At 43.0% G+C, this 70,677-nt stretch overlaps 3 protein-coding genes and 1 long non-coding RNA gene across 13 annotated transcripts in view; 2 read left to right on the top strand and 2 right to left on the bottom strand.

Moving 5' to 3' along the window:
- The window catches only part of LOC140528389 (uncharacterized), a 6,565-nt gene extending 5,567 nt beyond the window's left edge, over positions 1–998 (top strand). For all 3 annotated transcript variants that reach the window (XR_011975166.1, XR_011975167.1, XR_011975165.1), the window contains exon 5: positions 554–998. This is a non-coding gene — a long non-coding RNA (uncharacterized lncRNA). The remainder of the gene's footprint in view (positions 1–553) is intronic.
- Positions 1–10,174, bottom strand: part of COPZ2 (COPI coat complex subunit zeta 2) — a 13,318-nt gene extending 3,144 nt beyond the window's left edge. Inside the window, exons 1-7 of one of the 2 annotated variants that reach the window (XR_011975164.1) lie at positions 9,891–10,174; positions 8,811–8,885; positions 6,487–6,568; positions 5,246–5,337; positions 4,697–4,752; positions 4,145–4,222; positions 788–839 (exon numbers count right to left, since the gene is read on the bottom strand). Coding sequence is in view for 1 of the 2 variants with exons in the window: in XM_072646181.1 (XP_072502282.1) it covers positions 788–839; positions 4,145–4,222; positions 4,697–4,752; positions 5,246–5,337; positions 6,487–6,568; positions 8,811–8,885; positions 9,891–10,013 (558 nt within the window). In the remaining variant the exon portion in view is untranslated. The remainder of the gene's footprint in view (positions 1–787; positions 840–4,144; positions 4,223–4,696; positions 4,753–5,245; positions 5,338–6,486; positions 6,569–8,810; positions 8,886–9,890) is intronic. The other variant, XM_072646181.1, reaches the window with a different exon arrangement.
- A 37,678-nt stretch (positions 10,175–47,852) lies between these two features.
- Positions 47,853–61,123, top strand: NFE2L1 (NFE2 like bZIP transcription factor 1). Of its 2 annotated transcripts, XM_072646169.1 has the most exons (6): positions 47,853–47,990; positions 49,689–50,688; positions 55,343–55,558; positions 55,956–56,045; positions 56,264–56,425; positions 57,292–61,123. In XM_072646169.1, the coding sequence occupies exons 2-6, from the start codon at positions 50,179–50,181 to the stop codon at positions 58,615–58,617; spliced, it is 2,304 nt and encodes a 767-aa protein (XP_072502270.1). In that variant the 5' UTR covers positions 47,853–47,990; positions 49,689–50,178; the 3' UTR covers positions 58,618–61,123. The 2 variants fall into 2 exon arrangements, with proteins under 2 accessions (XP_072502270.1, XP_072502271.1); XM_072646170.1 differs by lacking the exon at positions 55,956–56,045.
- A 4,061-nt stretch (positions 61,124–65,184) lies between these two features.
- The window catches only part of CBX1 (chromobox 1), a 40,860-nt gene continuing 35,367 nt past the window's right edge, over positions 65,185–70,677 (bottom strand). For 3 of the 6 annotated variants that reach the window (XM_072646176.1, XM_072646175.1, XM_072646177.1), the window contains 4 exons: positions 69,993–70,169; positions 69,374–69,551; positions 68,623–68,717; positions 65,185–66,698 (listed from right to left, as the gene is read on the bottom strand). In XM_072646176.1, the coding sequence (XP_072502277.1) occupies positions 66,554–66,698; positions 68,623–68,717; positions 69,374–69,551; positions 69,993–70,132 (558 nt within the window). In that variant the 5' untranslated portion in view covers positions 70,133–70,169 and the 3' untranslated portion in view covers positions 65,185–66,553. The remainder of the gene's footprint in view (positions 66,699–68,622; positions 68,718–69,373; positions 69,552–69,992; positions 70,170–70,677) is intronic. The other 3 variants (XM_072646178.1, XM_072646179.1, XM_072646180.1) reach the window with 1 other exon arrangement.

Below are 70,677 nucleotides of genomic sequence, written 5' to 3'. Positions count from 1 at the left end.
GGTGTCAAACTCAAGTAGAAAAGGGGACCACTTAGGGGCAGCTAGGAGAGAGTACTGGCCCTGGAACAGGGAGACCTGAGTTCAGATATGGTCTCTGACACTAGCTGTATAAATCCGGGCAAGTAAGTTAATCTTGACTGCCTCCCAAAGAAAAAGAAAATCTGTGCGTAAGGATCCCTGCAGGCTGCATATCGACTTAGCTTTGAAATGTAATATTATTTACAATTTATTGTATTTTTATTTATTTTGTTAAGCATTTCCCAATTACATTTTAGTCTGGTTCCCAGTCAGGCCTAATATGAACTGACACATGTTTTGATATCTCTGCAGTAGACCCAAATCCGGTGGTTTTCCTATTACAACTTGCTGCTTTTCTTAGAGGACATGGTTTTTACACCTCTTTGGCAAATAGACCTTCCTCCCAGTAGTAAGGACAAAATGCTTAGAGATCTAAAGGGGTTGGAGTAAGTGGGTAGTTATGGGAAGGGGGTGGTTTTGAGGTCCTAAAGGGGCAATGATCTCTTGCTCACTACATCTCTACCTTTCTTTCTAGGAAACCTGTCCTTTTCTCCATTCAGTTCCTGGCAGTCCCAAATCCAGCCAACCCTTATGGGCCAAGTCAAGGAACAGAATGTCTCTGAAAGGCTCCAGCCTTCCAAGGAGTGGGTTCTCCAGTATTCAGTTAGGAGAGGAAAAGAGAAGGGAAAAGGAAAGGAGGTTTCTAGCCCTCCCTGCTACCCTGTGCCTCAGGCTAGGACAAAGAAGGGAGAAGAACAGAGATCCTTACCCGGAAGTTCACTTTCTGAATCACCTGCTGGGGATCATTCTCCAGAATTACACTAAAAATAAAAACAACAGGAGGAAAATGGTGTAAAACTAGTTATCTTCCCAATTTCCTTTCTACTAAGCATCCCTTGAGACCAGGGACTGACTTCCTTTTCTGTTTCTTTTCAGCCCTAAGACAATGTTTTGCATATAATAAATTCTTCATAAATGTTCTTCCTTCCGTTCTCCCAATCTTCTTTCTTTCCTTTCTCCTTCCTTTCCTTTCCTCCCTCCCTTCCTCCCTTTTTTCTTTCCTCTCTTCCTTCTTTCCTCTCTCCCTCCCTTCCTTCTTTTTTTCCTTCCTTCCTCCATTCCTTTCTTGTTTCTCAAAACCCAGGTGAATCTCACCTCCTCCTGGAAGCGTACCCTGATTCACTTGAATTGTATTGCCCTTTTCTTGCCATTTACCTTTAAATCCTGCCTCCACCCAATCTTGGCCCAGCATTTAGGCCTCTGTATTACACAGTAAAGTTTCATTCATTTGGACCCTATGACTTTGGACTTGGCACTAACCATTCATACACTGTGCCTGCCATTGAGTCATGTCTCTCAAGCTGGCTAAGTGTTTTATACATATTGGCTCAATAGGAGAAGTCCAAAAATGCTGGCAGGCCCTGGTGTTATTATTCCCATTTTCATCCTACAGAAGAGGAAACCGGGGCACAGAGAGGTTAAGGTTCATGGTCCCACAGCCAGTGTCAGAAGCAGGATTTGAACTCAGGTCTTCCTTCAAATTTTGCACCCTATGCTACACCATGCTGCCTACAGAGTAGAAATATCACAATTTTTAGACTAGTGGGTAGAGAGGATCCAATCTCAAATTCATAGCTTTTTAAAGCTACAAAATTAAGGGCTCTTTCATAAATTATGCCTTCAACCTCTATAAGCTGCTAGGTGACACAGTAGATAGAGCATTAGGCATGGTTTCAGGAAGACATGAGTTCAAATACTACCTCAAATAATTACTAGTCACTTAATCTGTTTACCTCAGTTTCTTCCACTGTAAAATGGGAATAATATACCTCCAGGATTGTTGTGAGGATCAAATGAGATAACTGTTGTAAAGTGCTCAGCACAGTGCCTGGCACATAGTAGGCCCTTAATAAATATTTATTCCCCTCCCACTCCCCTGGGTTCAGCAATAAACTCGTGTACTCGAAAGGGCTCTGATGTTTAGGGAACATTACATAATTAAGTCCCATTGTGAATTATAACTTTTTCCTTCCATTTATCTCATTTTACTTATGAAGATCCTACTTTTGTCTTCAATTTTAATATGCACCATCCTTAAAAGTACATGTTTAATAATTTAATTTTTAAAATAATTTTTAATAATATCATAATCAAAAGAGACATCTTGGTTTCATGGATGGAGAGCTGGCCTCAGACTCATGAAGACCTGGATTTCAGGCCTATTTCTGACACATGCTGGTTGTGTGACCCTGGGTCAGTCACTTAATTTTTCAGTTTCTCCAGAATCAATCATCACTGATCTAGGATGCCCTCATTGGGAGTGCCCTGTATCCATGAAATCACTGGTCCAGTCTAAAAAACTTAAAGGAACCAGCCCGTCTTTTCTCCTGTCTTATTCCAAATTGGGGTTCTACTCTGTTCATTTGTATTTGTTTGAAGGTCAGGTCTGACACTTACTACTTGTATGATCTTGGTTGGGTCACCTAACTTATTTGGGCTTCTGTTTGGGGTATGATGGATATGGAGTCAGGAAGACCTGGGTTCAAGTCTCATTTTAGACACTAGCTGTGCAACTCGGAGCAAATCTGTTAACCTATCTGTGCCTCAGTTTCGTCATCTGTAAAATGAAAATGCCAGACTTGATGGTTTCTTCCAGCTCTAATTCTATGCTCCAGTAATCCCTATGATCTCACAGTGTTATAAGGTAAGTACTCTGTAACCTTAAGACTCCATAGTAATATGAGCTGTATCCTTTATATAAATGTGAGTTATTGCTATTTGCTTTTCCTTTGTTTTACTGAGCTCCTAAATAATTTGTGTAAAGGTTTGTGTTCCTTGTGTCCCATCTTTTCGTGCAGCTTGGGTGGTACTGTTTTCCCCCATCAATCTGTAGGGATTCCTGGAAAGCTGGGAGTGCATCTGCTTCCTCCCATTAGGACCAGCTCTGAGCTCTGTCCCAGGCTGACAGCAGCATATCCCCAGGAACCCAACTTTCAGGGAGCTCAGGTCAGTTTATTTGGTTACTTTGTCCTCATTTCATAGTAAACCTCCCAAAGTATCCCACTCCCACCTGGTTAAAAAAAAAAAAAAAGCATGGATTTTCCTAATGCCAAAGGACCTCTTTCCTGGACATTCTCTTGTAGAAATCCACCTCTTGATCAAATGCCTCCTCTTTTTTTGAAAAAAGACTGGGGCTTCAAGGAGACATTAGCTCTACTCTGCATTGCATAATCTGGTGTTCTCCATATAGACACTAAGATTTTTCTCAGGGAGTGGGATGAGTCTGTGTATAGAATATTTTATACTGTCTAAAAGGCCAAGGACTTAAAGAGCCATTTTCTGATTATCTGCACCAATGTTGGGTGGCCACAATTTAGATAATCCTCAAATAGCAGATAATCTAAAAAGTAATTTTTATTCAATATTCTAGTTTGTTTTTTCATCTGATCTAACTTCCTAAGTCTGTTTGGCCTTGGCTAATATTAAAATTAGACTGAATTCTCCAAGCTCTCACTAAGTAGTGCAGGAAAGTGAATGGAGCTCAAGCTGCACATTAGAAAGAAGCTGATCCAGGATTTACAAATACCATGTACTGTGGATAGTGAGACTAATCCATGTTGGTCTAATGGTGTTTTAAAATCATAATAACTCATATTTATATAGATTTGGAAGAGGGAGGAAACAGACAATAACTCACATTTATATAGATTTGGAAGAGGGAGGAAACAGACAAACGATTTTATCTATGTGAGGAATTCATGATGGAGAAATTCCTTCTACCCAAGTAGCTCAACAACTTAAGGGTAATTTATTATTTTCGGATTGCTTGTTGCAATCCTCGGATGTGAAGTCATTGGCTCATGGGCACCCAGTTAGTATGTGTTAGAACCCAGGTCTTTCTGACTCCAAGGTTGACCCGCTATTCCCAGACTTCCTCTCATGTTGAATTTTAGGTCTACAAGGTATTTTCTTCACACTCACACCCTCTGTGAAAGCTCTGGCTCAGAACCTTATCTAGACAGCACTGTCCCTGTCCCTGTCTGTCCCTGTCCCTGTCTGTCCCTATCCCTGACAATTCCTGTGGAATGTCCCCAGTGACCCTCTTTCCTACCCATCCGCTTCTTACCCGCCATCCACGATTTCATCCACCACCAGGAAGGCTCCATCCATGTTCTCTACCAATGAGCGTTTCTCTATGTTCCTCCTGAAGGTATAACCAGTTATATGTGCTACCTCCTGCTTCTGGCAGGGGATAATGGGATCTCCCAACAATTTCCCTCTCCCATAAAACACAGATGATCAGGGGTTAGAGGGGGCCTATGGTGGGAGGGAGACAGAATCTATGTTTCCCTGATCCTATAGTAGGACTTCTGTTATCTACCCTGCCCCTCACTGGCCCAAGCCTTTACTTAAGGCAGCAACATCACATCCATCAAGGGATCTAACCTGGGTCAAAGTCCACAATGGTTATACCTTCTAAATGGCCATACCCTCGTGGGTCAAGGGGGCTAGGAATGAGAACTAGAGAAGGAGGGAGGGTTCCCTTCCCAGCTTTGAGGAGGCTGAGGCTGGGGCACATTAGAGGAAGGCACCTCCTTGGTGTAGAAGGTGTCTGGAGGATGAGAGTATCCAGGGCTCAGGGGAATAGCTCAACTCTGGAGGTCATGGTGTCACTTACCGTAACACATGGTTCAGGGAATCAAACAGGCAGGTGAGGACCGACATGAGCATCAGCTGGGTGGGGTTAGGGGGGGAGAAAAGAAAAGAGAGTGGACCCAGTAAAGCCAGGGAGAGATTTCAAAAACAATACTAGATGCCTGGGGGTAAGTGGTTTTTCCATTCCCAAGAGGTACTAGGATGGCCCTGAAGTAGGTAGAACTTAGTACAGAAGTGAATGACTTCACATCTGAATGAAGCTGGATCATAGTATGAAGAGAGATCGTGGAATCTCCTTTTATTGATACAAGAAAAGGATGAATGGCTAACAAACATAAGTCAAGCCTCATTTCACCTGGAGGCAGTAGCATGGAAGAGATAAGTTTTCAAGGTCTCTTTTGGATCAAGGATTTTCATTAGGTGGTAGGCTAGATCACAATGCCCCATGAAGAAAATCAATGCTCAGCCCACCAAATCTTCAGAACCCTCTCCCCCTCCCCTAGCCCATCCCAACCCTCCTCCCAGACTTTTCATTGGCCCTCACTGTCTCCCCACAGGCCCTTGTGTTCACCTCATTCTCCTGGGATGAGCCTACCACATACAGGAAAAGGTCGATGCTGCTCTTGTAGACAATGGTCATGCCTCCAAAAAAAGCAATCTCACCTGAAAGGATGTTAAGAGGGAAGAAAGGGAGGACATTCAGGCTACCTCCCACTGGCCTCATGCTCTACCTGCCTTCTAGCCTCAGTTGGCCCAGCCCTCACCCCCATCTCTATAGATCCTTGAGATCAGGGACCATCCTTTTGTCTTTGTATCCTGAGTGTTTATTATAGTGCCTGGCACAAAGTTATCCCTTCCACACATCACAGGAGTTAGGGGCAGGGGTCCTTGACATCTGGAAAATCTGAGTAAAATTTTTTGGTCCTCCCTTTGTAATAGAGATTGTTTTTTTCTTTTTATTTTATAGGGTATTTACAGTACCTTATTATAAAATGTGGGTTGGTATTATATACGGTACTATACATACATTCTATGTACTTCTGAGTTTCTAAGCTTTTCTATGTCCTCTGCCGGCCTTCAAGTGTTATCTGCAGCTTACACAAAAGTCCCTAAAAATTCCCATTTAATTTCTTATGCTGACCTGTGATATAAGAAACCTTGATGGGGAAAGTCATGATGTGGAAGGGATAACTGTAGTAAGTGTTTAATAAATATTTATTAATTGACTAACCGCACATTTCCCACAACTTCCTTTCTTTTCCTCCTTGAAGCCCAAACATATTTTCCCAGGCTGGGTCAGGGGGGTTTTCATGAAGGCAGGGATACAAGCCTACAGCCTAGAGAGAAGAGTATGAGTGAGGCAATCTACTGTCTAAAGTTTTCAGAGAAAGGAGACCAGGCCTATGGAGAAAAGGGCTAAACATAATTTCTGCCCTCATGGACCTCCAAGTTAGAGGAAGCCAGTAGGGAGGGGAGAATGGAAGCCTAGCACTTAGGGTACCAGGGCAGACCTCCAGATTCGAGTCTGAAGGTAAGAAGACAGCATGGGTGTTGAGTGGGTCGGGAAGGCTTTTCTTAAGAGGGAAGTGGGAGGGATGTAGGAAGACAGGCAGAAGAAAGGAAAGACATGTCAAAGTCGGGGAGCAATCACCCCAAGTAAAAGAAATGGCCTGTATGCAGTCTCAGAGGTGGCAAAGGAGTGAGGAGGAGCCAGGGCCAAATTTTGCCTGGTTGGAGGGCGGAGTTTCGGGCTGGGGAGTGAGGCTGAAGTGGGTTAAATTGGGGGACAACAATGGAAATGCAGTCACTTACTGTCAGCTCTATTAGTCTTGTTGAAGACGTTTTTCTCAAAGGCTTTCTGCTCCTTTATGGAGGGGAATGTATCATCATAATACTAGAGAAAAGGGAGAAGAGATGACCACGTGGTGGGCTGGGGCAGGGGAAGCGGGATGTTCAATCAATGTGGAGCTGCGGGCTGGACTCACAGAGCCACCTCCCAGCAAAGTCCCCAGGTCCCCAGGGTCTGCCTAGAGCAAACACATTCAGCACGGCCCCACCCCACTGACTGCCAATTCCAGACAAAAAGATTATAAAAAGGAAACTATTTGTTTTTTAAGCCTGCTGTCTTCTTTTAGAAACAGCTGGAGGTCAGTCAGCTATCTGGTTTTCTCTTAACAATCCAGCACGTTTGCTTGGTGACCTTAATATGCCAATTAGACTACATCAAGGGAACAATCACCTCACCACTTGTCTCCCCGCTGGTTTTGGTTCAAAAAATAGGTGTGTTAGAGTCCTGAATCATTTAAGGAACTCAACTTCTTCTGCAGAGAATTTGTCTAGAGGCAAATCTCCCCCAAGTTTTCAGGGCCTGTGATAATTACTGGGGCCTCAGATAGAAACGTAGAATGAACATTCCAGCTCTAGAACCTAGAGCCTCCAGACTTGTGTTTGGGGCCCTGCCTCCTACACTTTCCTAGATTCATGACCTTGGGCAAATCACCTCCCCACTTAGTATCCTTATCAGTAAAATGGAGGGGTTGGGCTAGCCGATCTCAAAGGTCCTTTCCAGATCCAATATTTGGTGACTGTGAGCTACTGCTTTAGCTATTGTGGGAGGGGAAGCTATCCAGTCTGGTAATGAGGCACCAGCAGGCTTTTGTACAACTTCCCCTTTGCCTTTTTTCAAGGCAAAGAAATGGTTGGCCTGAGCTTTTGGACCACTATCTGATAGCTTAGTATAATGTGTCTGGGAGGACAAGAAGCTTGGAACACTTGGGATTGGGTATTCAGTTAATGGTCTGGGATGAGGAGAAACCTTGGCCAAAGAGACTAAAGTTCTATTTTTTTTTTAAATCAAAGTCAAAGAGACTTGAGCTCTATTTCCCATTCTATATTGTATGAACTTACAATGTCTTCTCTAGGCCTTAGGTTCACCATTTTTTAACATGGGGATTTGCGTAGTAAGGAACTATAGAAAAATGTGGTATTTACCACATCTGGATAGATCTTTAAATCCTAAACCAGTTCAAAGGACCTGAGTATAAATCCAGTCTCTAACACTTACTAGGTGGGTGCCATGGATGTTATTTCACCTCCTCTGGGGCTTCAGTTTCCACTTCTTTAAAATGATGGGGCTGTACCAGCTGGACCCTTTCATCTCTCAATCCTATGACCCTATGATTTGTTCTCAGCTACAAAGGACTAGGTACAGCTGAGTCTCAATTAACTTCACATCTGACTTATGGATATTCTACAAATACAGTACTGGACCGATGAGCTGCCTCACTTCATCCCCCAGAAAGCTTTGGGAGTATTGTCTGCCTGGGAGTACAAATCTATTTGAATATTACAAAAAGTAAAGCATAATTTTTTAAATATTCAAAAATTCATTCCAAACTCCAGAGTGAACAACTTGGAGGTTATGTACCCTGCTAACTGAGACAACAATGTACATGATTTTTTTTCTAGTTAGACTATGATTCTCCTCCACCAATAAACACATAATGAAGACATGACAGAAATAATATGGCAAGATACATAAAGCACATTAGTAATCAGGAGACCTGGGTTCTAATCCTGCTTTTGCCACTAACTAGCTTTGTGAATTTGGGCAAGTTACCTCCCCTCTCTAGGCCTTTGGTCCCTTGTCTGTCAAATGTAGCAGGATGGACTATGTAATTTCTAAACTGACTTCTAGTTCTGACATTCTGTGATATTACGGCTGTTGGCTAAGTTGAAGATAATGAAGATAGCTTAGTTGCTAGATTTGGGGCAACTGGGACCACTGAGTTTCATTTTTTTTGTGGCATTACGTCTAAATCCCTAGAAGACTGAATATGATGTCCTCTCATTTTCTTAGGATCCATCTGGCCATTGGAAAGGGTGGAGAAAGATAAGGCTCTACTCAAGGAGATGCTCCTTTACCATACTACATGCAACCCAAACTGAAAATCTGAAAGTGGCAGGTGGGTGGACCTCATATCTATTCTGAGATACCATGGAGGAGGCCTAGTGTTTTACACTGGCTTGGAGTCCAGGGGACTCTAATCTTTGGTTTTCTGGGTTGTTATATTCCTAGAGACCTTTCTGATGAGCTGGGGCAGGGGAGGCTATAGGAAAGAGAGATAGGGAGTTACCTTGGCCAGAAGCCGTTGTCCATCATTATCCAGGATGAAAACTGCTTTGACAGTGTAGAGAGATGGTTCCTGCAACTGACCCCAAGCAAAGGAAGAGTAAGCTGGCTGAGGAGGGAAGTGACCATCAGACCTATTCATCCCAGTCACTGAAGAAAGGGAATCATCAGGCTTCACAGGATCCCTTTCATGGAGATCCACAGTGTCTGACTGCTCTGCAGTCTCCTCACTGCCCCAACACTGAAATCCCCACTGACTCCTCTTTTCTGAGGCTGCTGAGTTTCCAGGAAGCTTCTACTCTGCCTCAGAGGCCAAGGCCTGCTGCTGGGTGACCCCTTTCCGTGCAGAAGGTCCACCCAAACCCAAGTTCTGTCATGCACTGACTGCTCCAGAGTCTAAGTCGGAGTGTATCACAGAACCTGGGCTGGGGAGACTCGCGGAGGTCCTTTTCTGACCCCCAGCAGAACCTTCTCCCTACTGATTCCAGAGCTTCAGGATCTGATCCAGGACTGGGATCCACTTTCCCAGAGAGCTTGGGAATGTCAATCAGATGCAGAATCCGACACATCCACATGGTTGGGTCTCGAACTTGGCCAGGAGGATGGGACAGCTTCCCCTTTCCCCACCCCCACCCGTCATCCCTTATCAAATTGGCAGCCTTACTCTTCTCTTTCGCTTTCCTAGAGTTGGCATGCCCACCTGGAACCTCCAGAAAGCAAGAGGCACTCGGAATTTTTCTTAGTACATGTGCACGGTCGAATGTGCCCACACCCTGCACCCCCAATACCGAACCCAAATCGATCTAGAATTCTAGCCAAGCCCAGATCCAGAACCCTCCCCATGAGTTTGGACCAAGAGCTCATAACTTTTTTTCCTCTCGTAGCCCAGAGCCCTTTCCTTACTAGGGCTCAGGACACCACTAGCCCTCCCAGCCCTTCTAGCGCTTTCCGACCCCCGCGCCCCAGCCCGGACGACGGCGGTGGCCGAAAGTTCCTGGAGCTGCGCCCTGGCCGCCGCCGCCCCTAAAGCTGGGGAAGTTGTGAGTTGGTCGCAGCTCCGAACGCTCCCGAGCGCGCAGCGTACCCGCAGCCCCGGGGGCTCCGTGGCCCCAGCGCCCTGCGCCGTTCCACCCCGGGCTGCCGCCGCCACCTCCGCGGCGGCCCCCTCCCCTGGGTGCGGACGTGGCCAGGCCTCGGGCCGCTGCATTCCGCTCAGCTCCGCACTGACAGCACCGCCCGGCTCCGGCCCCGCCTCCGCCGCCCTCCCCCGCGGGGCTGGCCCGGCCCGTCCTGGCCCGCGGAGCGCGAAGCGCAGAGCGCTGAGCGCAGAAAGGAGAGGTCGGAGTGGAGCAGCCCCCCGAGGGAGGGGACTGCCCGCGATGCAGGGCTGGGAGGGAGGAGGGAGGCCGGCAGAGCCTCGCTTCGTCCTCTGGTCTCGTCACCTCTCTCTCTCTCTCTCTCTCTCTCTCTCTCTCTCTCTCTCTCTCTCTCTCTCTCTCTCTCTCTCTCTCTCTCTCTCTCTCTCTCTCTCTCTCTCTCGCTCTCTCTCGCTCTCTCTCGCTCTCTCTCGCTCTCTCTCTCGCTCTCTCTCGCTCTCTCTCTCGCTCGCTCTCTCTGTCTCTCTCAATCTCCTTTTCATTCCCTGTTTTTCTCTTTCCTCCCTTTTCTCTCTTCTCCTTTCTCCCTTTTTTTTCTCACTTCCCTTTTCCCCCCCTCTTCTCTCTCTGCTGGACTGGGAGTCAGGAAGATCTGAGTTCAAATGTGATCTCAGACGCTTAACTAGTTATTTGACTCTAGATTAGTGAGTTCAGCTGTCTGCTTCAGTTTTCTCGACTGTAAGTGAAGATAATAACATGACCAACTTCCCAGGATTGTCATGAGGACCAAATGAGATGACATTTGTAAAGCATTTAGCACAGTATATGTCTAGCCCATGTAAGGCACTTAATGAATGTTGGCTTCCTTTCTTCTATTCCTCTCTTTTCCTTTCTCTTTTCCCTCCTCACTTTTCCTTTTCTTCTCTCCTTTGTTCTCTTAAGTCACTTTCAGTTTTCTTCTCCCTTTCTTGTGTTTCTTTTCTCATTCCTGTATTTTTTTTCCTTCTTCTCTTCCCTTTTCAAATTCCTTTAAACTCCCCAATCTCTCTTCCCTCTGGCCTACTCTCTTCTACTTTGCCTAACTCTCCTTCCACTTTCATCCCTTTTTACCCTTACCTGCACTTCCCCCTCAGAGCTTTCTCATTCCTGTGTTTCACCTGTCTCCACCACATACGCACACACATGCACACATGCACGCACGCAGGCATAACACATATATACAATCAATCAATAAATATTTATTAAGCTCCTATTATGTACTGGGCATCGTGCTGAGCCCTGAGGGACACAAAAAGAGGCAAAAGACAGTTCAGTCCTCTTACAATCTAATGGGGGAGACCATATGCAAACAAATATATGCATAATACAAACTATATACAGGATAAATAGGAAATAATTAACACAATGAAGACATTAGAATGAAGAGGGATCAGGGAAGGCTTCCAGTAAAAGATGAGATTTTAGTTGGAATTTAAAGGAAGCCAGCAGAGGAGGAAGAGCGATCCAGGCATGGGGAACTGCCAGAGAAAATGCCCTGAGCTGAGAGATAGAGTGTCTTGTTTATGAAATAGGCAGGGGGCCAGTGTCATTGGATCAAAGAGCACTCATTGGAGACTAAGAAATCAGAAGACTGGAAGGGGATAAGTTATAAAGGACTTTGAATGCCAAATGGGACATTTTATATTTGCTCCTAGAGGCAATAGGGAGCCGCTGGAGTTTATTGAGTAGCAGTATAGCATGATTGGTAAAGTCACTTTAAGTGGCTGAACGGAGGATGGATTGGTGTGGGGGAAAATCTTAAGGCAGGCAGACCCACCACATGCTATTGCAATAATCCAGGTGTTTGGTGATGAGGACCTGTACTAGAAAGGTGGAAGTATCAAAGGAGAAAAGGGGAGGTATTCAAGAGACGTTGCAAAGGCAACATTGGCAGACTTTGGCAAAACCTTGGATATATATAGAGAGAGATCCAGAGTGATTCCTAGGTTGCCAGTCTTATGGACTGGGAGGATGGCATTGCCTTGGACAGTATTAGGGAAAGGGTGGGGTGTGGTTTAGGGAGAAAGATCATGAATTCTGTTTTGGACACACAGAGTTGAAGACGTCTGAATGGTAGTTGGAGGTCAGAAGAGTTTAGGGCAGAATAGGTAGATTTAAAGACCATCAATATAGAGATGTTAATTGCATCCATGGGAGCTGATGAAATAGAAAGTACAGAGGGAGAAGAGAAGAGGGCCCAGGACAGAACCCTGAGGGACACTTACAGTTAAAGGGCATGATCTGTAAGAGCATCCAGCAAAGGAGACAGAAGAGAAGCAACCAGATAGGAAGGAGGAGAACGGGGAGAGAGTGGCATCCTGACAACCTAGAGAGAAGAGAGTATCAAGGAGGAAACAGTGATCAACAGTGGCAAAGAGAGGTCAAATGCAGAGAAGTCAAGGGGACAGGAGATGGAGGACTGAGAGAAGACCACTGAATTTGGCAACTAAGAGGTCACTAGTAATTTTGGAGGAGCAGTTTCAGTGGAAAGATAAAGTCAGAAGCCAGATTGTAAAGGGTTACGAAGACCATGAGAGGAGAGGAAGCGGAGGCACCTAGTATAGATTGCTTTCTCGAGGCATTTAGCTACAAAGAGAAGACATATAGGAAGACAGAGGGGATGGAAGGACAAAGTGAGGGGTTTTTTGTTCAGGATGAGGGGCACACGAACATGTTTATAGGCAGTAGGGAAGGAACCAGTAGACAAGGAGAGATTGAAAATAAGTGAAAGAGTAGGGATGACAGAGGGAGCAATCTGTTGGAGGAGATAGGATGGAATGGGATCACTTGAACAAGTAGAGGAGTTGGCCTTGGTAAGGAGTGAGGCCACTTTATCATATAAAACAGGAGAAGGAGGAGATGATAATCAAGTCATCTGAGTGATAGGGGAAGCCTAAGAACGGAAAAGAAAAAGCTCATAGCAAATTGTCCTCCATTTTTTCTCATTCACACACTCTTATTTGTTCTTCTGGGTTTCTGATTCCCACCGGGGACTTACAGAGAGCAGTGGGCAGAGCCCATATTTTTGGTCTAGTATCAAGAGTCCAGAAACATGAACTGTCTCTTCTCATATTACCAATATCTTACTCAAAATCCAGAAGAGACTAGTAATCAAAAAACCCAGAAATGATAAAATTAAATAGGGAACAACTTTATTTGTATATATATATAACATATATATACATATATATAAATGTTCATTTTATTTTTAATGTTCTACAATCACTACTATAAAACTTGGATTTTCCCCCCCCTACCTAACCCCCACCACCCCCTCCCTCCCCAATACAGCATACAATTCTATGTAGGATCTACACATACATTGCTGTTGAAGACATTGGGAACAACTTTTGGAGCAATCTTTTGAAAACCTTGTAAACACTTCCCATCACAGATTTAGACCTAGAATCATAGAAATCAAAGGGATCCTCAAGTTTAGTCCAGCCCTCTTAGTCAGCTCAATTGTTTGTATTGTATAGCAGTAGAGGGGAACAGTGGCCCCCTTAAACCAAAAATAGAGACACCTCAACTCTCTGAAATAATGGAGATTTATATTGGTATGAATTTTTTCTTTTGGTCTGGATCTATAATTTAATTATTAAGGAATCCCAGTATATAATGCTGGCATTAGGGAATATCTACAATTCATTTGTACCTTGGATTCTTTTGTATATACACACACACATGCATAAATACATATATATGTATGTATGTTTTTGTTTATATTATAATCATTTTCAGCTGTACTCTTACTTTACCCCTTAACCCCTGAGAGCCTTTGCTTCTAACAACAACCAAAAAGTTAAGCAAGGTCAAACAACACCATAATCCAGTGTGACTACATGTACAACATTCCATACCCATAGTTTTCCACCTCTGTTACAAAAGAAGGGTGGTTGTTTTTATTGTTCGGTCACGTCCTACTTTTTGTGACCCCATTCAGGGTTTTCTTGGCAAAGATACTAGAGTGGTTTTCCATTTCCTTCTCCAGCTCATTTTACAGAGGAGGAAACTGAGGCCAACAGAGTTAAGTGACTTGCTCAGGTTCACAGAGCTAGTAAGTGTCTGAGGCTGGATTTGAACTCAGGAAGATGAGTTCTCTCATCTACTCTATCCACTCAGCCAGAAGGGTTCTATTTTTCCTCATCTTGTCTTCAGGCCCATGATTGATCATAGTTGTTACTCAGTGTACAGATTCATATAACATATTCTTGGAGAGTTGCCTAGGATACTGAGAGGTTAAATGACCTGCCCATAATCATGTAGCTTGTATATGTCAAGGGCAGGATCTGAGCTCATGTTTTCCTTGAGTTGTCAAATCAAAAATCATTTATTAAGCAATACTAAGTGCCTGACCTGTGGTAGAGCCTTCTGTGTACAAATTGGTCTGATCAGCCACAGTCAGACTCACTGTACCTTGACCTCAACATAATGGTGTCATTTGGGTTCTTTCTGAGAACAAAGAACAACCAACAAATCAACCACATAAGTGAATGAGTGAGTCACGTGAGATAATTTTTTTACAATAATACCTATCCTTAAAGAACTAACAATTGAATGGAGGAGACAAGAAGATATATAGACATAGGTATCCATGTCTATATCTTTCTACATATCTATATGAGAGAGAGGAGAGGAGAGGAGAGAGAAAGAAGGAGAGAGAAGGAAAGGAACAGTGAAGAGAGAAAGAGAGATACAGAGAAATGGAGAAAGAACATTTAAGGGAATATCAGAGGGAGGGTCCTAACAGTTGAGAATGGGGAGGAAGACAGTGAAAGGCCTTTTGCAGAGCTGTCTTGAAGGAAGCCAGGAAAGCCAAGAACCTGAGACAAAAGAGAGAGGGCATTCCTGGCACGGAGGAGAGACAAAAAAGAACAGAGCTGAGAAACTGAGGGTAGTATTTGAGGGATAAGAAGGCCAGTGCTGCTGGATCACGGAGTACTCAGAGGGGAGTTAAAGTAAAAGAAACTGGAAAGATAAGAAGAGATAAGGTTGTGAAGGATTTTAAAAACCAAACAGCATTTTATGTGTAACTCCAGTCCCTAAACCCATCGATGGATGGAGATCAATGTCCTCTGTCTCTATAAAGGAGGGGGGAGATAGAGGGAGGAAGGATGTGTGTGAGTTGGCCAGAGTGTAAGGGGAGATCTCTTTAGTTTTAATTTGGATCTTCTTTGAGTCCTTTTGGGTGTTTCTGGCTTCCATCTTTGAGAGGGAATATGGAAGAGGCCAAGCCCACTTCAAGTTGCTGATGGAAAAGAATCTGGAAAGACACAAGAGGATCTGACAGTCTCCATTGGGTCCCTATTCCCAGCTTCCTGTTATAATGTTGCTCTTTGTCCTTTGTTTTCTAAGAGGACCGATGACATCCCAGGGTGATGTCTTGAATTGCAGGTGAATTGGGTTTAATTGAGGCAGTTGCACAAAGTCATCAGATTAATTTTTTTCCTAAATCATCAAAAGCCAGTGGTAGGACAAAAGTCAACATGACTGGCAATGGCCCTGGATGTGGTAGATAACCTTGGTGTCTCAGATGCCTAAGCAAGCTCTAAGAGCTCCACAGCAACTGCTTCAACTGTCTTCATGGTCATTGGAACAAATTGTTCTCATCCACCCATTCTGTCCCAGAATCTACCCCAAATGTCTTCACATGTATGGGGTAGATAGCCCCCTAGTTTACCAATGAGTTTGAGACCCCTCAGTTACCCTCAATCTGCTTTTCATACTAGGGTGAGGCTGCTGTGCAAGCTGAAGTCTTGTAGCCACAGGTGAGAGTTGGGTGAATCAGGAAGACATCAAAGCTGGATGAGAATCCCTGAAAAAGGACTGAGCAAGTCTTCATACCTGAGGTGCTAGTCCTCTTTGAGTACTCCATACACCCCAGCTTGCTACTCTAGAGACTTTGGGGAATTTCCCCTTCAGTAAGATCTAGAACTCTCTCTTGGTTGATCCCAGTGGGAAAGCTCCTTCACTCACTATTGCCTGGTATATACTCTCCTATGTATACTTTCTCTGATTTTTGCTTTGCTACCAATTTAGATAAATGAGTTTTCTTTGATGATTGCTATGTGTATTCATTATAGAACTGGTATTTGGGGGAAAAGGGGTCAAGATTCAGATGTAGTGGTTGGGAGTCCTCCTGCCCCCTAACATTGACATAATAATCAGAAGTTAGCTTGAACCTGAAAACCTCATCTTCTATACTAATAATATTTAAGAAAGTGTAAATATGTATAATAATATTATGCTATATAATTACATATTATTATATTATGTGTAATAATATATATAATAAATATAAATCTATCTCTAGCTAGCTAAATATCTAAATTCTAGCCCAGTACCCTCTCTCTCTGAGGACAGCAGAGTAGCCAAGCTTCTGACCCCTGCTTCCTCTCCTGGTAGGAATTAAGGTCTCTCTTGGAGAAGGATAGGGGGGACAAGATACTATAGTTATCTGCTTTGGCTTTCTTCAGTCCTTACAAAGATGCCCCCATGCTACATGCTGGGCACAGGCCCTCATTGCAACACATAAGGTCTAAACACATATATTTGAACCTGGAAGTAATGGGGGCCACTGGAGTTTATTGAGTAGGGAAATCACATTGTCAAACCTGTCCAAACTTTGGCAACTGAGTGGAAGATAGGCTAGACTAAGAAGAGACTTGAAGAAGGGAGATCAATTTAGAAGGCCACCACAATATTCCAGGTGCAAGGTGATGAGAGCCCCAATCAGGGAGTGCCTTTGTGAGTGAAGGGAAGAGGATTTATTAAAGAGGTCTTTTAAAGGTAGGAACAATAGGACTTGGCAACAGATTGGACATGTGGGATTGGATATGTGAGGAGGAGAAGATGATGTTAGATTGCAAGCCCGTATGGCTAGGGAAATGGTGGTGTCCTAACAATAATAGAGAAATGTGAAAGAGAGGAAGATTTGGGGGAAAGATAATAAGCTCAATTTTTAAAATTTTCTTTTATTTTCTTTTAATTAATTAATTAATTTTTTTCAGTTTTCTACAATCACTTCCACAAGTCTTAGATTTTCTTTCCCCCCTCCTCCCTCCCTTCCTGAGTGGGATGCAATCTTATATGGGTTCTACACATACATTCTTATTAACCACATTTTCACATTAGTCATGTTGCATAGAAGAATTAAAATGAATGGGAGAAACCATGAGCAAAAAACAAACCAAAACAAAACATAACACAAGAGAATATATTCTGCTTCATTCTGCATTCCAATTCCATAGTTCTTTCTTTGGATGTGGATGGCATTTTACCTCAAGTCCTTTGGGAATGTTTTAGGTAGGTACTTGCATTTCTGCGAATAGCTAAGTCTGTCAGAAACAGTCCTCGAACACTGTGGCTGTTACTGCGTGCAACGTTCTCCTGGTTCTGCTCATTTCACTCATCATCAGTTCATATAAGTCCTTCCGGGCCAATGAGCTCAATTTTTGACAGATTGAGTTAAAAGTATCTACAAGACATCCAAATGTTCAAACCATCCCTCTACCCACTATGACCCACATTGTCTTTCTATCTTGTATTATATAAAGCCACTTAAGTAAATCAGTTTGTATGTTTCCTCCACAACCCTGTGGGTCTGCCCAGAGTACTTAAGGGGACCTGTCTCAATTTTTCCTTAAATTGAAAGGATGCCAGTGAAGCACTCAGGTTACTTCCTTGTCATCCCCTGAATTTGTCGGGTCACCAGCCCAGTATCATTTTTATTCAAACATTTTTCTGATTCTGTGATCTAGTTGAATTCTTCTTCAGAGTCCCTAATTAGTTAAATGTTAAAGCTGTCTTATACCCATCATGCATCTCTCCACAATTCTCTGTGTGATACTCATTTTTAATTAAAATAATTTAAAAATGTGCCATGACTCCCAGCTATACAATACCACTGGAAGACTATCAGTATTAAAAAAAAAACCTGGGAGAAGTTTGAGATCATTAAAGGAACTTGACAAGTTACTATAGGCAATCCACCCCACTTGTCTATTCCTGTTTAATTCTTGGCCCAACTCATTTTCCAGTTGTGATCAATGACATAGTATTCATAAAAGTGCTTAGCATAATGCCTGGTATGTAGTAGGTACCTAATGCTCATTCTCTTCCCAGTTGTAATTACTATGTATCCCATATATGTAAATGTATTATATATATATATTTATATATACCAAATTTTTATATGCATATATAATATATAATACATCCATATATGTATGTGTACATATTTATCTTGATGTGCAAGTTCATTATAATTTTTTAAAATTACAATGGGAAATTTTTAAAAGATTAAAAAAAATCATGCATAGAAATAAGCTCCAATCAGATTCAGGAATGAAAAAATTGCCACAGAGAACTCATAGAGGAATCATAGAGGTGAATCTAAATGCTCACTAATCTACAACTGAGACAGCTAGGTTGCACCGGAGATAAGAGTGTTGGATCTGGATTCAGCAATATCTAAATTCAAATCCTGCCTCATACACTAACTGTGTGACCCTGAGCAAGTCACTTCATTTCTCTCCCCTTCTGTTTCTTCATTTGTAAAATAAAAACAAAAACAGCATCACCCTCAACGCTTTTTGTGAGCGTCAAATAAGAAAACGTATAAAGTACTTAGTACGTTTTTATTATTGTTGTTCATGCCTTTCAGTCATATCTGACTCTTGGAGACCCCTTTTGGGGATTTTCTGGACAAAGATACTGGAGTGGTTTGCCATTTCCTTCTCTGGCTCATTTTACAGATGAGGAAACTGAGGTGAACACAGTTATGTGACTGGCCCAGGGTCACACAGCTATGAAGGGTCTAAGGTTAGATTTGAACTCAGGAAAAAGAATCCTCCTTGACTTCAGTCTGGTACTCCATCCACTGTGCCATCCAACTGCCCTTGTAAACCTTTAATTGATTCACAAACTCTATGTTGTTGTTAGTGCTATTATTATCACTATAACATTGTGGCATAGTGGAAAAAATGCTGGATTTGAAATCAGGACTTGGGTTCAAACCTGAGCTCTTCCACATCCCAACTAGACCTCATTTTCCTTATCTGCAAAAATGTGGGTTTTATTCAGTGACCTCTAGGGTACCTTTTGACTCTATGATTCTTTGATCCAAGTTGTATGCAGCAAAATCCCACCCTCCCTCAGCCCACACTCAACCCCCTTCTCCCCATTCCTCTGACATAGAAGTGTAGCAAATTTTCTGTTCCTAAATTAAAGGCAATGACATTTAAGGGTGTGTCTCATTTAGACAGCATTTGTACTTAATAGCAATTGGACTGAATGGATGCTCATTTTTGTAAGAAAAGGTCAGTGTTGGTAATGAACTTGTCCCTGGGACATAGATAGGTATTAGATTGCCTAAGTACCTTTTCCCCCATCTGCCTATTTGAATAGTTTATAAAAATAGATTTAGTTTTTAAAAATAGGGGGACCAGAAACCCACAGTTGATTGGTGATTATTGGGCAAATAGCCACTGTTTTACTATGGCCTAGGCTTCAGAGATGAAGCTTTGAGAATTATACTAGATGATTACCATGAATTACAAGATAATTACAGGGAAGGAGGGCAGAGGCTATCTATGTGTCATGCACTGTCCTAAGCAGTTAGCAAATATTATCTCATTTGATCCTCACAATGACCCTGGGAGGTAGGTGCTATTATTATCTCCATTTTATATTTGAGCCCAACAGAAGTTAAATGACTTGCCCAAGGCCACACAACTAGTTCAGGTCTGCAGCAGGATTCCAACCCAGGTCTTTCTGACTCTAGACCCAGTGCTCTATCCACTGTGTCATCTGGCTGCCTCTAGAGTGAAGTTTCTCGTTGAGAGATTCTCATCTTGAACCAAAAAAATCTGTGAAGCAGAAAAGCTAAAACGCCCAGTCTACTCCTACCTGAGATATGGCAAGCCTCAGAACTGAATCTCTGAGGAAGTAAAATTGGGGAGCATTCAACCAGTCCCACACTAAGGTTTTCTGCTCTTTCTGAAAAGAACACACAGAACTGTAGTGAAGGGGGGTAGCTAAGCCTGTGAGGATATAAGGGGTCTTGAAGGAGGACTAGCGCCTCTGGTGTGAGGGCTTGCTTTCAGGGTATCCATCTGATCTACCTCTCACCTGTGGCTCCAAGAAGCTGTAGCATGCATAGTGGTCACACCTTGATAAACCATCTTAACAGATGGGCTAAACCAGATTGGGAGTATCCAAGGCATCTCAAACCCATCAGTGAGTTGTGGGGAGGGGTGTCTACCTCAAGTATGTGAAGACTTCCCCCAGCAGAATGAGTGGATGAGAGCAATTTGTTCCAGTGGCCATGAAGGCAACTGAAGCAAGTGTTGTGGATCCCTTTGAGCTTGGTCAAACATCAAAGACACCAAAGTTATTTACTGCATCCAGGGCCATTGCCAGTCATCTTGACTTTTGTCCTGCAGCTGGACTTTGATGACTCAGGAAGAGAGAGTGAGGTTGACAACTTTGTGCAACTCTGCCTCACTTAAATCCAATTCACCTGCAAGTCAAGTCATCACCCTGTGCTGTCATTGGTCCTCTTAGAAAAGGAAGGACATAGGATGAAGGTGATAGGGCAGAGGGAAATGACAGAAAGGGAGGGCAGATTGGGGGAGGGGGTAAGATCCTTAACTGTAAAATATAATATTTGAATAAAATTTTTAAAAACTGTAAAATAATAGCACCGACCTTTCAGGGTTGTTGTGAGGATTAAATGAGATAGATAATCAGTATGAAATGCTTACTACAGTGCCTGGAACAATAAAAAGTGCTTAATTATTGATTTTTTTTATTTCTTCCTTTTTTCTTCCTCCTGTTCTTGCTCCAGGGGTGTGAAACTTGTGGCCATGAGGCCACATGTAGCCCTCTAGGTCCTCAAGTGCAGACCTTAGACTGAATCCAAACTTCATGAGTGGGATAGGTTTAGTGAAGACTTCTCAGATTGTAGTTCTTCTCCCAGGGGTGAGGTAAGACTGAGAGGCTCAAGGTTACTATATTTTTAGAACAGAATAATTCCATATAAGGATATAAAACTATGTAGTACATTAGGGTCTCAATGATTGGATAAAGTTTACCTAATTCTTCAATGTCTTCATTTCAAAAGGGATTGGTTAGATTTTGTGTCTAGAATGTAAGATCATATTCTCAGCTAATGAGAATAATGGTCAGTGGGGGGGGGGAGGGACTTGCGTTAGAGTCTATATAAATCACTGCCCTTTCTTTGTCTTTGGCTTTCCTACTCCAGGTGAACTGCTGTAGGATTGTCCAGATTCTCGAGAATCGAATAAAACTCTTTTCTGTCATCACTTTGAGAGGCCTCTGAGTAATTGATTTATGTAGGGACCTGAGCCATCCCACACAGTTTGGGGGCTCGTCCGGGATCTGTGACCTTTCTGAGAGATGGTTGACAGCTCAGTTCAAAGACTCGGCGCCAGTGGGGAGATTTCCCCATAGTCCTTGAAAAGGGCTGCTGGGCCTCCCTCTCTTCAAGGTAATGACCTGAAGCAGAGGAACTCAGTGAAGACAGAAAAGAACAGGGATAGGGACTCCAAAGACTCCGAAGCTGTGAAGTGTGTAAAAATGCCAACCGGTTGGCGTTGAAGGTTGCAGTCAGGCAACTTGTACACGTACAACCCAGCGGTAAGCACGGGGGGGGGGGGGCCTGGGGGTCAATTCGTTGAGTCTTAGATAGACTCGGGGAGAAGGTGACGACTCCCAACCAAATTGGTGGACTGCAGGACCCCAGGGTGAAGGGCCCCCCCAAAAACGTTTGCTGGGTGACTGTGGGTGGGTGGGTGACCCCCACTGAGAGCTAGCAAGGGAGCTAGCAAAATTTGTTGAGTCATAGACTCGGAGGTGTTGGTGACAACCCTCAACCAAAAGAATGGGGAAGGGGCAGTCCAAACCCCACCGAGCTTCAGAATGGAGTCAGGAAATACCGGTAAATAGTCCTTTGGAAAATAATTACAAAATTGGCACAAATTACCAAATTATAGAGGAAAGGACAAGAAGATGATTAAGTATTGTTGTTTCATATGGGGTGAAAAGATATCAGAGGAGGAGGCACAATCTGGCCCAAATATGGTTCCTCCGAGGATTGGGTTTGCCAAAAATTTAAACCTATATGTACTATTCTATTCTGTTAAATGTTTTGTCTGTATATGTTGTGTTGGTATTTCTGTGTGAATGAAAGTCTGTGTGTCTCTGTTTTTATCTGATAAGGTTGTAAATTTAGCCAGCCAGCCAGCAAGAGCAGAAAGGCTGAGCTGAACTGTCCTTGAAATTCCTTTTACTCCCTTTCTTCAACCCCTCCATATTAGTTTCAGAGGGGCGGAGGGACAAAGAGGGAGAGAAAGAGAGAGAAAAATTATTTTACTGTTCAGTTTATATAGTTGGTAACAGCAAGTAAAAGAATGTAGGAGAAGTAGAAAGAAATAAGTTATGTGCAGTTTCAAAGTGGCTTGAGGGAAAGGCAGGAGAATTTAAGCAGGTAGAGATGATGAACCGGGGTACTGTGCAATCAGAAGGCTTGGAAGAAGTACAAAAGGGAGGGAGGGAATTTATCTTTTTCCCTCAGATCAAAGAGGCATGCTAGCAACCATTTAACCATTTCCTGCCTCACCCAAAAGAAGAAATTTTAGTGTAATGGGAAATAACAGAAAGTTAATTGAATTCATTCTGGTTGTATTTGGAATTGTGAATAGGTGGAATATGTCATTCTTAATTTAATGTTTAAGACAGGTTAGAATTTATTAAAGTTTGGTGAAAGTAAGCAGAAGATTAGAAAGTAAAAGGAAATCTCAAGTAAGCAACTTAGAGCTGAGAGTTTTGAATTTAGGTTTAATTAGATCAATATATTTGATGCCAGACAATGTATTTAAAGTAAAAAGATAATAAGTTTAGGTTTTTCTTTTTCTTTGCAGAGTGGGAGGGCCAGAAAGGGGTGGCCTTGGGAATCCTGGCACAAATAAGAGGAGGGCAGAGACACCCAGTAGCATTTCTGGCAAAAATGTTAGATCCAGTAACAAAAGGATAGGTATTTGTTAGATGCAACATTAATCTAATGTAACTGTTACACGATTTTAAATTTTGTAATTTATTGCATATAGATTGGGGTTTTAAAAAAATGTGATAGAAATTTGATAATTTGAAACTTACATTTGGTTATTAAAAAAAAAAAGAAAAAAAAGCTGAATAGGTTAATGGCTTATTTTAAGTTTTAAGTAAACTTAAATAAGTTTAAATTTTTAGGTAATTCATTTAAATATTGTATTAGAAATTGCATTGTTAAGTTAATTAATGAATTGGTTAAAAAGAGCTGTTATGAATTTTTTTTTTGTAAGAGTTTCCTTGTAGCATTCTTATTAAGAAAATGAGAACACTTTAAAAATGTACATGTATATATATATATATATATATATATATATATATATATATGTGATTTTTCAAGCCTGTTTCATCTGAGCATGTATTATGTTAAAAGTTTATTTCTGCTGTTGAAAAGGAAATTTTAGCTAAAATTGTTTTTGCCATGAATCAAGCATTTCCTCTAAAGTTATGTTTGTAAAAGAAAGTTTATGGGCAAATGTGAAAAGGCTGTGGGTTTAGGTCTTGTGATTTCTGTCAATTAGTTTCAAGGGGATTGTGATAAATTGTAAACTGTTTGTAAGAGAGGAAACATTTGTTGTATTAAGAAATACTTTGTAAAATATTTTACAAAGGAAGGCCTACCTATCCAATTTGTATTTGTAAGTTACAAAAGTGGGAAGAATTTAGTTTCTCTAACAGGATATGAAAATACAATTGGTGTCATCTGAAATTTATTGTTCGGGTTCATAGCTAAAACAATTTGTTATCACTTATGAAAATTATGTTTGCCATTTGTAATTCTAATGCTAAAGCCTAAAGCTGGTACACTGTGTGAATATGTGGGGGAAAGAAGCAGTCCTCAGGCTAGTAACAAGCACAGCCCCAGCAGCTGAGGAGACTGTATGTAGAACTTGCTTTGGTGAGAATTTGAAAATGTACAAGAAATGATCTTCAGTGATTGGCTCTTTAGGGCAAATTTAGGATCTAAGAAGTAAGTAAAATCCCTGGGGACATTCTTTCTAAATCTAATGGGAATAAATAGATATTGTATCATTGTTACATAGAACAAAATTGGGATTCAAAGTTAGCTGTAATTGTATTTTATTTACAGAAGGATTCAAGGAAAGGAATCCCTTACAAAACAAAAAGGGGGGGGGGCCCAGGTGGTCTGGGAGCTCCAGGAATGGTCTTGATGGGAGTGGCCAGTAAACTGGAGATTTGGACTGATAGAATTAAGAGTGAGAAGTAGAATAGACTTGGGCATAGTGATAGAGTGGACCTTAGGAGAGCCGGTTCATGTGGAAAAAAAAAAAAAACCAAGCAGTTTTCAAGGCGAGGTTTTCCAGGGCCTTTAGGCAAATGGGACTAAAACTCTTTTGGGGTAATGGACAAAGGTCCCAACTTGGAATGAGATCTTTACAGGTTACAAAATGATGTAAAAGCAATTAGGATTAAAACAATTGACTGAATTAATTACTGAGACTAAATCAGAGACATCTTCAGTTTGGGAAAAAGAATTTCAGTCTAATTTTCTTAGAGGTAGGTAGCCTCTGGTAATATTTGGCACTGAAATTTAAACGATTGTTTTGATTTGATTCATTACATGAACATAAAAATTCAAGTTAGTGTTTGAACTTATCACATGTGTAGCTCATTCTTTTAGACTGAGCAGGGTTAGAAAGGGATAAAGTAGTTTGGGAAACAGATATAAATCTACTAGAGCAATGATTTATGATTGTTATTCAATCAGGAATTAGAACACGTATAGAAAGGCATGTAGGCTACTTAAGACCTGCTTCAAAAGATGTTCCTTGGCCAATGTGAAATTAGTTATGTCTGAAACTGATTATTGGAGCTTGCTATTTTAAGATTTTTGTGGGACTATTAACTGACTGTTCTTCTGAGTCTAACTCCAAGTGTGGATGGCAAGAGAGGTGGTTTGAGCCACTGATCCATGATGCCAGTAAGCCTGTGAGATGCTGGTATGAACTGCAAAAGGTGATCTCATGGGAAGGTCGGGAGAGCAGCTGTTCAGCCTGAGCTGAGGTAGGATTCTCCTGACTCAATTTCCCCACTGACACCTGGCAGACTTGAAGCCTGGCTGAATGCCAGTTGACAATCTACTCCTGCCTGGAACTGACGTGAAGTAAGGGAGATGTTGTTTCCCTGCAATGTCCCCACTCTTGGTGGCAAATTCCTAAAATCAGAAGTTTTGTAAGTAATAATACCAGATCTGTTGAATAATAGATTGTTGGTAGGGGAACATCTGAGGTTGAGTCTAAAATTAAGCTAACAGGTTTAGGACTTTAGACCAACAACAATAAGTTAGGGTCCTTTAATTCTTATTAATAGTGTGGAGATGATTAGGTCAAGGGCTTGTGAGACTAGCATGCATAGTTATTATTTTGTCTCAGTTGGTTAATGTTAAATGAAAAATGGTTTGTGGACTATATTGCAAATTCTTTAAAAGAAGCATCACATGATCAGAAGTTGGAATTGTTTTATGATGTGATATGCACTGTGTTAAAAATGATTATTTATTGTGTGTATGTAAGTACTGGAGCCTGGTATTGACTCCTTAGTGAAATCTCATCTTCCTAATGAGGGAATGAATAATGACTTACTGTGAAATGTAGAAGCTGCATTTTAATGTGAATTTTCTTTTCTTTTAAAAAAATAATGACGATTTGTCAAAGTTTCAATTTTGGTTTTTGTAAGAGTGATAGGAATGGTAATCTAAGATGGTATTAAGTTCAGTTCTGTAGGAGAGTGGACATCTGGATTTCTACAAGAAGATGAAGAGAAGAAGATGCTGAGATGCTGTGCTGAAGACTATTTGAAGGAGCATCCAGATCAGAAAACTGCATAAGATGATACTTCTCCCCAGACTGCTGTATGAGATGGAACCTCTAAATGGACAATTCATTAATTTACTTTTCCCTTTGAATTTCTGTATGAAGGGAAAGATTCATAAGGGAAAGAATGTGAAGGGGTCATGACTATGACTATTTGTAGAGTTGCATATATATATATGAATAGTACTAAGAATAACACAGAGTATAAAGAATGGGTATGGAAGTGGGAGAATGGGACACATAGGATGATGTTTGATACTTTCTGGAGTGTAATCAATAGAACTGGGAAGAATTATCAACATTGTATATGGAAGAGGAAGCAACAACTATGGAGGTGTAAGTCAGAGATCATGAAAGGAGGACCATTAGGCCCGGAAGATGTGAACTACTTTCTGGCTGTGGATTATAGGGTAATACTGTTTCTAGAGGAACATCCTGCTTTGAGAGGACATTACTGGATATGTGGACAGACAGCTTATACTCACCATCCGTTAAACTGGAGGGGTGTTTGTTATATTGGATTGGTGAGACCTAAATTCTTTTTCTTGCCTGAATCAGGGAAATGGCCTCTGGGGGTTCCTCTATATGATGATCTAGCCAAAAGGAAGAGGAACATTGACACCTCTCTCACTCAAACTGGAAATGCAAATGGGTGGGGTGACACTTGGCCTCCTGAAAGGATAATCAGAGAGTATGGGCCTGCAACTTGGGCTCAAGATGAGAGTTGGGGTTATAGAACCCCTATCTATCTATTAAACAGACTAATCAGACTCCAAGCAATAGTTGAAATTATTACCAATCAAACAGCGGAAGATTTGGACTTATTGGCCCATCAAGCCACACAAACTAGGGAAGCAGTACTGCAACATAGGTTGATCTTAGATTATTTACTTGCAGAAGAAGGGTGAGTTTGTGGAAAGCTCAATTTATCCACATGTTGCTTGAAAACTTGATGATAATGGAAGAATAGTGAAAGAGATCACCAAAAATATTAGGAAGGTTGCTCATGTTCCTGAACAAACTTGGAACTCCCTTTTCAATATGTCTTGGTGGTCCTGTTTTGAAGGGAGCTGGTGGAAGAGATTACTGTGGTTTGGCATCATAGCAATTAGTGGTATCATATTACTTCCTATTTGTTTACCTTGTTTGATTTCACTAATTACTAAAATAGTTAGAAATTCTCTACTAAAACTTGCTAGAGTAGAAGAGAGGACCGAAGGAGCCATTCAGTTGATGATACTAAAGAAGGAAGGATGAGCACCTGTGGAGGCAAAAGACAGGAATGATCCTGATTGGGATGAAGAGATTAATAGACAGTGTGAGATCATGTTACAGAGCTGTGGTTAAAATATCCGTGAGAAGTCTTCAGGTTAATAAATAAGAGGAGGGATTGAGTGGGATAGGTTTAGTGAAGACTTCTCAGATTGTAGTTCTTCTCCCAGGGGTGAGGTAAGACTGAGAGGCTCAAGGTTACTATATTTTTAGAACAGAATAATTCCATATAAGGATATAAAACTATGTAGTACATTAGGGTCTCAATGATTGGATAAAGTTTACCTAATTCTTCAATGTCTTCATTTCAAAAGGGATTGGTTAGATTTTGCGTCTAGAATGTAAGATCATATTCTCAGCTAATGAGAATAATGGTCAGTGGGGGGGGGGAGGGACTTGCGTTAGAGTCTATATAAATCACTGCCCTTTCTTTGTCTTCGGCTTTCCTACTCCAGGTGAACTGCTGTAGGATTGTCCAGATTCTCGAGAATCGAATAAAACTCTTTTCTGTCATCACTTTGAGAGGCCTCTGAGTAATTGATTTATGTAGGGACCTGAGCCATCCCACACATTCACAAAACAAATCCCCTTAATAAAAAGATTTGTTCTGTAAAAGTTGGACTCAGTCAAAAGGCCGCACCCAAGGGCCTACAAGGCCACAGGTTTTCCACCCTTGTGCTATATCATTTCGTTACATGCCTTTGGTAAGAGCTAATTTAGTCTGTTGTCTGATTGTTAGTAGGTAATACACTGGTGAGGGCTCATGATTTATAGTTTTAGAAGGATAGTTCTACAAGGTACCTAAAAATCCCACCTAACAACTACTCCTCTGGAACCCGACCTTTGAATTCAGTTTGGAAGAACAGTACCAAGGAGAGTTCAATACTAGAATGACTGGGGAATGGGACTCTGTAGGATTTAGAATTTGAAAGTCCCCTTAGAGGTCATTTAGTATAATTCTCTCATATTAGAGATGAAATAAAGGCCCTAAGACATTGTTACTTGAATTTCCTATCTAGCCAAGACTAACCTTCTACACCACTTTTTTGTGGTTGAGTCATTTCAATCATGTTCAACTCTTTGTGACCTCTGTGGGGTTTTCTTGGGAAAGATACTGGAGTGGTTTGCCATTTCCTCCTTCAATTCAGTTTACAGATGAGGAAATTGAAACAAACAGGGGTAAATGACTTGCCCAGGGTCACACAGCCAGTAAGTGCCTGAAACCAGCTTTAAACTCAGGTCCTTCTGACTTCAGGCCACCATGCCACCTACTTGCCCTAAAGCACTTAAAGATCACCAATATCCAAAGAATTTGAATACAAGAAGCTAATTTATTGACCAAAACTTTGGTTTAATTTGATCTTTACCTGATGGTTCAGAAGGCACTTCAAGCTCAAACAGGGTCTCAGAGTTTTCCCTTGAACATGAACCATTGCTATTCATACTGTAAGAAAAAAACGTGTAACGTAAACATCCTGATTGTTTGGAGTCTAAATAAATGTGATTTTCAAATATGTCTAGAAATTTGTTTTGATTGACTTAACTAAATACAATAATATAGTTATCATTTATATAGTAACACTTTCAGATTTGCAAAGCATTTCACATTTGATCCTCACAACTTACAATATACATGCTAATAATATCATCCCCACTTTACAAATGAGGAAACTGAAGCTGAGACAGTTGAAGTGACTTGCCCAGGTTCACACAGGTAGTGAATGTCTAATCCGGGTTTCAAATTCAGTTCTTTCAGACTGAATCCAACACAGTTCACTGTGTCATGTAGGTGCTTGGGCTAGTCAGTTTTTATTTTGTAGTTTTCAAGTTGGTACAAATGGAGCTTATTTCTTCTTTCTACTATCTATATCATGATACCTTTCTTAAAAGAATATCTTTAGGATGGGTAGTTATCATGTCCTGTGAAAAGCAGAGAGAAAAGTTCTGGAAAACAGAGATAAGCAGGGGTGTTCTGGGATCAGGATTGTTAAATTTTCAGTGTGAACATTTGCACCTCAGAAATCAGCAAACACTACAAAAATAGGGATTAGTTTATTGTTTTGTTGATTGTCTAGATCAGGGGTGGGGAACCTGCAGCCTCAAGGCCACAGGTGACCCTCTAGATCCTCAAGTGCTGCCCTTTAACTGAATCCAAACTTCACAGAACAAATATTAGATTTGATCAAAGGGCCTCACTTGAGGACCTGGAGGACCACATGTGTCTTCAGGCTAAAGACTCCCCACCCTGGGAAAATTATGGAGAAAATATTAATAGGGCAGATGAAACTTAAAGTGTTATGAGTTCACTCGCCCCCCCACCCCTCCAAGTTGGCTTTAAACATTTATCAGCATACTTCTAGATCCTAATCAGGCAGGTCTAGGAACCTACCTACAGATACAATGGAAAGAGTCCACCAGGGAAGAGATGAGAAAGTATGTGTGGGATTTGAGGTTGGAAGGAGGAAAACAATGAAAATTTTATTTAAAAATTAAATTTTAAATTGTTTAATAATCACATAACTTAAGCAAGTTAGTATATGCTAAATTCAATTTTGCAAGGAGAAGTGCCTCACTCTTTTTGAAACTGTGGAGGTCTCTTGACAGTGGTGTCTAAGGATTATGAGCCTAGCTGCATGTATCAGGATGCATATTTTGCCACTTCATAGACTGGGAAACTTCAGTTCTGAGGCTTGCCCAGGGTCATATGTGCAAGCCTCAGGGGCAGGATTTGAACCCAAGGCTTCCTCACTCTAAGTCCAGTACTCCATATCAATTTTACCACCCAAGTATGCTAGAAAAGAATGCAGTCATGAGGCCAGGAGAAGAGTCAGTATGTTCTTTGCTCCCCATTTCTACTTTTACACCCTCCTCTGACATCTTACAGAAGCTACTTCTCCTTTAAAGTTCATTGTCTTCTGTGCAGTTCCTTTTCCTGGTTATTTATGGCCCTCAAGGTCACCTTCCCTCTTCTCCATTATGTACACAGCTCATAGTCAGTTCCTCAGCTTCCTCAGTTCCCAAGACCTTTGTCTCTAGGCCTCTTCTACTAATTCCCCCTTCACTCATCCTCCAACCTAGAGAATCCAGGTGCCAGAATTCTAAGTTACCAGTTACCATTTTAGGATTGGTCTATGAGACCCTTCCATCAATTTTGACTCCTCCTTCTGACTACCACTCTGATGCATTGGGTAGGCTGAGATTTAAACTCATGGGTTTTTTTTGTAATGAGAAGAAACACCTTTTTCAGATAATAGATTTTCTGTTCTTTCTGTTATAATGGTTGTTGTCCTTCATTCTTGAAGAAGACCAAAATGACATCACTACGTCTAGTCAAGGTTCAGTGTGCTCAGCTATGGTGGATCAGACCAATATGAGCCTGGAAGGTTCTACTATAAGGTGAGAACAAACAGTTCATATAAACATTTGGAGTGGAGATGGTCCTAAATTTGTGTATCTCCCATTTCTTTTGAACTAATACAATTCTGCTTTGCTCATAGAGCACAAGGCTTTCTTTGATGTAGATACACCATGCTGGGCATCCCTGTGCCAGTATCTCCCATATATCACAATTGATTCCAAAGTTCTTCAAAGAGACCTTGAGAGTATCCTTGTGTCACTTCTTCTGATCTCTGTGTGAATGCTTGCTGTGTGTGAGCTTTCCATAAAATAGTCTTTTAGTCTAGCCCTAAAAGTTGTCTTCTTTGCAGTAAAGTTCAAATGCTTAGCAGTTCATCTCAAGGAAAGGCGTCAGTGTCTGGTACCTTATCTTGCCAGGTAATTTTCAGAATCTTCCTAAGGCAATTTGAATGGAATTGATTCTGTTTCCTGGAATGATGTTGGTAGACTCCCCAGGTTTCACTGGCATACAACAATGAGGTTAGTACAATGGCTCTGTAGACCTTCAGTTGTTAGGTAGCCACACTTTCCTTTGGAGTTTCCCAAATACTGAGCTAGCTCTGGCAATGTGGGCATCAGCACTGTCATCTATGTGTATATCTCTGGAAAGTATACTGTCAAAGTAAGTTCACTCATCCACAACATTCACAATTTCTCCATTTGCTGTAATCAATGGTTTCACGAAAGGATGGGATGGTGTGGTGTTGGCTGGGAGTGGTTTTCTTGTTGTTAACTGTTAAGCCAAAATTAGCACAAGAAACAGAGAACTGATCCATACTTTGTTGTATCTCAGCTTCAGAAGATACATCAAGTGTACAATCATCTGCAAACAAAAAGTCACTTAAAAATTCCTTCCACTTTAGTCTTGACTTGTAGCCTTTCAGGTTAAATAATTTATTGTTAGTGCAGTAGCTGACCTTGATGCTATTTTTGTCCTAGTTAAAGGCGGTTGACAACATCACTGAAAACATCATGCTAAAAAGAATGGGAGCAAGCACCCACAGCCCTGCTTTACTCCATTGGTGACTGGGAAAGCATGAGAGCATCGTTCGTTATCCAGAACCCATGCAAATATGCCATCGTGAAACTGATCTACAAACCAAGTAACTAAATTTTGCTATGTGTGTGAATATAAAAAGCACACAGTTTTTGTCTAGGAAAATGATATTTTTTGACCATTGTAAGACGTGAAGTATATTTCTAGTTTCAGCTGGATGTATTGCACTGAACCATCCATACACTCTTTGTTCAGTTCTATTTATGACCAAAGGTTTCCCTTGCCAAATTGGCAGGAATTGGGGGGAGGGGTGTGCCTATGCCCACAAAGTCCTACCCCAGTACCTCATTAGAGATGCCTAGGTTCTTTTTTTTAACTAAAACTTTTTTTTAAATGCACAAAGAATACAATGAGCAAAAACTGTGAAGGATGATGAAAATGTGACAACACATTCCTCAGCACCAACTCCTACAACTGCATGTAAAGGTGTTATAAACCCATGAAATAATGATAATTAAATAACCAAAACATGCTTCATCTCAAATGGCAGAAGCATCCCCCTTATCAGGAAGAACTATCATTAGTGTTTGTGGAGAGTTGGAGTTCCAGTGAACTGTACTAATGAAACATACACTCAAAGTTATAAACTATTGCTCAAGTGGCTCTTGAAGGACATAAAAATATGCAAATGGCAAGTGATCCAGGTGGTTTCTTCACCCATTTTGCAATTGAATGAACTTGAAAATCTCTCTCTCACTTTCTTCCATTTCTCCACATCAACTGTGCTATGAATTCTGAGCAAAGTCTTTGGCTCATTCCAACTCTTTAAGACTCCATTCTCTACAATACAGGCAAACACATATGTACACACAGGTGTACATGTCAGAGTGTGAATGTGTGTGGAGGTGTGTGTGTGTGTGTGTGTGTGTGTGTGTGTGTGTGTGTGTCTAGGTTCCTGGAACTATAGAAAGCTCCACTCTGTTCTTGGAGAGAAAGCTGATCAGCTACAGGTTTGAGGTTCAAGGATCTCCATGCATGGAGAACTTCTCTGACTTGAAGTGTTCTATGTTTTGGTTTGACCCTGAGCTGTTTGTCACTCCTGTGTCAGTTCTAAGTTCAGAATTCTCAGGTGGAAAGAACATGAAAATGAGACAGTCATGTGCACACAGAGATGCCCTCCTGCCCAAGAGTGGGCTCCTCACAGTGCTGGCCGGGTGGTGACCCTAGGTTCTTGTAGACTATAAACTGGCAGAGGTTATTCTCTGCCAGCATAGCCTTCAAGAAAGGCTTCTTCTCTTCTGGAGAAAGTCTAATTGCTGCAGACCAGCCAGCTAAGTATGGAAAGGCTCACCACTAGTAGGACGGACACTTGGTCATGAATTTTTTGAACACAGGAACTCAGGGAGGGCAACTGGAATTTTTAAAGTGGTCAAAATGTAATAGAAAAGCAGTCATTGAGGCTATACTGCTGACAGATATTCATAATAAAGATAGGAATTCAGCTGGGAAGAGGGGAGAGCTTTTAAAGACTTTTTAGGTAAGCTAAGCAGCCTAGCAGATAGAGTGCTGGATCTGGGATCAGGAAGACCTGAATTCGAATCCAGCCTTATACCTTTGCTAGCTGTTACTGGGCAAGTCATTTAATCCCTGCTTGCCTCAGTTTCCTCATCTGTGAAATGGGTATAATAATAGCAGCTACTTCCCTGGGCAAATGAGATAATTATTCTAAAGTACTTAGGAAAGAGTGCTATATAAATGTTAATCATTATTGTTAGAATTATTATCATTACCACCTTTGTTTGAGTTCAAATTCATTTGTATGCTAAACCAGAGAGGTTTTGGGAATATCCAACCCTAAATTAGATAATTCTTTATAATCAAAGGCTTTGGTCTCCTTCATACTTCAGGATTTGAAGGATTTAATCTTAGCCTTGGGGTACTCAGCCTGGCTTTTTAAACTGGGAACTATTTTGACTACAGAAATTATAGCCACTATATGCTGGCTCACTAAATATGTATGAGACAGCTTGGGTGGGCCAGAAGAGAGAAATCCGGAAGCTAGTAGCAAGGGGCAAGGTCCAGCAGAGACTACAGAGGCAAATTTGTGGACCAGGAAGCATAAATGGTCTTGTAATGCTCCTTATACGTGATCCCTACATGTGATCACCCACCCTACTCACCTATCAATGATGTGAGAGAGTGTGGCTTAAGCACCATGAGAGGCGCTAGGTGCCACCACAGTCACAGTTGGACCTGGAGTCAGGAAGACCTGAATTCAAATCCACTCTTAGACACTTAGACACTTAACTAGCTGTGTGACCCTGGACAAGTAACTTCACCTCTGTTTGCCTCTTAGTTTCCTTACCTGTAAAATGGGGATAATGCTAGCACCTACTTCCCAGGGTTGTTGTGAGTATCAAATGAGATTATAATTTCAAAGTGCTTAGCACAGTGCCTCAAACATAGTAAGTACTATATGTTAGCTGTCATCATCCTCTTTCTAGCTGTGTCACTCTGGACAAGTCAACCCCTATATGCTTCAGTTTCCTCATCTGTAAAATGGAGTTAGTAATAGGACCTACTTCCCAGGGTTGTTGTGAGGACAGAATGAGATAGTATTTGTAAAGAGCTTTGCAAACTGTAAAGTGCTATGGAAATACTAGCTATTATTATTGTAAACACATTGGCAGAGGCTCAAGAGTTGTGATTCTGAATGAATGTGGATTCACAGAACATCTTGAACCTGGGGTAGCTTTTCTAGGGGCCCCATGTGTGGGAGGAGGTTGCCTCAAGTACTCCACAAAATAAAATATAAAATGACTCTGAGTACTGTGTGGGAGTCCTTTCTTCTTCTATAAATGGCAGTAGCTCAGTGATCTGAAAAGGGAGGAAAGGGTGGTCAGAATTACCCAGTTTAAGATTATCTATAAATTTTAATTTATCTGTTTGTATTCCAGCAGATAAGGGGGATTATTGTCCTATGACCTAGGAAGGAATGAACACACTACTAAAGAAACTGACTTGTATCAATCTTGACATTCCTATTTGAAATGAAACCAGAAGAAATAAAAATATTACATTTAGCTCATAGGTTCTCTTTGGGGAGATAAACAGAAGAGTTGATAGAATTGGTTTTACGGTGCACTCAAAGGCAAAAAGAAACATTTTCTTGGGACAAATATCTGATCATCTTGTATTCTACTTGAGTTTTTCAGTGATTCTGTGGAACGGAGGAAGACTGACTAATGCTGAGGTCAAGTCTACTGTCTTGATCTCAACATATCCACTGATCTACTTGGTATCTTTAAGAAGTCTTCTTCCTTTCTTCTCTCTTTTTCATTCTTTCCCTTTTTTCTCTTTTTTGTTCCATTCTCTTCTCCTCACAACCTTTTAAAATAACATTTTCCCCCTAATTACATTTCATATGTTTTTACAACAATTTTTAACATTCATTTTTTAAAATTTTGGTTGCCAAATTCTCTCCCTCCCTCCCTCTTCTCCACTCTCCCTGAAAAGGTAAGAAATCTGACATAGGTGACACATGGGCAATCATTTAAAACATATTTCCATATCGGTCATTTTGTCAAAGAAATGATGAGCAGGATGATTTCAGAAAAATCTGGAAAGACTTGTAGGAACTAATTGATGCAGGATGAAGAAAGCAGAACCATGAGAACATTGTACATGGTAAGAACAGTAACAACAACATTGTAACAATGATGAACTGTGAAAGACTTAGCTTCTCTAACCAATATAATGATCCAAGGAAATGATCCCAAAGGAAAAATGTCTTGGATCATTATACAGATTAAAGTAACTAAGCCTTTTGTGTGAAGTCTTTCCAGGTTTTTCTGAAATCATTGTGCTCCTCATTTCTTATAGCTCAATAGTATTCCATTACATTCATAAACCACAATTTGTTCAGCCATTCCTCAACTGATGAGCATTCTGCTCCCCTCCTCCAATTTCCAATTTTTTGCCACCATAAAGAGCTGCTTTTCAGTCCTTCTGGAGATGGTCTTCTACTGGATTCAGGCCCTACAGTCACTTCTGGGTTCCGAGGCTTCTGGCTTCCTTCTTTGAGAGGGAAGATGGAAGAGACCAAGCTCACTTCAGGTTGTGGAAAGAAAAGACTCTGGGAGGACCAGAGAGGAGGAGACAGTCTCCATCATGTCCTTAACCCCAGCTTGCTACTCTAGAGCCTTTGAGAAGTTTCCCATTGAGTAAGATCTAGGATCCTCTCTTGATTGATCTAAATTACCTCAATCCCAGTGGTAAAGCTCCTTCACTCAATGTTGTCTGGTATATAATCACTGGTATATGTGCTTTCTTAATTTGGTTTGACTATCAAATTGGGTAAATGGATTTTTTTGCTATTTGCTATGTGTGTTCATTGTGAAACTGGTGGGAAACTTTGGTGGGAAAGGGAGCAAACATTGGATATAAAGCTTGGAGTTCTTCTCTCCAATATTGAACAAAAATCAGAAATTAGCTTGAACCAGATCATATCCTCCCTACTAACAATATTTAAAGGAGCAGATAGATATAATTCTAGTGCACAGAGGCCTCTAGCTCCAATTTTCTGCTTCCTTTCCTGGCAGGAAGAAAGTCTCCTTTGGAGAATGGTGGGTGGGGAGAAGAGAATAGAAATATCTATTCTGGCTCCCTTTAAACCACACAAAGATGCCTAATGTTACAGGTGCAACAAATGGGCCCTTACTATGTATTCATATGCCATAGTTGGTAAGCCAGTCCCCAAATCAGTAGGGACTTATTTTGTTTCTAGTTTTTGCTAACACAAAAAATACCATTCCAAGGACTAGAAGTACTTATTTAGTGCCTAATTATCTCTGGTGTCATTATATGAGGATTATATGGTTCTGGACTTGATGAATTTATTCCCTGTGACATACATGCACATCACCAATATGAACTAAGAGGTATGTACAAAATAAGCAGAGTATGTTGTACTTGAATTATATGACTGCCAAAGGACTCTCCAACTCTCTCATTATATAATACTCCAGTGCTTCAAGGATCCTGGATTTTGATGGTGTGGATGACCTCCCATTGACATAAATTGTAACCTCTTTGCATTTTAGTAGATGGTACTGGAGTTGCTGTGGCCTAAACATTCTTTACCCTGTGGCCAACCAGGATGTTTAGCCTCTCTAAATTTAACTAGGTTGGGCCTCAGGTGGCATGTACATACCACCCAGCCTGTATTCAGCAATTATGATTATATAATAAAAGCATTAATTCAAGACATGAATGAACAATAAGGCATTTTCTTTCTATACAAGTCAAGGGTAGAGACATTATAGGATGAGGGTAGCAGAGTAGGGAAGGATTATATTCTGAAAGTAGGTAAATCCAATCTGTATTTTCTACTGTAGCTTCCTCTTCTATTTAGTTGAATATATTACACAGTTAATAATAGCTACCATTTATATGACACTTTAAAGTTTTCAAAGTGCTTTATATAACTTAAATTGATCCTTACAACAACCCTGGGAGTTGGTGCTATTATTATCCTCATTTTACAGTTGAAGAAACTGAGGCAGACAGAAGTTAAGTGATATACCTAGGATCATGCAACTGACAACAACTCTAGGAGGTAGGTACTATTAGCATTTCAACTTTACAGAAGAGGAAACTCAGGCAGAAAGGTGTTAAGTGATTTACCCACAAGTAGTCCAGGGATATGTGGGGAAGTAGAGAACACTTTCAGCTCAGAATTGAGGGGAGGGGGAATTAGAGAAAGCTATACAAGAAAGAGAGGGCACTGAGCTGAGCTTTCAAGAAAGGGAGGATTCTGAAAGACTGGATGATACCCTGCCTGATTGCACATGTATGGCTTCCTCTGGGCTACTCACTCAAATAGCATTCAAAAGGTTGGGTTCTCTGGGGGATAATTAACCCAGGTTCTAGATGCTCTTTGGTCCCTACTCCTAAAACTCCTAAACTAAAGCTTACAAGTCTCCACTAGTGTGTTTGCTTTTCATAGCCAAACAGAAGGAACAATGCCTCAAGTCAATCAGCTTTTTCCGCAATGTCATGGTAAGTATACAACATTTTCCTTGTAAAACTGGAGCAATTCTCCCACTAAAACACACAGAGGTAGTGAGAAGCAAGGTCATAGGTAGAGCTCACAAGAGGAGAAGACCACATATGGCTAACATAACTTATAACCCTGCCATTGATCACAAGATCCTAGGGAGTTGGAAGACTTTAGAGGTCTCTAAGTTCAATCGCTTCATCTTACAGATAAGGAAACTGAGGCATAGAGAGATTAAATGATTTGCCAATGATCACACATCTAGTAGATGTCTGTGCCAGGATCTGAAACCAGGTTTTTTTCTGACTCCAAGTCCAAGGGCCTTTCTACTATACTACAGCCCCCTTCCTCTTCTTGGGGTGGTGGTGTGCTGCCCACCCCTGCCATGGCTTCTCATGATATCCTTGCATTGCTCCTTGTAGGGCAGAGTGCAGCATCTTTTCTGGGTGATTCATTCCACTGGGTTCCCTGGAACTATTCCTGGGCTGCTGTACCCATGTCCTATTGCTTGGCCATTGTCTCCATTGGCTCCAGCTTTGGACTTAACTAATATACTGTTCGAATACACAGACTATACACAATCAGCAGGGAACAGTACCCACACCATAGGACCAGCAGTAGTCTGCCCTCTTTGGAGCAGGACTCTAGCTCCAGGCAATGGACAATCCTCTCTCACCCACTCCTAGAATGCTACACCTAGATGAATGGGCATGAATCTGCTTCTGGGCTTCTAAACTCTCCATCTCTCCTGTCTGAGCACATCACTGAGTGGGCAGAGAAAACAGTACCTGAACAAACTGGTCTGCAAATTTCCTGACCTTTTCATATGCAAATAAACAACTCAAAGTTCCAAGGCCTTTATAAGTTTAGGATACATCATTCCAAAGTCTAACGCTCCTGGCTAGGTGCCAATGAACAACCCAAGAGCTCCAGGGTGGTTTTGCCCCACATCTTTATACACGGAGTGGGAAGGTGATGTCTCAAGTTCAGAGACAGGCTAATAGTCTCTTTAGGTAGGAACATAGAGTACTTGAAAGACAGTAATGTGACGTTTTGTTCATGAGCCACATTTCTTGATTAAATTAATGATACTAAGAAAAAAAGAGTGAGAGTAACCACTAGGAAGGCTATGTCTGGGAAGAAGAAAGTTTTTAAGGTAAACCCAAACTGAAGCAAGACCTTGAAAGCTAAGAACACAAGAAAGCAAAAATATAGCTCTGCCTGGACTTGGTTCAGTCTGGGTAGTAGAAAGAGGTCTGGAGTTGGAGTCACAGCCCTGGATTTAAATCCCATTTCTGCTCCTTTTACTATCTGGGTAACATTTGCAAAGCAATTTAAATTTTAGGGTTTTCAGTCTTCTTCTTTATAAAAAAGTAGCTTTGGACTAGATGACATCTATGGTTCCTTCTATATCTAAATCTTGATCTGTTGATCCTTCTAGAATATCTTCCTCCAGGGTTATCATCTTCCTTGGATAATTGAAAAGTTTCAACCTTACTTTTCCTTACCTTACCCAACAACCTGAAAGACCAAGGAAACCCTCAAGGAGAGCATATCTGTGAATTCCTTTTCTTAGAATAAATTATTATTGACTTGTTTAACATTACTCAGATTTCCCCTAATATCCTTCCATTCCTGCTCCCAGAGATGATATGGTTATGAGACCTGGACCCCTAAAGGAAAAGACTCTCTGGAAAGTAAGTCTCTGGAAGCAAGCCAGAACTTGTTCTGAACTTTCCTATACATTTCCAGCTGGCCTAAGGCATATGGCCCACCCCAGCTCACCTTGACTACTTAATTAGCTTACTTTATACACCTTGATCCCCTCTAGATCCTTTCATTGTTTTACCTGGCCAATCCCAGGCCATTTACCACTCCTTAATCCTATCAAGATCTTTTCACTGACCCTTTTTGTATATAAATATCAATTCTATCCTTGTCAAGAAGCATATTCATTCCAACTCCAGCCTGTTCTTATTGGCAGTACAATAAACCTTGCTACCTTGACTGAAGGAAGGTTTGAGTGATTGAATTCTTTGCAGGAAGACTCACCCTGTCCCCTTACATTTTGGGATTCCCAGCACCCCAAAAAGAGAGATTTTTCTTTTTCTTCTATTTTTTTAGAGGAATAAGAGAAAAAGGAATCCTATAAAATACATTGAAAAAGTCTGATTTTACATATACTGTTCCAGACTCTGTCCCCCTTCTCTGCAGAGCAGTGAAAGAGGTTTCTTCTTTTCCATCTTCTTTAGGACCAAACTTGTTTTTATAATTCCACAGCATTGTTTTGATTCATTGGTAGTGATTCTTCCTTGCATCTACTTTGCTGTAGTCACTATGTATATTGTTTTCCTGACTCTGTTTACTTCACTTTATATCAGTTCATACAAAGCTTTCCCTAACTTCTCCACATTCATCACATCATTTCTTCCTGCACAGTAATACACCATTATTTTCATGTACTACAGTTTGTTAAGCCACTTACCAATTGATGGATATCTACTTGGTTTCCAGATTTCTACTACCATGAAAAATGCTGCTTTAAACTTTTTGATATATATGGAGCCTTTCTTTTGTGTCATTGATAAAAAGTCTCATACAGAGGGATAGAAGGATATTTATGAATTTTAATATACATTTCATAGTCTTCTGTGCAACTCACACTATGGAGACTTCCTCCCCTAATGAAATTTCTGTTCTAATTTTTAATAGTCTTAGAGAGTTGCCTGGGAGCACTGAGGGATTAAGTTTCTTGTCCATGACCTTATAGCTGGTATTTGAAAAGGGTAAGACTCTACCCAGATCCTCTTGACTTCAAGGTCAGTCCTCTTTCTACTATGTCATGGTGCTTTTTGTCTTCCTTCATAAACCCAAATTCCATTGCATTAGACCTAAAACCCTTCTATCTTTCCTTTTTCCCTCCCAAATGAACATTCCTTGGGCAAGAGGGTCATGACTTTGGATCAAGGAAGGAAGTGGAACCCACCTTTCCAAGTCTGTACTTACATTTTCTGTACTCCTGGGAATGATTCCCTCTGATCATTTTGTTTTATTTTGTCTTTTTTTTTTTTAACCCTCAGTTCCTTTCTTGGCCCACTTTAACAGATCTGATGACATATAAGTCTGGGATTGCTGTCCTGGGACCTGTTAGTGTTTCTTGTTTCATTTCCCTAATTAAAGTTGTTGGAGGCAAGGGGTGAGCAGAGAGAGAGAGAGAGAGAGAGAGAGAGAGAGAGAGAGAGAGAGAGAGAGAGAGAGAGAGAGTTTAGGTCATTTTCTCCTCCTGAAACTCACACCCTAGATTTTATAAGGTTTTTCTGTGGGTTCTGAGCACAAAGGTTTGCATCTGCTCAGACTCGATCTGGAAACCTAGACAAAGCCACATCTTTCAGAAGTGACATTTAACACTAAACTGGGTTCCTCCATTTTCCCACTATGTAGGAGAATGGTATCAAATAACCCAGGCACAAATACCCTGCCTAGTCTAGCTGTCTGCCCCTCATGTTTGAAATTTTCTCAGTCTTTGAGTTTGTTTCTCTTCTTGGCTCTTCCAGCTTAATAGAAATTCATACAAACTCTGTCTTTATCTCAGATCTGCCTGTCTTTTTTTGTCTCTCCCTGACTCTCCAGGGCTGATTGCCAGGGACTTTCCCCCACTAACCCCACATATTTTTCAAGCCAATAGCATAATTCCCGACACACTCCTCCTCCATAGAAGTATGTTTATAATGACTGTACACATTTACATGCAATGTTTAAAACTCAGAGAAAAAAGAACATAGCACAGACATAACCCATGATTAAAGCTCAAGCCTGGGAGGTAGGGATGGGGTCCCACAAATCACCCTAGCTCATGCAATTGGGAAATGTTTAACAAAATTAAGACATAAAATAATAATAACATTTATATAGTGCTTATTATGTGCCAAGCACTCACAACAATCCTGGGAGGTAGATGCTATTATTATCCCTATTTGATGGATGAGGAAATTGAGGCAAGCAGCGGTGAAGTGACTTGTCCAATCTGACCTTTTCCTTCTCTGTCTCCTTTTTTGGATTCTCTTCCAGATCACCTTCTCTAACTGTAGGTGTTCCTCAGGGTTCTATCTTTTCTCCCTCAGTTCTAGTTCCCTGAATCTCATCAGCTCCTGTGGATTTAATTACCATCTCTATGCTCATGACTGTCAGATCTATCTGTCTTACCCAAATCTCTCTGATGACATCCATTCTCACATCTTCAACTGCCTTTCAGACATCTTGAATTGGATATACAGTAGATATCTTAAAATCAATCTGTCCAAAATAGACCTTGTTATCTGTCCCCCGATCTTTCTCACCCTCCTATCTTTCCTGTTACTATACAGGACACCATCCTCTCAGTTCCTTGGGCTAGCAACTCTAGGAGTCATCCTGGACCCTTTACTATCTCTCACCCTCATATTTAATCTGTTGCCAAGGCCCACAGATTTAATCTCAAATGTGTTCCTTTCTCTCCTCTGATACTGCCACCACTCTTGTGCAGGTTCTTATCACATCACACCTTTGTTATTGCAGTAACCTGCTGGTGTGAGTCTATTTGTCTCAGGTCTCTTCCTGCTCTGATCCATCCTCTATTGAGCCACAAAAGTGATTTTCCTGAAGTGCAGGTTGGATTTTGTCATTCCTCTAATCAATAAATTCCAGTGACCCCCTTTGGACTTTAGGAGAAAATAGAAAATGCTCTGTTTGAATGTTCAGAATTCAAAGCCCTTCATAACCTATCCACTACACCCTACCTTTCCACTCTTCTTACACCTTAGTCTCTCTTCTAAGTTTGTGGTCCAGCCACACTGGTTCCCTGATGCTTCCATGAACAAGACCCTCCAGCTCTAGGATCTAGGTATTTTCTCTGGCTGCCCCCCAGGCCTGTAATGCTCTCCCTCTTCTGCTTCAACTGCTGATCTCCCTGGCTTCCTTTAAGTCACTACTAAAATCTTTTACTGGAAGCCTTTCCCAACCCCTCTTAATTCTAGTGCTTTCCCTCTGTTAATTACTTCCTATTTATCCTATAGATAACTTTCTAGAGCTTTGTTTGCATGCTGTCTCCCGAGTTAGATTGTAAACTCCTGGAGGATGAGGATAGTCTTTCGTCTTTTTTTGTATTGCTAAGGCTTACCACAGTACACTGTAGGAGCTTAATAAATGGTTAGTGATTGTCCAGAGTCACATAACTGGTAAAACCAGATTTTAATTAGCCTTCCGGACTCCAGGTTTGGCTCAATCCACTGTACCACCTAGCTGTCCCTATAAACAACATAGATAATGTTATTTTATAGTTTTCTAAATCAACATGGTGGGGATAGGCATGTGGGGAGTGAGGGTGGGGTGGGATGCTGGAATTGGAGAGGTGGATGGGGTATCCGTTTCTATTTGAACTTGACCCCAGTGTTCCAGTCTCCTCTAGAGTTGAGGTCTTCCTGAAACTGGATAGAACTGGGATAGTTTGTTCTTTGAACTTCCAGCACCTTATGTCCTCTACATTGTAGGCTCTTAATAAATGATTATTGAATGATGAATAAAGAGTTTCTACCTTCTCTCCCCTCTCTCTTCCCCCAGTACAATGATTGACTCCTACTTTTCATTACTACCATTATTATCCAGAAATGGAAGAGAGGCTGACTTTTCATCTTCTCTCACACCCCCTTTGCGTTCCAGTCAAACAGTCTATTTGCTGTTGTCTGCTCTCATCACTGTTCCTTTGCATATACTGAACCCCTTGCCTGGAACATCCTTTCTGTCATTTCTACCTCCTCCACCGAGCTTCTTTTAATATTGTTAGCACTCCTTCTCCTTTGAAATTTCCTCTGTACACATTGTCTCCCCCGATAAAATGTGAACTTCTTGAGAGGAGGGACTCCCCAGAACCCACATAGTAGTGTGACTGGGCATGTACAGTTTCCTTTCCTCCCTTCTGATCACATGTGTAATTCAACACATCAGGTATGGTGAACACTCTTGCTTCTGATTATGTGGTAGATATGTGCTAAGAAGACTTGGAGCTTTGGTATGTTTGTATCCTAGGTGATTGAAGTGGTCACCCACAGTGGCCTCAAGCCTTTCACAAGAGTGTATGTATACCTACTCACTTTTTAGATTGGCTTGTTTGCTCCAGTCTACTTTCACACTGGCATATCTAGATTGCCAGAAAAAGATCACTACTACATGGTTAATTTCAAATTCTCTCAGAGTCCTAGGGTTAACCCTGTTATGGGGAAATGAACTCCTATTATTTACTTTAGTTCCTGGGCACTATTGATGCATTTCCATTTACACAAACCAGTCACTCACAATGATGACACTTTTAAATCATAAATATAATCTTTTACTTAGCTATAAGGCAAAAAGCAAATACATGAATAATGAAATATATTTCAATGCATACATAAGCCTTAGTCACATCACCAATGCATTTAGTATTTGTGGGGGAGACTGGGAGCATACTTAAAGAAACCTGCCGAGGAGATACATGAATGAGGAAAATCTGTGTGCACAGGATAATAATAACCTTGGAACTTGTAAATTTTGTTGTCCTCTTTCTGGCTCAGCAGCTGTCCATAAAAGTTCATTAATGAACATGGCTTCTGTGTTGAGCAAATGCTTCTATTACTAAGCTGAACTGATTTACATTCTACGTTATGTTTGATTGATACCTTATGAGGCACAACTTCTCAGCCCATCTAGTCAATCTGTTTTGTGATTTATTTCTACTTTCAATCTATTCTTCTACTCCTAGAGTTACTGGTTAACAGCAACAGTAATACCTATCACTTCTAGCTCCAGACTTTATAATGAAGTTCTGAAATCCATCCTTCACCTTTTTCTCTGGGCTTCCTTTGTTCAGACACTAGACTCTTTTTGTAAAAAATCCCACCTTTTGGAGCTATGAACTAGTCCAGTTATTTAGGAAAGCAATGTGGGGCTATATCCAAAAAGCTATAAAAATATATGTAATCTTTGACCCAGTGATACTGCTACTAGGTCTATACCCCAAAAAGATAAACAAAGAGGAAAGGATCCACATGTGCAAAAATATTTATAGTACTTCCTTTTGTAGAAGCAAAGAATTGGAATTTGAAAGATTGTCCATCAGTTGTGATGGAATACTATTGTGCTTATAAGAAATGATGGAGATAGTTTTAGTAAAACCTGGGAAGTATTATATAAAGTAATGCAAAGGGAAGTGAGTATATAAAAAAAAAATTATAAAGATAATTAACTTTGAAAGATGTAGTAACTCTAATCAACGCAACACTAACCACAGTTCCAAAGTACTCAAGAAGGAACATGCTGTCCACTTCCAGAAAGGGAACTGATTGGACTCAGAGTGCAGATTGAAACAGATTTTCTTCTATTTCTTTTTCTTCCTTCCCTCCCTCCTTTCCTTCCTTCCTTCCAAACATGATTAAAGCAGAAATTTATTGTTTATGTCTTTATATATTTGTAATGGGTTTTATTTTTCTTGCCTTCTCAATACATGGGGGAGGAGAGAGAGAATTTGGAACTGAAAACAAAATAAAACTTAATTTAATTTTTAAAATTTCAACCTTTGCTTGTGGTTAGTAATAGAATCTCATATTCTGTTTATAATTCTGTCTATAATCTGACAAATTATATTTTTCTCCTAATCATCAAACAATTCTGATATGAATATCTGGTCAGTATACTGCTTCTCACATTCAAAAGTACAACAACTGCAAAATGATGTACTACTTGTCCCAGAACTCTGAGTCAAATAACTAACTTTTAAGAGCTCTGAACAGACTTGATGCTGCAACAGATTTGCTCCATACTAGGAGCCAGACTCTTAAACAGACAGTACTTTACAGTATGATTCACCAGGGTCATACCTTGGTTCTCCTCCCACTTGGTTATAGGGCAGTAGGGCAGGGTACTAAATTGCTAAAGGAGAGAAAGCTTCTGGCTTGATCTCTTCTTTAAACTCTCCCTTTTGGCAAGTAGTTTTATCACTAGTCTTCCCATGAAGGGATAGAAGGTTTGGGCATCTCTCTTTAGAACCCTCTAGATGAGTATGTGCTTGAGACCATGGAAATCTTGTCTCATTTGTATTTCGTTTGCAGTGTAGCCCATGTCAGTGGGTTCTGGGACTGGATTACAGTTGAGTAGATACCTGAACATCATTCTAATGATGGACATGACCATAAAGTGACCCTATGAGCTCAAGAGGCCTTAGATCTATCTGATACAGCTGACTGATAGCAAGGAGAGTTCCTTCTTTGAAATAACCAGTTACAAAAGACACAGACTGGGAATTGTTTCAACCAATTGTTTGGACCAAGGTGAAATACAGAATATCTATTCAATGGGCCTATAAACTATTTCAATATTTACATATTGAAGTAAATATCCATCCCATACTTGATTTATATTGCACTCTCCTTTGAAAGACTCTAGACATGATCTTCCTAAGCGTAAAACAATTTTGGGGGGGGGGGCAAGGTTGATTTAAGGAATTAAAGATTATGAGAAAAATTTATCTGACTACTCAAGTTGCATCCAATTTAATAAGCACTCCCTAGGCACCTAAGTGCTTGCAAGTTGCAGGGCACATTGCTAGGCACTGGGTTATCAGAGGAAAAAATCAATTAGTCCATGCTCCCAGGAGCTTCCATTCTGGGGATAGCACACCTACAGTTTGTTTCTCAGTAAGAACTTCCTTCAAGGTTCAGCTCAGGTGCAACTTCCTTTGTGAAAGTCTGATGCTCTCAGAATTCCCCTGATCCTCTCCTCACATCTATCTGTGAACATGCTGCCACCTCTCCAGGAGGGTTCAAGCTCACTGAGGACACAGACTGACCTTTTCATTTTCCCAGCTTGGTGCCCAGTATGGCACACAGGAGCCATTTTAAGTGAACGTTCATTGAAATGGAAATGAAGACTTTCCGGCTTCCTTCAAATCCCAGCTAACATCTCAGAGGCCTTTTCTGATGCCCCTTAATGCTAGTGCCTTCCTTTTCTTGATTGCTTTAAATACATTCTGCATCCAGTTTGCTTCACGCTGTCTCCTCGGTTGGAGTAGGGGCTACTTGTCTTTCTTTGTATCGTGCCTGGCACATGTCTATACTGGCGCTAATGGGACTGACCTGGGGAGGTGGCATTTGGATTGAACTGGAGGCGGGCAGGGCGTTTCAGGGGAGCCCGTGTGAGCAGGGGGGCGGCAGGGGGGGCGGCGGGGGGGGCGGCACGGATCGTGGTATCTCGTAGGGCAGGGTGGAGCAGGGCAGGGCGGAGCAGAGCAGGGTCCGCACCACGCAGCGAGTGGAGGCGAGTATCGCTGCACGAGGATGACAAGGCGCAGGCACGGGGACACCATTACCCCTGAGGAACATTCTAGCTCTAACTCCTGTGATACGACCAACTCGTGAACATAGGGGGAGGACCCCCAAAATGCAGTGTGGCCTCCTTTCCTGGAGTCCTGATAACCTTCTACAGCGTCTCCCAGAACGGGACGGGGAGCTGGCGGAGACCTCCTTCCCCGCCCCCTTCGCCGTAGCCAGGTAGAGGCAGTCACCGAATGGGGGGGCGGGAAACTCGCTTCGTGACGTCAGCCATAAAGGCGTTAACCGCAGCCCTAGCAGTAAGTGTGGGGAATGACGTAGAGAACGAAGGTCGTAGCGGAGGGCTGAATAGATTTCCACTTCCCGGGCTCAAGATGGTGGCGCCAGCGTCAGAGGCCCCAAGACACGTGCCTCCGGCTCCGCCTCGAGCCCCCCCCCCCCCGGCTCCGCCCTCACGTCTCCCTGGGCTTCTGCAAGTCACGGTGAGGTCCCCTGGAGGGGGACTCCAAGCCCCGGTGGTGACGCCCCTTCCCATCCCGCGCGCAGGGACTTAATTTCCCATTCTCCTAAGGCCACGTAGGCACCTCAGCAGAAAGTCTCTAACCCCAACCTAGCCTCGAGGCCCCCTCCAGTGCGAGGAAGAGGGCTCGTACTAGAGGAAATTGGTTCTCCTCCCTCAGTCATTGGTGGGGCCGCCCCACGAGGAGGAGCCGCACACCGATTGGCCCTTGCGACACGTCAGTTAGGGCGGGTCGGAGGTGCATCCAACCATTGGCCCACTGCTCCAGCCCATCGCGCGGACACCCGGCAGAGGGGTGTCGGGGGGCCGTGAGCCGGACGTCGATTGGTGGAGTGGTTGCTAGAGCTGCCGCGGGGGCGGGCCTTCCAGTGAGGTGGAGGTGGGACGGAGAGGGGAAGCGACGGCGGCGGCGGCGGCGGCGGAGCGCGCAGGGCCGGCCGGCGTCGGCGAGGCCCAGGACGCTGGCCTACGGAGCTTTGGGGGCGTCGGCGACCTCTCTCTAGCCGTGGGTATTGGACTCTTACTTCCCCAGGCGGCGGGGGCTGGGCCCGGGGCTGGTGGGGTTCGATGCCCCGAGGTGAGGGGGCGGAGCCCAGCTGTGGGAGGCGGCTCGGGGAGGGTTAGGCGGCCCTGGTGGGATCGAGGTTGTGGGGTCAGGCCCCGGGGAAGGCCGCACTTGTTTCCTTGCTCCCCAACCAGGAGCAGCCGGACCTTGGCTTCGGGAAGGGGCCTGGCGACTTGGCCGCGTCAGGATTCAGAGCACCTGGGGCTGGGCCTGGGAAGCCAGGCCGAGTGGGGGTGGGGGGCAGCCTCGGAGGCCGTCCTTACTGGAATTTTAGGGTATATTTATGGCATACACATTCCGTGTGTATACGTGTGAATGAGTGTGTATGTATACGTCTGTGTATGTGCACTTGTCCACATATGTATGATGTATGTATACAGACCACTAAATTTTCAGGCTGATTTATTAATCTTCTTTTGTGAGAGTGAGAGCTTTGTGGCAACAGGAATTACCAATTATAGGTTTACTCTTATTAAATGAAGCCCAGGTGGTGGTGACTTGAAAGTTAGCCCTATAATCTAGGCTAGTAATCTATTCCATGAAACTGACAAAACCTAGCTCAAAATGTGGGAGGACCGAGGAATTGGCAACTCTTTTGACAACTTGGGATAGAAACTTGACTCCCTTGGATACTGTTACTGATTTTTACCCCGAAGGTCATATAATGATGGAATATAAAGCTACACCTGTCTAGACAAGTTCTGAAGAGGGAATAATTATGCCCCCACAACATCAAGTTCTTATCACCATCTGGCTTCTCCGTAATGATAGGAAGAGGAAACTATCTCGAGACATATTTTTTACTGTAGGATAGTACATAACCTTATCCAGGTTTATAACCTCTTCCTTCTGCAGGGGTTCTTATTTTTTTTTGCCTCATGAATTACTATGGAAAACTGGTGGACCCAATGTAGCCCTTTTCATTTTAAAATTCAAAATATAAATTACATAAGGGAACCAATTATATTGAAATACTTATCAAAAAATTTTTTTTTAAAACCTAAGATATCCAGATTAAGAACTTTTCCCAACTGGGACAGAAAGGTACAGGGACAGTGGATTTAGAGCTGGAAAGGATCTTGGCGACCATTTCCCTCATTTTGCAGATAAGTAAATGGAGGCATGGAGAGATTAAGTGATTTGCCCAGAGTCACGTATCTAGTGTCTGAGATAGACTTTCGCCCCAAATCTTCCTGACTCTTAAGTGCAGTGTCCCATCTACCAGGCTATGCTGACAGTCTAGGTAGTTCACAAGTCTTTCTTTCCTGAGACATGGGAAACTGACTCCTCAAACCAAAAATAGAATCTGGGTAGTGTGTGTGGGAATTCAGACAATATTTATGCAAAGTGTTTTGGTTGCTTTGTGTGTTGTCTGTCTTCTGTATCCAAAGCAGTTTCTTTGGGAGTGGGAGGTTTAATTCACTAAATATTATACTTTAAGAGAAATAGTATTACTACAGAGCTGTATGTTTTTTACAGGCAATATTTTCTGTGGGTGTGTCCTCAAGTAATTTTTGTCTTGTAAAAGAAGTTTTCTCTTTTTATTCCAATATTTGCTGACATGAGAATTTTTCTGCCCTGGTCATTGGTATGTAAAACATGTCTTATTATATTTGCCTTTCTAATCCCTGTTTTTAGGTTTTTCTGGAAATCCCCCTGGTAATTGTCAAGGAAAAGGGATACTTGGACCCAAGACGTTTTACATCTCCAGCCAAAGAAATAAAACTCAAGGGGAAAGGGAAAGTGAGAAAAAACCATCCGTTGTCCTTGAGAAGACCTCAGTGGAGTCATCTAATGTGAGTGAGGAGGGGAAGGTGAAGTGACTGCATGTGGACTGTGGGATTAGTAAATCACGTGAGACGCTTGATGTTGGACCTGGGTTAGGAACAGTTGTACTTTCAGAAGAGAGGTGATGAGAACCGAAAGTGAATGTGGTCTGAAACCTGGATTCAGCTTCACTCAGAGGGCTTTCCTTCAGGGGCATTAGTGAGCTCTAATCTTGTGTTCTACCACGGTTGGCTACAGGGTTTGGCACTAAGGAGTGTGACTTACTGGCTGAGCAGTAGCCTTTATTTATATTCTGGAAGATTTAAAAACTGAAAAGAATAAACATTCTGGTCCTTCAGCAATGCTTTCTCTGAAGAAATATTTAACAGAAGGACTCCTCCAGTTCACCATTCTACTAAGTTTGATTGGGGTGCGGGTGGACGTGGATACTTACCTGAACTCGCAACTCTCTCCACTCCGGGAGATCATCCTGGGGCCCAGTTCAGCCTACACACAGACCCAGTTCCACAATCTGAGGAATACCTTGGATGGCTATGGGATCCACCCCAAGAGTGTAGACCTGGACTATTACTTCACAGCCCGGCGGCTTCTTAACCAGGTGAGGGCCCTGGACAGGTTTCAGGTGCCTACCACAGAGGTGAATGCCTGGCTGGTCCATCGAGATCCTGAGAGCTCAGTGTCCGGCAGCCAACCCAGCTCAGGCCTTGCTCTGGAGAGTGCCAGTGGCCTGCAGGATGTGACAGGTTCTGAAAGTGGGGTACGAGAAAGTGAAGCTGAACAAGGATTCGGGGAAGAGTTGGAAGACCTTGGGGCTGTGGCTCCTCCAGTCAGTGGAGAGTTAACCAAAGAGGTAGGCAGCCCAGGTTGTGGGTGGTTTGGGCCTTAGGGGGAGGGAGGAACTGTTTTCTTGTGTTTATATTGCCAGCTCTTAGTACAGTGGCACATAGTATGCCTTCATAAATGCTTGTTGACTTTCTGTTGCTTGGCTTATGGGCATAGTTCCAGCCCTTCTGACAAACTCAAGCACTTCCAAGAAGTTCACGTTGGGCAGGAAATAGGGGTGAATTCTGTGACTCTAGGTATAAGGATCAACAAGCTTCATCAGATGCACTGTTGGGTATTTGTTCCCCCTCTATGCAGTAATGGGAGGTACTGGTTTATGCTGTGATGTTTTTGTCAGTAGAACTCCTCAGAGGGGAGAGAAAGCCCTGCTGTGTTCTGCTATTTTGCCTTGTATAGCTTTTGCTAGGAAACAAATCTGTGCTTTCTGATCTTCCCCATATTATACACATGTCCTGAGACAGTTTTTTCCTTCTTTCATCAGCCCTTATTTAGTTACTGAGACATGAGCAGATGATTTTCTTAGGCTTATTCAGGGAGCAGATTTGGTGGTTCCAGGTAGCCAGGTGAGGGCTGTTTTCTCACTTCTCTAAAGACCTAGAATAGAGAGAAAAGGGGACCGGGGTGAGGTGGGGTTGGAGCAAAGCAACAAATTGCATTTTGCCACAGAAGTCCCACCAAGTTAGACCTTTGCCTCTCTGTGCTGGATCCACACAGAGAGAATATGGCCGACCTGGAAGTCCAGCTAGCTCTGACTGAGCCTGCTTATAGAGAGAGGCTGGGCTAATATGGGCACAGACCCAGTGAGTTGGAGTCTTCTTCAGCCTCCATTTTTAGACCTTTTTTTTCTCTTGGAATCTTACCTTACTCTTTCTCTTCCAGTATATTCCTTCCTTCCTCTCTTTTGTTTCTGGTGTTGCTGTTTTCTCTTTGCTTTTTCTTCATCACATTCTGCTTTGCCCAGGCCTTCTTTAAACTCTTGGGCTTGAAACAAACTCCCAGTGCCCCTGACTCCAGCATTGGCAAAGTACCCTGCCGTAAAACACCTCTTAGTCTTCTCCCTTCCCCCTTTTTTCCCCTCCTCCTAAGTTAATTTCCCGAAAGGGTGGGCATGACTGTGCTTGCTGCTTGGAAACTGGAGTGGAGAAGGCCGAGCGGTGGCTAAGTGTTCCCGTTCTTTGCCCAAGCCTCTCCTGAGACTGGTGGGTGGAACAGAGGAAACAGCTCTGGGAGGGGGACCCATCACTTGGCACTGACTCCCTCTGGCTTTCACCTCCAACCTTGGTATCCTTGCGTCCTGTTGAAGTCAGAGATAGGAGGAGTGGGACTTGGGGGCTTCCCTGAAGAAGGCAGGTGGGACGCGGCGTCTCTTAACCTGCCTTGGGTTTTGTTCTTTTCCCCGCTTTCGGTGTTTGGATTTTATGCCTTAGTGAAAGCATTGCCGGTGCCTCTCTGTCCGGGTCCTCGGCTCTTTTTTTTCTCAGAAAGGCTGGGCTTGACATTGTTTTGAAGGGCTTACCACTTGTTTTGAGTGTAAGGTACCAGCATACTAGGGTGGGGGTGTCTGTGTGTGTGTGTGTGTGTGTGTGTGTATGTGTGTGTACATGTACATGTATTGATTTTAACATTTTTACAGCAGCTGAGGGATGAGAGGAGGAAAGATAAAAATACTCCGCCCTGGAACATGTGCTGACATTGCTGGAGCTGGCACTTTCTCCAGGGTTACAGGCCCCCACTCCCCAGAATCGTTAGGCCTGGGCAGTAACCAGCTCTAGCCAAAGGCCCACACAGGGATAGGATTCCCTTCAGGGTTGGCATACTGCCCAGAGCAAAGGGGTGAGGTTGGGGGGGGGGGGGCTGTTTACAGTTCTTTCCTGGCCATGAGTAGCCTGGAACATGCTGTTTCTGCTGACCTTAGGCACAAAGAGAGCAGGAGGGGGAAGGAGTTGGATTTTCCTCTTCCAGATAGCAGTCCAAGGAGTTTAACTTGCTATTATTTTGGTCAGTGCCAGGGACTTTCCTTACTGGGCTATATTAGGAGAAGTAGTGCAAAGAACCCAAATGAAAGGAGGGCTAAGGCTGAGGTCATAGGGTTGTAGTTAGGATCCCTATGGCACCTGTCTCCCTAAGTGCTGGTAATAGGGCAGCTGATACTCTGCTGGCATGTGACTAGGCCCTGCCAACCCTGTGACATCACTGCACATGTGCAGACAGCTCCCACTCCCTTCCACTGGGCCTGACCTATTTTAGGGTAGCCAGATGCCTATTTCCCAGTGGGTCTAGGCCTGTAGGGTTCTAGCTCAGGCCTGGTACTTGGGCCTAAAGTTCCCTTGGGTTTGGATATATATTGAATCCAGATCTCCAGAAGGAATAGAAAAACTGCTCCCACTTTGAGAGAAGAACTTAAATTCCCAGGAAAGGATCACTTATGGCAGCTGGGAATAGCCCTCAGGGACCCTGCCTGCATGTCCCTGCCTGGACTTGGTAAGCAGGATGCGACAGCAGGGGGAGCAGCATGTCCCTCCCCCAGGACTTCACTGCGCCAGCCCAGCTGACTTGCCGGGCTGGGTGGGGCCGGCAGCCCCTGGGTGCATCTCCTCAAGGAGACCCTGGGAGGGGATGGTCCGTGCTGCAGCTTCTTCAGCTGCCCTGGCACAGAGATTGGCTCCAGCCCGCAGCCTAGGTAACCAGATTTGGGAGGGGATTGGATCTTTGCATCTCCAGCAGAGATTTAGGGGAGGGGATTGGCTCCTATTGCAGCCTAGGTAACTGGAGTGGGAGGGGATTGGCTCTTTGCGCAGCCCAGCGGCTGGCCTGGGGGAGGGGATTGGCTCTCTCCGCAGCCTCAGCAGTGACCTGCGGGGTGGGGGGGAGGGGATTGGCTCCTTGCTGCAGCCTAGGTAACAAGTTTGGGGGGTGCAGGGGGGGAAAGAGGGACGAGTAGGGTGTGGGGTATTGGGGGATGATAGGTCTAGGAGAGAGTTCTCTCTCTCCTCTGCAGCCCAAGCACGCAGCATGGGGTGGGAATCCCATCTCACTGCAGCCTCCGCGGTGAGCTCAGGGTGGGGGCTACCAGGTACCTGAGTGTAGAACTGGGGTCTTAAGAAGGGAAGGGGCTGTTCAAGGATGGAGAAGGGGAGCTGGGCTAGGTTGCCTGTGCAGCAGCATTGGTGGGGTACCCACTTCAGGCCTCTCCCGGCAAGCAGGGGGCTACTCTGCCAGTCCAGTGTATCTGCTGAATGCAGAGAGCTCGGCGCACTCCCTTGTCCAGTTCCCTTGATCCAGCTGTCCTGGGGTGCACTTCACAGACCATGACCCTTCTGGACCGCAGCATGTACAATGGTGGGGGCCATTCCAGAGGGAGTCAGCCTCTTAACTCTTTGCTGGCAGAGGGCAGGGCGACCCGGCCCCTCTCTGATCTTTGGTCCAGGGCCTCTGCTCAGGTTGGTGTGTGTGGACAAACTGAAACAGGGAGAGATGCTGCAGGAAAGTTTTGAGGGAGAGAGTGGAGAATGGAGGGAAAAGGGTCCCCTGGGACCTTCGGAGAAGGTGGGTCTGAGAGTTCTGGTTTACAGGGTATCTGGGACTTAACCTGTAAGTGGGAAGGCAAGTATTTTTAAATCTGATGGTAAGGCAAGGGGGGTTGGGGAATGGGGAGAGAAGACAAGCTTCGTGTCATGTAGGTTAAGATAGTCTTGGTCTACCAGGGATCTGCACAGCCTGATTGGAGGAGCCACCTGGGTGGAGAAGGAAGGGGAGGTAGGTTTGATGGACACAAGGCTGTTCTGTGAAGATGGTGAACAGGGCTAGGATGTGATAGTGCCCTTGAGCGGAAAGGCCAGGTTGGGGTTAAATTCTGGGGTGTGGTGCCTATTTGTAAGTATGGGCTTTTCAAGACTGGGAATGAACCTGTTTTCTTTTGTGAGGGGTGTGTGGGTGGCAAGGGGGTACAAGCCCCTGACTCCACCCCAGGACTCTCTTGGGATGGAGGCTGTTTTCTTGGTATTGCTTTGAATGGAGATTGTGGGGAGTTGCCGAGAGACTACAGGCAGGTTCCAGAGTCTTGGGTTCTGTGCCTCACCCACTTTGCTGCCAGCTAGGGGAAGTATATCAGAAGGAAAGTTGGGTGAGGGGCTATGAGAAGGGGCTGTCTGCCCTGTTGCACCAGGTAGTTGGAAATGCAGGGATTTTCCTTTTCCAGCCCAACCCACCCATTTATGCAAATGACAATGGCACCACTGGCTGATGCAAGCTCCTCCACTAAGAAGCAATTCTGCATGACAATTCCGTCCTTGTCTGCCCTGGCCAAGATCAGGCCCTCCTGGCCCTTAAAGCCACAGAGTCTATCCCTAAATTGAAATTTCCCTGTAGTGAGGGCTGCACACCTGACTAGGGAGTTTAAGTCCTGTAGCCCACCAGGACAGAATTACTATGAATGACTGGCTCTTCTGGCTGCCTGGGTTGGGTCCATGGGTCTGATTATAGGTTTAGGGATAAGTAAAACTGCCCTGATGAGAAGGAGCGGACCTAGTGCTAGAGGTTGGTGTTGGGGTGTTGTGGGGGTGGGGTTTGCTGGTCATCCCGAATTGTGGAGACATCTGGCTTGTGAGGTGTAGGGCAGGCATCTAGGGGACCTGAGAACTGAAATCTGATCTATCTTTCAGGACATTGATCTGATTGACATCCTTTGGCGACAGGACATTGATCTGGGTGCGGGGAGAGAGATTTTTGACTATAGCCATCGCCAGAAAGAAAGTGAAGTGGACAAGGAGCTGAGAGATGGGGGGGAATGTGGGGACAGCTGGCCAGATGAAGGGACTGAAGCCCTGGCTCGAAACCTGCTAGTGGATGGAGAGACAGGGGAAAGCTTCCCTGCACAGGTAAGAGTTCATACACTTCATTATCCTCCTAAGATGTCAGGTTGACTTTATTAATAGATTGACTACTTTATGTTAGTAGTAAGGGAAGATGGAGGTCCTGTGGGATTGGGGATGGTAAAAGTGAGGGAAAATCTTAGGAATAGAGGAAGACTCTTCACACATCTCACCCTAGCCAGGAACAGGGTGCCTAGCAGACTTCTTGCTTCAAACCTCAATTAGGCTTTCTCCTGGAGGCTCCTCTTCTAGAGAAATCACCTAGAAAATGAGTGTTCTGTTCCAGATCCGGTTCTGGCACAACATGAATCTGTCACTTCTGTCCTCTCCCTTTCAATGTGCTGGGGGAAGGCTTTGGCCTTGGGGCAGCACTGGCCCACTTCAGCCAGACTTTTTGCCATAGGTACCTGGTGGGGAAGACCAGACAGCCCTGTCCCTGGAGGAGTGCCTTAGGCTGTTGGAAGCTACTTTCCCCAAAGGGGAGGAGTCTGAGGTGAGCAGGAAACCCTCTGCCCCAGCTAGCCTTCACACAGGGCATCCCTCTACATTAGTCACAGTGTGTCTACCCAGGTGCCCTATAGGTGCTGGGGATGGATTTGGAGGCAGGAAGTGAGAATTAGGCAGTACTTTGTGGGTTGGACTCAGAATAGGGTGGTTTCCCCCCTCTTTCTCTTATTTTTCTCCAGTGAAAGCCTGTATTTTTATCCTCAGTTTCCAGCTGCAGATGTTTCCAGTATAACAGAAGCTGTGCCCAGTGAGAGTGAGTCCTCAGCTATTCAGAACAATCTTCTCTCCCCACTTCTGACAGAGACAGAATCTCCATTTGATCTGGAACAGCAGTGGCAAGACCTCATGTCAATCATGGAAATGCAGGTGGGAATGAATGAATATAGCAGTAGCCCCAGAGCACTTAAGGGGGGGATATTCTGCTAAATGTGTACTGGGAAGGGAAATGGATACTTTTGTGTGTCCAGGATCCCAGATGTGGCCCCAAGATTAAACCCCCAAGTTTTTAGTGCTAAAGCCAATGCCATCCTTACTCAGTGCAAGATTTTCTTTGCTTCCTGGTGAGTCCCTCTTCTTCTCCCTTGGCTAAAATAACTTCTTGACCAGAAAACTAGGCATGTAGTAAAGATGGAGGTCAAGACCTGTGGTTTCCGGCATCCTCCGAGTAGAGGGAAGCGTGATCAAAACATGATTCAGTTGGTCAGTTTTTACTAAAGGTGGGGTCCATCAGAAACATTTTGCCCTGTAATGGAACAGAACTTCTGCAGTTCACAGCTAGGTGTAAGACTTGGAGTCATGAGGACCTGAGTTCAAATCCTGCCTCAGACATTCAGCCTCTCATCCTTAAAATCAGGACAACAATAATAGCTGGCATTTATAAAGTGCTTTACAAAAATCTTGTATTGTCCTCCTCACAACCCTGGGAGATATTATCATTATCCTCATTTACAGATGAGGAAACTGAGATAGATTATGTACCATCAATTATCTCAATGTGGCTGTGAGGACCAGACGAAATAACACATGTATAGTGCTCTGCAGACCTTAGAATGCTGTATAACTGTTAGCCATTACTGCTCTTGAATCCCGTTTTCAGGGTAACTAGCATTGTCCTTCTGCTTGGGGACTGCTTATGGACCTTGAGGATTGAGATTATTCTTCTCTGCCACTCCCTTCTCCCCACTCCCGGGGGAGGACACCTGCCACACTGACCAGTGTTTCTCATCTCCTAGGCTATGGAAGTGAACACAGCAACAAATGAAATCCTCTACAGTGCCACAGCCGGAGACTCACTGAGCACCAATTATAGCCTCGCTCCCAGCACTCCCATCAACCAGAACGTCAGCCTGCATCAGGCGTCCCTTGGGAGTTGCGCTCAGGACTTCTCACTCTTCAGCCCAGAGATTGAAAGCCTTCCTGTGGCCGGGGGATCCACCCTGCTCCAGTTGGCTCCCAATAATTCTACCAGCCTCAACTCCACCTTTGGTTCCACTAACCTGACAGGGATCTTTTTTCCTCCTCAGCTCAACAGCACGGCCAATGAGACAGCCAGTCCTGAGCTGCCTGACCCTTTGGGTGGCCTGTTGGATGAAGCCATGTTGGATGAGATCAGCTTGATGGATCTGGCCATTGAGGAAGGTTTTAACCCCGTGCAGGCTTCACAGCTCGAGGAGGAGTTTGACTCTGACTCGGGACTTTCTCTGGACTCGAGCCATAGCCCTGCCTCTCTGAGCAGCTCAGAAGGCAGCTCTTCTGCCTCTTCTTCTGCCTCCTCCTCTGCCTCATCCTCCTTTTCAGAGGAAGGTGCTGTGGGCTACAGCTCTGACTCTGAGAATTTGGATTTAGAAGAAGCTGAGGGGGCTGTGGGTTACCAGCCTGAATACACCAAGTTCTGTCGCATGAGCTACCAGGACCCCTCCCAGCTCTCCTACTTACCTTTCCTGGAGCATGTGGGGCATAATCATACCTATAACATGGCCCCTGGTGCCCTGGATGCTTCAGACCCCCAGCTTCCTGGGTCCCTTAAGAAGGGCAGTAGAGAGAAGCAGGCTGACTTCTTGGACAAGCAGATGAGCCGGGATGAGCACCGGGCCCGAGCCATGAAGATCCCCTTCACCAATGACAAAATCATTAACCTGCCAGTGGAGGAGTTCAATGAGCTGCTGTCCAAGTACCAGCTGAGTGAGGCCCAGTTGAGTCTCATTCGAGACATCAGGCGCCGAGGCAAAAACAAGATGGCAGCGCAGAATTGTCGCAAACGGAAGCTGGACACCATCCTTAATCTAGAGCGGGATGTGGAGGATCTGCAGCGGGACAAGTCCAAGCTGCTCAGGGAAAAGGTGGAGTTCCTCAAGTCCCTGCGCCAGATGAAGCAGAAAGTGCAGAGTCTATACCAGGAAGTGTTTGGGCGGCTGCGGGATGAGAATGGGCAGCCCTATTCTCCCGCGCAGTACGCCCTGCAGTATGCTGGGGATGGCAGTGTCATCTTGATACCCCGCACACTGGCCGACCAGCAGGCCAGGCGCCAGGAAAGGAAGCAGAAAGACAGGAGGAAGTGAGCCTGCCTGGAGAGGAGGGGGACAAAGCTCACTCTGATAGAAACTGGAGAAAGGCTGTGCCTGGAAGTGCTGGAGGAACTTTGATGCCTCTTATCCAATATATCTTCTCAGACATGACAACTGCCGGTCAGTGTACAGGAAGATGGGCGGGCCCTGCACTGTTTGGCTCTGCCCGCCCTGGCCCCTCCCCCTCCTCCATCTCCACACCTGGGGCCGAGGGTACCACAGGGGCTTGTGGGGGGGGGATCAAGGCCCGCCCACACCCATTTTTTTGGAGGGCAGGGATGGAGCTGGCATTGCTGGGGGTGGGAAGAAGCTGAAAGGTGAGTGCCATTGTGGGTGACAAAGGAAGAGCCTTGTGAAAGAAGGGGTAAAGGAAAGAGTCTGATTTTTGGATAAAGGAAAAATACCCCAAAAAATCAAAGCGGGAAGAAAACCACAGGGAAACCTAAGCCAGGGCTCCAGGCTGTGGGTTTATGTGACTGAGTCTTGGTCTTCTATGTGAGTAAACCTCACTTCACCCCAGTTTGGGGGGGGTGTGACTGTCACTTTACAAAGTGGGTTGGGGGAGGGGGCCCCTATTAACTCTTTAAAATTCCATGTACATCAGCATTCTTGGAAGGGAGCTCCTGGAGACTCCCTCCACCCCCTGATTTTTTTTAGCCACCTAGGAGCTATTGAGACCCTATGCCAAATACCTTAGGAGGGCTTTAGGGTCAAAGGGAAGCATGAGCAGGGCAAAGGGTGGAAAGAGCCATTAGGCCACATCTTTCCTCCCCCCCCCCCCCCAACACTGAGCATGTGGCCCTCACTGCCCCCACCCCTGCCAGCTCCTATACTGCACCATTCCCACTGCAGCATGCATGTGAATGCTGTTCTCTTTCTGTCCCCACTCCCCATTGGCTGAAGCACTTTGACCTTGAAGAGGTTCTTGCAGGGAACTCCTGGGTCCAGGAGGTGCCTCCTTCCTGCTACTCCTAGGAAGAGGAGAGGCCCCCAGCTGCCACCTTAGGGAGAGGTAGGAGGCCTCTGTGGCAAACTCCAATCAGTATTCAGCACAATGTTGAGGGAGTAGCCCCTTCCTCCCACTCTTCTTCCTTCCAACTGGGCTTGTCACTGAAAAACTAGGCCTCTGTTAGGATTTCTCAGAATTTCTTTCTTGCGCTTTGATTTTTTAGGGCTTGAGCCCTGTTTTTACTTATAGGGTCTAGACTGTTTGTGTTGAGTAAAAGGGAGATGCCCCAAATATTCAAAGCTGCTAGATGTTCTCTTTGCCATAAAGACTCCGTGTGACTGTGTGAACACTTGGGTTTTTCTCCTCTGGCCTGAGGTCAGTCTGTCTTTTTTGGATTTCTTTCTGGAGGAAGGTGTAGTGAATATGGAGGGGGCCTAGTGCACCATCCCACTTTAGGGAAGGGATGATTTTTTTTTCTAGTTGCCCCAGCTCAACAGGGGCATCATGGGACCTGGTAAAAGGCAGGAAGGGGAGACATCCACATGTGGCTGAGGTTGAGGGTCCCATTAGCGCCTGAGGCACCTGTTTTTGTTTTTGTCTTGAATTTAGTTTGCAGCTACAACCACCTCTGGCTGAGTTCTCATAAGCAGGTTTCACTTCTGAACCAGTAGGAGAGGTTTGGGGGGATGGGGGTGGGAGCACTAATTTCCCTCCCCCTCCATCAGGAGGTCTCAGTAAGCAGCAAAAACAGAAAGGAGTAAGCTTGGAAAATGCTTAAATTATTTTCTTAGATTTTATTTTTAATTTATCTCTGTGACCTGCCAGGGAGAGAGGAGAGAGAGAGAGAGAGAGATGCTGTGAGCACATGATAAAATAAAATAAACTATAATAAAATGGCTGATTCACTCAAGTGCAATTTTTTTCCCCTTTGAGTTTAATTTTGGGGGAGCAAGGACCCTGGCTTCAGTGGAACTGCAGTAAAGGGCCCTTAGCTAGTCAGCCATTTGTGTGGCTGCAGCCAAACCTGAACCAATAACTAGGGAAAGCAGAATGGGGAGGAGAGTGGTTTTTTGTTTTTTGGTTTTTTTTTTTTTTTTAAAGAAAAATCTTAACTCTATTTTTTTAACCTTTCAAGTATTGTGCAGGTGAGCTATGTTTGGGGAGGAGGGTCTCTTTTCCCAGCTGTGTCAGCTGGCCCCTGTCATGTTGGAGGGGAAAGGATTAAAAATTCACTTTTGGCCACCCACACAGTGCTGGCCTGGTTGAAATATTATTCTTAGGGAGCCCAGGCTAGGCCCCAACACCTGGCCCTTGCTTCCTGTATCTTCACCTGCTACGACTTGTATTTTTATGCCTGACCTTGTGCTGTGTGTAATTTGCTCCAATGGCCCCTGCCTGCAGATAATTACAGTGCATTCTCGTCCTATGGTAATAAAAACTTGAGAGTCCCATCGTGCTGTAACGCCCAACATTGCAGCCTGGCTGAAACGAGGGCTCATGATGCTGGGGTAGGGGACTGACTGTCTGAAATAAATGCCACCAAGCTGGAAAGAAGGGTTGTTGAGTTTTTAAAGGGATGCTTAATACTGAGGTCTAAACTTTAGAGAACGGGTGGTCTCGCACTGCCTTGGGACAAGGTGGGATAATCTAGTTTAGAAGAAAGTTCACAATTCTGAGTCCTGGAGGTTGGGGAGGACTGTTTTAAGTTAACTTACTAGCATTTGGGATAGTTTCCAAGGGGTTTAGATCCTTGGATTAATTACATTTATCTGGTGACCAGCTCCTATTCTCTTGGTTTGTGGCCATTTACTTAGGCTGTTGTGGTTAAATGGAATAATCTGTGACAGTCTGGAGCCTGGACTTGGACCCAGAACTTCAGGCTCCAACTCTTGTGGTCTTTACATGCACAACTGGCTCCTTAGTGTATGTTATTGCACTATGTTATTGCACTTTTGTGTTACTTCCAGTGCTCAAAGGGTATCACAGAAGTATTTAAAAAGTGGGCCTTTAATTAAACTTATAGTAGGCCATTCAGTACTTGCAAGAACACAAAAATTACAGCTTTCTACCCAGTTTCATGCAGTTTCCCCCCCTTGAAGATATCTGTCTCTCTTCTTGCACATCACACACAGAAATTACTGCTTTATGTTCCAGGTGTTAAGATTCACTGTCTCTGCCACTCAGCTGTGCTGGCACACTCTAGAATGGGTGGGTAATGGCTATTCCTCAACCCCCAACGTTTCCTGCTGAAAAATGTACATATTCAATACCATCCCAATGGGGTCTCGGGTGAAGGTTCTCAGCCCTACCAAAAGATCTTTGTGCTGGCGGTGGAGGCATTGAGTGTTCCAGGCTCAGAACTGAAGACCTCCAGCAGGGCTATTTAGGTCAATCCACCTCCCGTGGAGAAGGGGGGAAAATGCCCTGGCAATTCTTGAACTTCATCCCTGCCATATACCCTGGGCAGAGTAGGGCCTGGTATGTTTGGAAACTCTGAAGAATTCTCAGATAATTGGTTATGGTTAGGTTTTCAGTCACCAAAAACCTCCTAAAACTAGCCCCCTTTCACATATAACTTTAAATATTTTACCCAAGTTAGATGTGAAGACAGTATTCCAGTGAGGCATCTACAGTGCTCATTATGAATGGAGTGTCAGGTAAAGAAAAGAGGGATTTGAAAAAGGGACTGGACACATTCATTATGCTGGCTGTCTTCCTTCTTTAGATAAAGACTGAACTATAATTACCAGGGTATTAAAACAGCTTAGTGAGTGGGAGGCTGTTTCAGCCAGAGTCTATCTCTACCCTGGTTGGCCTCCAGAACTTCTGACCCAACACTCACTCATCTGCCACGTAACTTTTTGCATTTTGGCTTTATTTGGCAACCAGTCAGAGCAAGTGCCCTTCACAGAAAGAGGCAGTCTTCTTTCACCTCATCCAGGGGACATGGAGATGGGACTATTCAGGTTCTCTGCATTGTAACATATAGTCAGGGAATCTTAAAAAGTAGACTTCTCAAGCTAAACTTTGTTTATAAAATCCAGTCTTTTTGCCAAGAGAGAACCCAGTTTCTAACCAGTGGTAGACATCCTCTAGTTATTCTAAATGAGGCCAGTGTTGGCTCCTTAGCAGTGATACTTTTTCTTATTCCCTGACACACATCATTTGGAAAGTAGGCCCACCCACTTTTTTGATCTTGCCTTCTACCTTTCAATCATATCCTATATACTTCAGCAGGACTGACTGCTTTCCTCTAGCTCCTTAAGTCAAAACTGAACAAGGAGTGTGGAAATAGGGGTAGAGTGGTACACAAAAGCACTTGAAAGAATGGTGTGCAAGGCCCAGTTGGGAGACTAAACAATGTTACCTTAGGCATTTTCAGGGAGGAGTGAAGTCCAACCAGATAGCTGTGCTCTTGCCAGGTGCAGTTAATAGGATCAGGGGGCTGAGTTTACAGATAATCACAGATAGCCCTAAAATGGAATCAGTCCCAGCCTATCTTAAATTGAAAAACAGGCTACAAATTAACTTTTCTTTCACTTGCTATTTTGACCACTTCAAGGAAACAAGTTTACAGTGAGCTAAAGGTGGATGCTTAAGGAATTGAGTTGTGCTTTTTAATTTTAAACATTAATTAAATGGACACTATTGATTGAAACTTTCCAATCTCCAGAGGATACTACAATAGTCAGCCAGCCTCCTAGAACTAGGACCAAGTTGTCTAATCTAAATAGAGGCTGGGTCAAAGTCAGCTAGGATTTTAGGGTAAACAGTAGCTTTGATCCAGGCTCCCAAACATACACTATTAAATTAACCAGATCACCCTGTAAATTTTGTTCTGTTGGAGAGTTTTAACAAGCTATTTAATATAAAGAGTAAACAAGATCTTTATAAAAGCTTAATTGTCCTTCACACATTCTAAGTTCAGTACTTCAGCACCAACTCCCTTCTGACCCTGGTCATGAAATTGAGTTATCCTGTTTTGCCTAAGGAGCTTGGGCCTTTCAGGGGATTTCATTTCCTTTCAGCACATCTGCAGTCCATTCAGGACAGAGCCTGCAAGGCAGTATCTCCAAGATGAAGACATGATCTATGGGTTAAATTTTAAAAAAGCAAATCCACCTCCATGAAGAAAATTTAAATGTTAAACACCTTGTCTGAGGTGGCTCAGACAGACCTTTTTGATCTACCACTAATGATGTACATTCACAGGCATTGGCAAGATCATTTGTCAGATTTCCCCTCTTCAGTCTGACATACATACACCTTCTCTGGATCACAAACAGGAACACTAGGTTGCCATTAGCACTTAAGCAGAATCTGATCCAGTCTTGTATTCATTTTAGTCTGAATGGGTATGGAGGTGGGCTACAGTAGTGGAAGAGGGTGAGATGGCTCTTTGATTCCTAAGCATTTCTAAGTGCTAGCAACTAAATGCTAATGATTACAACCCTCAACCACATACCCCTTAAAGTCATTTATGATGGCTTTCTTCCTTTATCACATTTATCACCAAAGGCTTGGTCTTTAACTACCAAGAAAGGGACTTTTGGTCTAGCGTTCTGAATTCCACCCTTTTGTCACCTCATTGAACAAGTTGCCCAGGCTGCAGGGGGACAGAATTGCTTTACAAAATCCTGGGATGATACTTGAAGCTCTCCTCTCCCTACTATGTACTTCAGCCAGTACCACCCATTTCTCTAAACCAGACACGCTGGTGCTAACAGACACACCCAGACATCTGCACAGGAAGGTTTCTTTGCAGCTCAATCTGTAAATCCCCACAGCTCCACCCTACTGATATCCCAGGAGCTGAATCAGAAGAGGATCTTCCTGTTTGAAGTATAATCGAGATAGAATACTCTAGAGACTACCTACATTTAGTGCTCTGAATAGGTATGAAGGTACAATCCTAGCCAAATGTTCCAAACTTTTCCTTAAAAATGGTTCTTCTATAAATTGGTTCTCTTCTAACCTACTTACAGGCAAGAAAGCTGATTGATTTCAGTGGAATTTTACAATTTCTCTTTCCAATGATTTTGAACAAGATAGTTTAAAGTGAAAAAATGTTAAGTAGCATTAAAGACATTAAAAATGGGGCCAAGTCACAATTTTTAAGATTTGTGAGTTTACCATGGGATCATATAACATTTGTGAAAATGAGTTAGTCAAGGACTGTCACAATGAAGATGACTCAGTGGCCAAGTCTCTTAAACTCTCAGCAGCTCTCATATGTGGGACAGGTGCTGATGGATCTTGAGGATCTCTACATTTTAGGTCTGCTATAGTCCCCATGTGTCTGCTAAAAACAGATCCTGTTTCAGAGTATTTTTGACACTTTCTTAGCAAGGCCACCAGGAGTTGTGCTGGGAATAATAATGATTCTCATTTATGTAGATTTAAAAGTGCTTCTAGTCCTCGAAGCAGAATTCAGACAGCTGGTTTAGGAATATCACCTGTTATTCCAAACTGATTCCAAATCCTCCAGGACTCACCAAGCTGACAGGTGGACCAGCCTCAGGTCCTCTGTTACCAAGCTTCCAACAAGTTGAAAACTTCAAGACCAAAGTTCTTGGCAATAGGAGGTTCAGAGTCAAGACAAAAACCAGGGATTATAAATCTAAATTTTTATTAAGACAAAAACTGACAGAGCTTGGTATGAAGTTCAAATCCAACAAGTTTACATTTTAATCAAAGTTTTCACAGAAACTTAAAAACATGCTTTTAAAAAAAAGACTTTTTACTTTTTTTTACAGTGACATTCTAGTATAGCCCACCCTAGATGACATGGAGAACTGGTGGGTCTCATGATTCAAGACATGAATTACTTCAGGGACTGGGTAATTCCCAGGATTTTAAAAATTCCATTTTAACCATGTTTTTTTTTTTTTTAAAAGTGAACCAATGCCCAGGGTAAAAGTTCATTCTTTTCCTGAGGCTTTCTAAATCATTCAACCCTTGTGTTGATCTGATTAAACTTGTGCTGTCAGTGTTAGAACCCCACCATAAATGGCTTCTGAGTTCCAAAAAAACAGAGGCTCCAAGAGTTATCTACCCTAAGACTATGGGCCCTGTTGTCCTCTATCTCCACACATCATTGGCTGGATAAATAAGCTGAGATTTAAAACAACTCAGTTGGAGGAGATGGGAGGTTGTAGGATTTTCGGTTCAATTTCAAGAATTAGCACCTTTAACTAAACAACAGACTGGCCTACCTGTGCTTCTCTCCTCTCCCTTCAAACCCTCCCTTCCTGACCCCAGCCTCCACTCTTAGAATTCCATCTCCAATCAGCTTGGAGTAGTTTTTGGGAGATAGCACTAAATTCAGGCAGAGCATAACTTGGCTTATAGGTTTCAGACATTCACAGCTTTGTACAGTCTCTCACAGTCCTCATTTATGTTGCCAATGACCATTTAAAAAAGTTAAGTTTCTGGACATGGAACTGGATTATTGTCAGTTCACTCCCCCCTCCCTCCCCCATTTTAACAAAAAAAAAAAAAAAATTGACCCTACTCATTCCCTTTATCCCTTCCCCCACCCCCTCCAAATGATACACCAGTAATAGCCAAAAACTACACACATGCTACGTGGTAAAAATGCAGAGTTAACACTATTGGGAAGGCGGCCATGGGTTGTGGAGATGCTCTTTGAAGGGCTGCAGTATCTATCTCTTTGTTCGACCCCACACCTGCTCCATAAGGTCTGTCCTTCATGGAAGGGCCTTTGCTTCTCCTCTCAGCAAAGTGAAGAATGGGCTGCCCCAAACACTTTTCCCCTCCACTGGGACAGGTTTGCAAAGTGTACAGCACAGAACTGCCTAAAGCCCTTGGGATGCTGCTACAGGGCACAGGAATCATACTGGCTCTTCAAAGGACATCTTCTCAAGCCCCCTCTATGGTGTCATGACAAGCAGAGCTCCTTCTACCCTCCCCACTTCAAATCCACAGTCTGAGGGACACAGAGGCTGGCACATGATGGAATTAATTTTTGTCATCCTTCTTGTCATCATCCTCTGAAGGGTAAGAATGCCACGTCAGCCTCTCCTCATAGAAGGAGATGACCACTTGGGGGCACTTGATGTTGGCTTCCTTGGCAGGAACTAGGTCAGCTTCATCAGAATTTTTCCTACAGAAACAGAGCAGAACCTATCAAGACCAAATTGGATTGGGGGTGGGGTAGTGACCATCAAACTTATTTCCACAGCAGCATGGTCCAAGCAGTGTTTGCTGATGACTTACGGTCAGGTAACATTACACAATGAGATTTTTGTTCAGCTGATTTCTCCCACTGTCACACCTATATGTCTTTGTCAAGAACTGACCAAGAAGCTGCCTCTCCCCATCCTACAATGGTATGATTGGTGTGGTTCATTCTCTATAGCAAGCTTACTCCTGAACCACAGTTATATCAGATTCCCTGAAGAATTTAGAGAGGCCAGCCTAAGGGTCACCTCTTACTAATGATGAAAGCTCAGATGCCAGGGCCATCTTGACTCCAAGTAAAGATGAAGCCTCATGATCTTTTTTTTTTAAAGCAAAATTAATGCAAGCAGACATTTTACATTTCCCCCTAATCTTCATCACTCTGGATTTTATTTGTGACAGTTTAACTTTGACAATAACATTACTAATTGGCACTCACTAACATGTTCACACATAACTTCTAAGGTCCTTTGGGATACAAGATTATGGAGAATAATGAATATCTTTGAAGCTTTAGTAATGTCTCATGACAGAAGCAGGAAGAGGATCAACTTTCCATCCCAGGAACACAGGCCTCATAGATCATAGTTTAATTCAGATCTTACTACATGATGACAGAGAACAGATAACTGAGCTCTGGTGATAATATGAATCAGACAGCACTTTAACATACAGAACTTTTCAACTTGGGCAAACTGTGACTAATAACTTTGCTAAAGGAGGATCAAACCTGGTAATTCCACAGGAACAGGGAGTCAGTTGTGACAGACTTCAAATGCTACTTGGCAGCTACCTGAGATGTTGAGAAAGCCATGTTTCTCAAACTGTTGAAAGGAAACCTGAAATATCACAAGCTCTGTGCTTTTTTTTCTTTAAATTAACCTTATGTTGTTTGTGCATTAAAAAAAATCATTTTAGAGGATTTTACTACAAGGGTTCTGGTTTACACTAAAGGGTTCTGTAATTTTGGAAAAATTGGAGACCCATAGTTCTGAAGTAGACAAGTCAGTAGAGACCTTCCAGAGATGAGGAACCAGTGGCCTCAAGGCCACATGTGGCCCTCTAGGTCCTTGGGTTCAGCCTTTTGACTGAGTCCAAGTTTCATAGAACAAATCCTTTTATTAAGTGACCTTGAGGCCACAGGTTCCCCACCCCTGCACAGTTACTTACTAAGTATGATAGTAAAGTCTCAGAGGATGGGGCTTTTGAGGTGGTTTACCTGTTCTAGCCACTCATTTTAAAAAATAAAATAGATGAGATTCATTAAAAAAAAAAAAACGAGATTAGAGAAACAACATTAAATGTGGAAGGAGTACAATTCTGGAGAATTTTGAGGAATCTATCAAAATAATTTTTATTTTATTTTAGATGCTTTGTGGGAAATTATCATTTGTATATATCCAACTTGTAACTTAAAAAGTAAATGCTTAAAGAAAGCAGTTAGTGGGGGTTACTCTGGATTTGCTGACAAACCAAGGAATTGTGGGATTCCTTTTTGTACCAACTGTGGAACTAATCCAGTAAAGAGAATCACACTGCTCAATAAAAATACTGAAGAATTAACAGAAGCTTTCCCCTGGGACCAGTTCAATTTCTACTTGGAGGTGGAGGAAAGACATCCAATCACATTTCAAAACTTTTCCTGCATTTTTATAGCAGAGGAGTGAAATTCTTTCTCATACTATCTTCACTCCAGTTTTCTCTCACCTCCTGAAAAAGAAATGAGCAAAGAGCCACAGAATCTTAAAAGACCCAGACTTCATACCTGTGTAACTGAAATTACCAGCTCTTTTTCTCTGGTACAGAATACATAGGGAAAACAGCCACAACCACATTCCCAGACTCACCATTTCATCAGGAACATCAATTCTCCACTGGAATCTGTAGCTCCGATAATCCTTTCTGGCTCCAAACCTCGGGCAAAACCTCGGGGCTTTTCTGACTGAAAGATCAGAAGTACAGAAAAATGTATGGGTTTCGAGTTCGGAAGTCTGCTTCTGAATTTTGTGTTTTGAATCACTTGTGCCTTCCCAATTCTAAAAGTGGCCACTTTCCTACTGAAGAAAGTGAACTTCTTACCAGCTTATACACAGTATGAATCCATAAGATTTCTCACTCTGTGTAAGGAAACATCAGCTAAGTAACTACTACTTTGGAATATCTGAACAGGAAAAAAATCTGAACCTTTAAAAAATGGCTTACAACTACAAATATTGGGGACCCCTGCTCAATAAGATATAAACCAACTAAAGTTTGCATCATTAAGGTGAGAGCAATGGAACCTTGCTTCTGTCTTTCTCACATAATGATTAAGGTAGAAATATGATCTTCTCAGCAGAAAATCCCAAAGTAGTTCTCTAAACATTCGATTAGTCTAGAAGTCAGAAGGCTCAACCTTTGTTTCCATTTATATGGTTTCTTATATAAGTGGGGAAAAAAGGAGGATGAAGAGACTGATTTATTTGAGACTATACTTGTAAAAGCTTACTGAGTTAAGAAATGAACTTAATGAGTTAAGTCTCAGTCCCAATTAATTTTATGATATTCTGAAAGAAGTATGAATCTGGGCTAAGGAAGAATTCCTTTTTCCAGTCTTACCTCCTCTTTCTTCTTTTTTGGTTTGCTCTCCTCTCCCCTATCTTCATTATCTGAATCAGCTTTGCGTTTGCCTCCTTCTGTCTTGTCTGTCTCATGGGCTGTTTTCTGTGATTGTAAAAACTCAGCAATGAGGTCAGGGCAATCCAGGTTCTCCTCTGGTTCCCAAGTGTTGTCCTCACTGAAACAAGAGCATCAAAAGTCAATTTTTCCAGTTAAACTGACTGTAACTGAACTAACAGGGCTGCTGTCAGGTTAGCTGTTGAGTCATCATTAACTGGTCAGTACCTTATCTCACAACCATGCTAACAAACTAGACCAATAAAGAGGAAAAGCTTGTACAGATAAAATTTGTTCTTAGGGACAAAAAAAAAAAACCCTCAAAAATAAAGCTGTATCTCACTCTTATTTTGCCTCTGATTTGGAGTTATGTGGAAATATTCTCTACCCACAAGCTCACAAACTGTTCCCCAGAGATCACATTCTACCATTAGAGTTATTTAGATACCTCTTATCTCCTCTAATAGATCCTAAGTTCCTTGAAGGCAAGACGAACTCATTTTATCCCAACAGCTCCAGCACAATGCCCTGAACATAGTTAAGTACTCAATCGACAGCTTACTCGGAGAAGCCTTTCCACTTCAGGAGATATTCCACTTTGCCCTTCACTACTCTCCGGTCAAGGACTTTTTCCACCACATACTCTTCTTCCTCCTCTTCTAGTACTTCTTCCACTTTCTTCTTGTTTTGCTTTTTTCCCATTGTACCCGCCAGCTTTCTGGTATAAAGGCTGACGCTGCTGAAGAAACAAAAAAGGGAGGGGAAAAGCTATCAGGACCAGAGAAGGGAATCTTCAGAATGATTTCCCGAATGGGAAGAAAACCAAACAGCACTTTGCTGTTTACAACTTTGGGCTATTAACTATATTCAGTTCTCCATATACTCCCCCACCATGCTGCTGAAGGACACATGCAAAGCCAGAAAAGTTGTTGAGTGAAACAGACCCAACTAATCTCAGCAATTCTTCAGTATTCTCAAACTCAAGCTTAAGACTGCAAAATGCACATGTAAATTCAGTTGTTTTTGAGTTGTGTCTGACTCTTTATGACCCCATCTGGGATTTTCTTGGCAAAGTTACTGGAGTGGTTTGCCACTTCCTTCTATAACATACCTATATACCATCCCTTAAGTCCTCAAAGGTAAAATGAGTTCAGCTTTTAGAAAAAAGAACATGTCTCTTCTCTCATCACATAGTGTTTGAAATATCATATTAAGAACACACTCCCGCCTCCCCGGTGTGCCTTAGA

Source organism: Notamacropus eugenii, chromosome 2 (genome assembly GCF_028372415.1).
Source record: "Notamacropus eugenii isolate mMacEug1 chromosome 2, mMacEug1.pri_v2, whole genome shotgun sequence".
In the NCBI taxonomy this organism is placed as follows: domain Eukaryota; kingdom Metazoa; phylum Chordata; class Mammalia; order Diprotodontia; family Macropodidae; genus Notamacropus; species Notamacropus eugenii.
Note: the sequence above shows the minus strand (reverse complement) of the source record. Positions and strands in the feature narration are given on the sequence as shown.

What these genes read in the sequence shown, in the direction of transcription:
- NFE2L1 (XM_072646169.1), top strand. Translation starts at nt 50,179, where the DNA reads ATGCTTTCTCTGAAGAAATATTTAACAGAAGGACTCCTCCAGTTCACC. An exon ending in GTGGAGAGTTAACCAAAGAG is followed by an intron (nt 50,689 to 55,342) that starts GTAGGCAGCCCA and finishes TCTATCTTTCAG; the next exon opens with GACATTGATCTGATTGACAT. An exon ending in TGTCAATCATGGAAATGCAG is followed by an intron (nt 56,426 to 57,291) that starts GTGGGAATGAAT and finishes CTCATCTCCTAG; the next exon opens with GCTATGGAAGTGAACACAGC.